This window comes from Hibiscus syriacus, unplaced genomic scaffold (assembly GCF_006381635.1).
Source record: "Hibiscus syriacus cultivar Baekdansim isolate YM2019G1 unplaced genomic scaffold, ASM638163v2 tig00003041_pilon, whole genome shotgun sequence".
Classification (NCBI taxonomy): domain Eukaryota; kingdom Viridiplantae; phylum Streptophyta; class Magnoliopsida; order Malvales; family Malvaceae; genus Hibiscus; species Hibiscus syriacus.
The window spans coordinates 6,463,844-6,535,932 of NW_024061960.1; the positions used below are offsets into that span (position 1 = coordinate 6,463,844).

Genomic DNA, 72,089 nt, shown 5'->3' on the forward strand with positions numbered 1-72,089 from the left:
AACAAAAATGAGTCAACAAAATTATATTGATTTACTAACCGTAGCACCAATGGCGATAAACAGCAACTCAAAGCGTCCATCTCTATCTGTTTTGATATGAGTTACCGACCCAGGATTTTTCAGCTTTAAATTGTGACAATAAGCCGGCAGTTGGGCAAACGATGCTTCTGGCGACCCCCTCAACAATTCCAAGGCATAACATTTGGCTCTCCAAGCTTGAGAATATGATATACTAATCTTGAACCGAGCATTCATGTCAGTCATAATTTCATGTCCCCGATATACCCTGCCATTCAAAAACATTAACTCAGCCAGAAAACCACCCAACACCTTTTTGTTTGCCTGTCTATGGTGAGGAAAAACTTGGGTTCTTGAACATGTATGTTTATCAATAAAAGTCCTAACTTGAAACATTTTGCAATCTTTTATTCTCTTTGCAATCATACGCCACGTACAGTTTTTGTCAATCATACACCTTGTTTCGAAACGATCTTTGCTTGATTTGTTAACTTTTAGTTGATAGCCATCTTCCACACATTTCGTATATAAAGCTATCTTCAAGTCTTCCTTTGTATCAAAACAATCATCTTTCTTGATACGAATAACTTTTGTGTAACAATCAACTGCTTTCTTTATCAACTCTTCTTCCGGTATCTGAAGTAATTCTGGCATATTCCAGTTATACGCCCGTGGCATTTTCTTTTCTTCGGGGACTTTTTCTTCTTCTTTTTCTTCTTCAGGATTATATGAATTACAGAATGGATGTTCAACATGTTCATTCACAGTCGTAACTTCCTCCTCATTATCATCAACATTACATTCTTCGGCAACGGCTGTTTCATCATCAAAATTCGGGTATTGACCAATATCAATATCATTACACGCATGGTCTGTTTCTTCTTCTGAAACATCATCAAAATCCGTGTATTGACCAATATCAAAGTCCGGATATTGACCAAGACCAAATTTCGAATACTGACTAGTAATCACAATTTTTCTGTTGGCTCATCATCGTCTAACTGGTCAATACGAAAACCGGAATTTGGTGCTGAAAGTTGATTGGGATTTGGATTAGAGAAAGGTTGTGGGTTTTGAGAAAAACTTAGTTGATTACTACCCGCTACTGACCCAACAATACTACTTCTAGGTTCAACAACATACAATGTAACATCATCTTGTGAAACACTAATGTAAGCAATGAATCGTTCAACATCTTCATTGTCGGTTAACAAATAAACTTTACCATTTCTCTGATAAGATAGCCTAAATCCACTTAGGGGCTCTAAATTCAATTTATTTGAAACACGTAGCATTAGAGTTTCATAAGTTAACTTTTGTAAAGACAATTTTAGTTGAAGATTTATGGGTAAAGGCATATATTGTAAAACACCATTAACATTATCCCATGACCCTCCAAAACACAAATCTATCCAAACATGATCAACATTAGATGATTTCATGGTTGTAACTAAACAAACGAGATGCGAAACTAAGACCTGTTGCCGGATGGGGAAGGATGTCGTTGGATATAGGAACGGATGTCGCCGGAGAGAGTGATAGATGGAGATGGAATGAGTTGCGATTTAGGGATTTAGTTTATGATTTCAGTGTTATATACCCAAAATTTCAGTGTTGTGATTTACAGATTCTCGTTGCGATTTACGGATTATCGTTGCGATTTACAGATTCTCGTTGCGATTTACGGATTATCGTTGCGATTTACGGATACGCGTTGCGATTTACGGATTATCGTTGCGATTTACGGATACGCGTTGCGATTTACGGATACGCATTGCGATTTACGGATACGCGTTGCGATTTACGGATACACGTTGCGGTTTACGGATACGCGTTGCGATTTACGGATACGCGTTGCGATATACGGATACGCATTGCGATTTACCCATACGCGTTGCGATTTACGGATACACGTTGCGATTTACGGATACGCGTTGCGATTTATGTGTTCGCGTTGCGATTTTCATATTCGCGTTGCGATTATGGAAAATCGCAATGCGAATTTGTACTATCGCATCGCGATTTTCAAGAATCGCGTTGCGATTCTGGAAACTGATTTGCGATTCTGGGGATCGCGTTGCGATTTTTATTTCGCGTTGCGATTTTGTTGGTCATTTTGGCAAATCCAAAAAAAGTTGGTTAAAATCGTATATTATAACTTTTTTTTGGTCACTGAGGCGATTTTCTCTTTATAAAATTTTAAAGATAAACTTATAAAATTTTAGAGAGACAAAAATAGATTTTCAATCGAATATACAAAGAAGATATCTAAAATATATAAAAATTTAAAATATTTACGGAGACGATTGTTCTTACCCGTTCCCCCTGAGTCTATCCCTGCCAGCAAGAGAGAACAAACAGAGAAATCTACGTTAAACTACGAGATCAAATGGACATTTAGCACTCATTAATGAAAGAAATGAATAGAGAGCAATGAGAATGACTTTGTATCTCATATCTCCCTACTTCTCATGCCTGAAAGTAATAGAATGGTAACTCTGTCGAACAATTAGAGTCGATCGAAAATAAATTAATAAATAGAATAGCAAACTGTCTAACGCAATCATTACGGTCAGTGCTGCTGTAATCTGCAAAGATGTTCCAACAATGTATTAGCCTTCCGCTTGGCCCTCTCTGTACCACTCTTGGTAAGCTCCGTCAAGGGTATGGCGGCTCCAAGCCGACTTAGGCAGGAAAGACTCTCTGTGTCTCTTTTACACAAAGTAAGCAAAATCGCAACTGCATTCTCTTTGCTGCGGGGCAAACCTGTTCTTAGAAGATCGATTAAAACAGGAATGGTACTAGCCTTTACGATAGCAGCCTTAGCATCGTGGCTGCTAGCAAGAATCGAAAGTATTGTTAGAGCCTCATCAACCATACAGTGCCTTGAATCCGTAAGCATCTTCAGAAGGACTGTTACAATTCCGGCTCTCACAGCCCTGCCTTTGTTCCCCTGATAGATGCATAGATTGAACAGAGCAGTTGTAGCATCTTTTTTCCCTCTAGCGCTCCCATTTTGTAGCAAATCTACCAAAGCTGGTATCGCCCCAGATGCACCTATTATAATTTTGTTCTCATCTGCGAGTGACAAACTAAAAAGGGTCGCCGCTGCATTCTCTCTTGCTTCCATGCTTCCAGCTCTGAGAACTTGGACAATGGAAGGAATGGCACCAGCAAGCATAATAAGAGACTTGTTATTTTCATATATGGAAAGGTTAAGAATTGAAGTCACTGCATTTTCTTGTAATGACACATCATCGGTTGTTAGATGGTTGACCAGAACAGGAATCGCTCCTGCATCGGCAATTAATATCCTATTATCTGTGCTTCTTTTAGACAATGACCGGAGTTCAGCCACAGCAGCCCTACGTTCCTCGAAGCACCGGCTTGATAATTTACAGACCAGAGCCTGGATGGTTGCCATGTCACCACTAACATCATGTAAAGAACCGTTGCTCTTTTTAAGCCTACCATTTGTTAATCCACTTGGCTGCTCAATGTCATGTTTAGCACACCATTGAGTTATCAAACTTCTCAAAACATAATTAGGGGTTAGAGTTAATTTTTTCAGCTTCTGCTGAGTTTTTGGACATGTTGCATTGCCACAATCTATCCATCTCTGAATGTAAGACCTCTCATATGTCTGTGAAATCAAGAAGATGACGAATCAATGGGCAAGATTATAAGACATAGCAAAAGGCAAAGACTGACTACAGAAAAAGAAACCGAAATGCAAGCAGTAGTTGGGTGAGCATATTACCTGTCCCGTGGACACAATCACCGGATCCCTCATTAGTTCTAAAGATATAGGGCATAGAAAATCTTCAGGAATTACTAGTGCATCAGGCTTCTTTGTTTCTTCAGGACTCTTAGTGGCTACAGTATCTAGCCTCATGAGATCAATTTCATCCAATAGGGAAACCTCAGAAGAGGTTGAAGAGCTCTTCACTCTTTCCAATATCTTAGTCGTTGGATCTGCATCACATCTTGAACTCGTTGTACCCTGGTTTATCGAAATGTTATCCAGCTTTGCTGAAATTCCACTGTTGGTACTCCCACAATGTTTTTCCAGAGGCTGGGACAATGCATTTGAAACTTTTCTCAAATTCAAAGACCCGTATCTTTCTGTTGCTCTTCTCAATTGAGCTCTTACCAATGATACCTGAAAAAAGGAATTATGTGTTAAAAATGCAAGTGAATATAGCGGGGGAAATTGCAGAAACATATAAATTCTGGAGCTAGACCTGTTCTTGAACCTCCTCAGAGATTTGATATTGATCATATGGGATTTTCCCTAAAGCTTTCTCCAGCTTCCATGTAACACATTGGAATTGGAAAGACAACCTTTTGGCACCTCCATCCTTAAATCAAGATACAAAAAATTTTAGAGTCATACACTCATACTAGAACAAAACATATTAAGAAGAATTATGCATATCAACAATAAAAATCCAGCAACATCTGTGCTTTCCTTAACCAAAAAAATCCCTACAAAAAATGGAGCTATCTATCAAAGGTAAAGTAATTGACATGGAGGGAGGAAAAGGGTCAAAGTATATCAATTTCCCATAACAATTGACCTCATCAATAAAATCCAAAATGAAACGTATAATTAGTATTAAAATGGTAAAATAAAAAGCATGACTGCATATCAACATTTATTAAAAAAAAACCCTTTCAGAATCAATTAATCCAATTATATGATACTCATTAAGAAATGGAGTTAAAAGAGAGAGAGAAATAGATGGGTTATTTACGGAGGAATCATCTGAATTGTAGGCGGAGGAGACGGACACAAGACGTTTAGCCTCCTGGAGAGCCACGGTCAGATCCGCCGACCACGAAGAAGCAGAGGAAGAGGAAGCACGGGCATGGTAATTATCAGAGGATCCACCAGAATCTCTGATTTCCTCGAGCAAATGCGTGAAGAGAGCAATCCTCCTAACCAGATCCGTGCAATCCTTTTTAAAGAGGGAATGGGCGGCGTGAGTTCCGCCGGCTGCATTGGCGGAGACGATTTCGAGGACAAGGCGGAGCAAGAAGGCGGGAGAGGCGCCGCAGGCCATTTTAGAAAGCCAGGCGTTGGCTTCTGTTAGGAAAGAGACGTGTCAATAAGAAGAGAGCTTTCAAAGACATATAATTGACGAAAATGCGAGAGCTGCACTCTCGCAGGAAAACGGTAGATATAACATTAATGATAATCGGGTTTTAGTGATTAACAGAGAGGAAAGATATTTACAGCATTTTCAAGAGATAATTTTTTATTTTTATTTTTATTTTTATTTTTATTTTTATTTTTATTTTTATTTTTATTTTTATTTTAGGGTAAACTATACTAGTGATCCCTTTCGGTTTTGGTCTCTCTTACTGGTAATTGGTTTTGAAAAAAATACGTTTAGGCCACTTTATTTTTTTGATCCGTCTTATTTTTAGTCATTGGGTCATTAACTATTATTAATCTGTTGATATGACTAGGGATGGGCATGGGTCGGGTTTTTGGTCGACCCGATCAGACCCGAATATATGACTTAGAAACCCGATCCGACTCGAAATAATAAAAAAATATTTTTATTCAATAAAAACAGTGACTTAATTGAAAAAAATTATATATAGAGGAGTATTATTGTAATTATTCCTAAATATATAAGGTAAAATTATATAACTTTTTCGGGTCGGGTCGGGTATTTTTCACCCTAAACTCGAACCCAACCCGACCCGAACACGAATTTTTTTTTAAAAAAATCTGACCAGATCGGGTTGGGTCGGAACCGGTTGGGTTCGAGTTGAGTGCCCATCCCTAGACATGACAAGTTGGTAAATTTTGGTTAAATCTTAACCTGACTCTTGCATTTTAGAAAGAAAAAAAATTTTGACCCTAAACTTGACATAGAATATTAATTTAACCTATAAAGTTTAGATGAAATATCAAATTCACCCCTAAATTCACTCAAAGTTCCTCTTGTTGGCCACTAGTCATCATTGTCGTCAGTCATTGTCAATTTTCGTCATCAATCATCGTTGATCACCGTCGCCAACAATTGTTGGATTTCAAAATTATTAGTTTATTCCTCTGTGACTTCTTAAACGACAATCTAGTGTTTGTTTCATCGAAGAACTCTAAAAAAAATCTAATCTATAACCCTTCAAATTTCTTTAAAAAATAAATTATAATAAATGTATCATAATAATAGATAATAATATTTCACCACCTAGATTATCTCACTAAGGTCATCCCATTTATAGCCTCCAAGGCCAACTATGGAGACTCAAAGCTTTACCCTTTATGTTTTCAAGACTTGATTTCATTTTATCCATTTAATCATATAGGGATAGTTTCATAATTCCTGACTTATAAGGATGCTTTATTAATTTGTACCCCACAAGTGCATCTATGTCATTTATCATATTAAAGCCTTCTTTAAGGCTCATCTAGACATTATCAATCATTTCAACTTCTTTTATAAACCAATTAGGTTTAATTCAAATTTCATGTATGTGTGGCAATTAGGGTGTCGATACTCACTTCACAATTTATCCCATTTATAAAATGCCTAAACTTGTCTTTAGGTCCTAAGAACTTATACAACTCTCACATTATCATTTTCACGTTTAGCTCACTTTTGTTTTTTGATCCGTCTTATTATTAGTCATTGGGTCATTAACTATTATTAATCTGTTCATATGACAAGTTGGTAAAATTTGGTTAAATCTTAGCATGACTATTGCATTTTAGAAAAAAAAAATAATTTGACCCTAAACTTTACATAGAATATTAATTTAACCTATAAACTTTAGATAAAATATCAAATTAATTCAGTCAAAGTTCCTCTTGTCGGCCACTAGTCATCATTGTCGTCAGTCATTGTCAATTTTCGTCATCGATCATCGTTGATCACCGTCGCCAACAACTGTTGGACTTCAAAGTTATTAGTTCATTCCTCTGTTACTTCTTAAATGCCAATCTAGTGTTTCTTTCATCGAATAACTCTAAAAAATCTAATCTATAACCCTTCAAATTTCTTTAAAAAAATTATAATAATAAATGTATCATAATAATAGATAATACTATTTCACCACCTAGAATACATAAATAGATAGCAGTATCTCACCACCTAGGTCACGTAAATAAATAATCTATCTCACTAAGGTCATCCCATTTATTGCCTTCAAGGCCAGCTACGGTGACTCAAAGTTTTACCCTTTTATGTATTCAAGACTTTGTTTCATTTTATTAATTTAAGAGAAAATACCATTTTATTTATTCTAAATTCGTTACGATAGTCGAAGTTCGCAGTGCGATTTATTCCAAGTTCGTTGCGATAGTCCAAAATCGCAACGACTGGTGGTATTGCATTTGTTTCTTAAGAATTTTCTCTAAAAAGATAATATTCGCGCGGACGTGTCGAAGACACGTATTACCACGATCACGACCACGGCGGCGGCGCGCGATAGTCCCCCTTGTTCTCTATCACTCAACAAGAAAGTGGGAAAGCCAAGCCTTAAATACCATTCCCAGTAGTGTTTCCAATACTATGTGGGATTGAGCATTACCAACACTTGTTCCCAATACTATGTGAGATTGAGCCTTAAATAGTGATATTATTTTTGAATGTTTTGCTTAAAATTGCAATAATCGCGATTGATTGTAGATTGACTTTTAATTATGACATATTTAATCGTATAATACTAATGCAATTGGTAGCTGATTCAGTTGTTTTAAGGTGCATGATTGTTAATTGTTTCCTGAATAATCACATTGTATTGGAAACAAATGTTGGTAATGCTCAATCCCACATAGTATTGGAAACACTATTGGGAATGGTATTTAAGGCTTGACTTTCCCACTTCCTTGTTGAGTGATAGAAAACAAGGGAGACTCTCGCGCGCCGCCGCTGCCGTCCGTCTCGTCTCGGCAATTAGGGTGTCGATACTCACCTCACAGTTTATCCCATTTATAAAATGCCTAAACTTGTCTTTAGGTCCTAAGAACTTATACCACTCACACATAATCATTCTCATGTTTTACGGCTCTATCGAATAGTGTTTCTCGCAATACTATACCTTTTAAACCTCTATTAGATACCCTAGGAGTATTTTGATAATTTTCCTCCTATATGGGCTTTTTAGTCATTTTCACTCGTACAAATATTTAAATAACTTTCCCATTTAAAGACAATTCAAAGACTACATTTTGCGAGGGTTGTCTAATCATTTTAACCCATAATGATATTTTGATCATTTTGACAATTTAATAATCTTTCCTTACTAGAGGGCTCATCAAACATTTACATATCGAGGATGAGAAATCTAATTATTTAACACGAGTTTTTAAAATTGTTCATAAAGTTTTTAGGCATAAAACATCATAATTTAGGATTAGGGGTGATTTGATAATTTTACTCACTTCCTACTCGAATAACACATTATGCATACACGTAGAACATGCAATGCATCGCATTTATAAAAAATCACACCAAAGATCCTCACGCCTTACGATCACTACATGATCCTAGAGCATCTCTAAATCTCTAGTACCCATAATTCTGAAAGACATATAAAAAAAAAAGGATGAAGGTGGTTACAAATAATCTCTACCCTTTGATAATGAACACTTAATCACCCTTGCAGTTACCGGTGCTCAAACTTGTGACCTCTAAAGACATCAATGATTCCTTTAACTACAAAGATAAGTTGGTTTATGCATTTCACATGCGCATTATAAGTTTATTAAATATTATAATAATATTTTAAATTTGTAAATAGTAAGAATGAGAAAGATTAAATATCATGGTATATATGTGATTTATTTGCCAAGTTAAAGACTTTCCAAATTTGACTAAGGTCAATAAGGAAGAGGAAAATGGGGTATTAATAAATCACTATTTGATAGTAACTTAGAAAAGATGCGTGTGGTTTAGAATTTAATATTTGGGTAAACTAAACATTTAGTACCTAAATCATTATTTTTGTTTCATTTTGATATCCAAACTTTATTTTGTTTCAAAATCGTATCTGACGTTAGTTTAGGTTTCAATTTAGTAATATGTCGGTAAGAAATTAATAGAACAATTGATGTCTCATTTAAAAAAATCAATGATGATGTGGCATTACATTACAATGATATGTCAACATCAGCATTAAGTTTTTAACGGCAAGACACCAAAAATGAAATCTAAACTAAACATTGTGTATGATTTTGAAACAAAATAAATTTTGAGTATCAAAACGGAACAAAAATAATAATTTAAGTACTAAACTTGTAGTTTACCTTTAATATTTTATAATCATTGTTTAATTTTAGAAGAGAAAATAACCTCAGTGACCAAAAATGTCTTATAATATACGATTTTAACCAACTTTTTTTGGATTTGCCAAAATGACCAACTAAATCGTAATGTGATCGATAATTCGCAACGCGATCTCCGGTATCGCAAATCAGTTTTCAGATTCGCAACACGAACTTCGACTATCGCATTGCGATTTACATATTCGCATTGCAATAGTCCAAGTTCGCATTGCGATAGTCGAAGTTCGCGTTGCGATTTTCCAAATTCGTTGCGATAGTCGAAGTTCGCGTTGCGATGTATTCCAAATTCGTTGCGATAGTCGAAGTTCGCGTTGCGATTTATTCCAAATTCGTTGCGATAGTCGAAGTTCGCGTTGTGATTTATTCCAAGTTCGTTGCGATAGTCGAAGTTCACGTTGCGATTTATTCCAAATTCGTTGCGATAGTCCAAAATCGCAACGACTGGTGGTATTGCATTTGTTTCTTAACAATTTTCTCTAAAAATATAGTATTCGCGCGAACGTGTCGAAGACACGTATTACCATGACCACGACCACGACCCGAGACGAGACGGCGGCGGCGGCTGCGCGCGAGAGTCCCTCTTGTTCTCTATCACTCAACAAGGAAGTGGGAAAGCCAAGTCTTAAATACCATTCCCAATAGTGTTTCCAATACTATGTGGAATTGAGCATTATCAACACTTGTTCTCAATACTATGTGGGATTGAGCCTTAAATAGTGATATTATTTTTGAATGTTTTGCTTAAAATTGCAATAATCGCGATTGATTGTAGATTGACTTTTAATTATGACATATTTAATAGTTGTCGCAACCGTCTTTCGGTTGGGCCCCGGAATTGGGCTTCGACTTAAAAAATGTGGATTGGAGTCGCCACCGATCATTTATTTAAGAATAAATAGGTTGATCGGATACCTTATTTCTTACCTGATCTGCGTCTTTCCAAAGATGTGTCGAGTTCGGGAGTCGGTTACAGTCAAGGAATGATTAGCACCCTTGAACTGCCCTTTCGGTACTACGTAATTTCCAGTTGTCTTTGATTAAGAAAATTATAAGTTTAAATTAAAAGATAAAATAATGATCCAAAATTATTTACCTTTGATGGATTTATAAATATACCCTTTAAAAGTCAAAATATGGGTTAGAAGAGATAAATAAATGATAAATAAAGTAAAACAAATAAAATAAGGAGATTAAGAAAGAAATAAAGTAAATATAAAATGAATAGAATATATAAAATAAAAAATACAATAACACTAATATATACATAGCAAACAACTAAATAAAAATAAAATGATAATGCAAATAAATAAATAAAACAAGTAATAGAATATAAAAACATAAAATATAGGATAAAGATAAAAAGAAAATAGATAAATAAATGAGTAAAATATAAAAAAAAAAGTAAAAGCATATATATATATAAGTAAAATAATAATAATAATAAAAATCAAAAGTAATATGCGTATTTATACATGTAAAATAGGAAATATATAAATATATATATATATATAATAACACTAAAAAACATATATACATATATAATAAAATTAATAGAAAGTAACATGCATATATAACAAGAATAATAAAGTAGGAAAAAATGATTTAGGGGGTGAATTAAATATTTAAAAAAAATGAACACGCCTCGGGGTAGATCTAGGTTCGAAACTTCGAAACCTCACCCCTTTTTGGTTATATGCGCAACCCACGTTTTGGGTTATTCGAACCAAATCTCAAGAAAAATAACGTGCACATGCGAGAAATGAACGAACTAATGTAAAAAAGATGTTACCTTTTATTTCCTTTTCAAATCGTTTACAATAGCTTTGCCTTTGTATTTTCCATGCTTTCCTCTGTGTTTTGTGTGTAAATCGTGTGTTATAATAGTAGTTACAATGACTATTTATAATGCTTGTGAATCCTATCTTTAAGAGTTTAAATCATAGTAGAACTCTATCCTATTTTTAGGAGTTTGAATCCTAAAATTCTATCCTATTTTTAGGAGTTTGAATCCTAGTATGACGAAAATGTGTGTTAACAGCTGCCCTCTTTGCCCATAGTCGTGTAACGGGGATAGGGCAAAGATTAAAAGATACACTTTTTGTTCAGTGGAGTTGAAAATTGACAAATGATGCCCCAATATTTGATGTTGAATCTCCAAAGATGCCCCAAATGTTCCTCATTTATTGCTTCAGCATTGATTCTGAGCATGAGTTTTGTGTCTAAGAGTCACATGTCATTTACCAAGATCCACTCTAGAGAGACTGTCTTGTTTGAAAAAAAATGTTTTTCTTTCTCTTTTATTTTCAAAGTTCTGAAAATATCAATAAAGAGTTTCGAAAAATGTTTAATCCAAAGTTTTGAAAATATTGTCACTTTCATGGTTTTACAATTAAGATGAATCATAAAACTATAGTTCATCGGATATCAAATAATTAATTACAATGTTAATCCTTCAATAAATTATAGCTATTTGACAAGTGCCAAGATCAAAGCTATCTTTGGGAAATGGTTAATTAAGGAAAGGATAAAAAAGTCTCAGGTTATTGTGTTTGGTCAAAGGTTTGGCATTTGATGCTCAAAGGTTTGGTATTTGATGTTCAAAGGTTTGTCATTTGATGCTCAAAGGTTTGATGGGGTAGCTTGCATGCTTCTCTACTGGAAGTGTTCTCCGACTGCCAACTTTCATGGTCACACTCGGATTGTGCGATGTCGTATCAAGGAATTTGTGTGATCGCCTCAGTTACACAATTTTTATATTTGAGCCACCTTTTCAGGTTTTCAACTCGAACCCTCCTTTGGTTTCAAGACGTTATTCAAGATTTACGTCTTGAACCCCCCTTTGTTATTTTTCTCTACCATGCATTAATTACATTGTTTTTTGCAAATAAAGATTAATCCTGATGGGCGGGATGAAATCTGAAGATAGTCTCTTCTGTTTAGAAATCCATGTATGATTAGAAGGGACTTTTAAGGCACGTAATATAGGCCAGGGTTTATGGTTATGAAAAAAAATGATAAATAGGCTCAAACAAGTGTTTCAGGGTGTTGAACCAAGGATCAATTCATTTTGATGCCTTCAATCTTGCTCAAAATGTTTCTCTCTCTTGATGCTCTATGTTCTTCGAGTGAAGTGATTCAGTGATTCGAGAATGATTGTGCTTGATCAATCTCATAGTTTGAAGCTTGATGTGCCATTTTTCTTTAGGGAATCTTTGCATGTGCTTTTTGTCCCTTTTTCTTTTTGATTTTGTTCTTTCTTTTTTCTTTTGTTTCTCTTTTTTCTTTATTTTTGATTGGATCTTCGCACTTGCCATTTGGTCCACCTTGTGGTATCTGCTTTGGATTGATGTCTTCACTCATGTGAGAAAATTTCTTCCACATTGCCCCCCAGCGTGAAGGGTGATCCTTGGTTAGGGTTGAATCAGAAGAAAAATACTATAGGCTCAAAAGGGGACACAAGTGATATATATTTTATCCTGTTGTGAAGGGATAAAGAAAGAAAGCCGTTCATCATTTCATACATGTAAGTATTCACAGAAGAGGTATCCCCAGGGGGATAGATTTTCAGGATCAACTTCACTCACATGAAAATAGTGTAGTTAATGCGTGATAGAATTATTTCGAATGAATTCTTCTTCTTTTTGCTCCCAACATGTCTCAATGTTCAGGCTCCCGGCGAGATGCCCCAAATTGTGTCTTATAAGAATGCTCATGTTCAAATGAACAACTCAATGCCTTGGGTTTTAATAGTAAAAAGGTTAATTTTGAGCCTAAAAAGATAGTGGTGTGATCTTATTGACTCAAAGAAAGGTGTGGGTGTATCAAAAAGATAAAGGTAATGTTCAAAAATTTCAAAGGGAGGTATGTCAAAATTTGGTCTTTTGGTAATGACCATGAGTTATTTTGGGTAAAGAATCGAGGTATTTTATTTTGGGGTTTGAAACAGGATAAGAAAGGCCTAATCTTGTCACATGTCAAAAATTTATAATTCTTGAAGAATTAAAAGAATCCTTAATTCATTTAATATTCGAAGAACTAAAGATTAGAATTTATTCAATTGCTCTACCTTATAAAGTAGCATAAATTCAAAAGATTAAGAAAACATGAAAGATCAAAGATGTGTTCAAACAAAACAATTCTCTAAGTGCAAATGATATATGCCATGCCCCCTTCTTCGGCAAGCGCCTTACAGTTTTCAGATGAATGTTTGGGGCTTCTTATGTGGTAATAGCTAACAGCTTCAACATCGTAGCCCTTAAGATATGGTGATTCTTTTCTTAGATCATCCTAGCAGGCTTAGTCATACAACCAACTGATCGGGCTCCCATTGTATTGTTTTCAGTTTTTTTCTTTTGATGTTACAATCTTGCTTCTTTGTGGTGTTATCGAATCCTCATTGAAGAAATTTCATGTTTATGAAAATGCTTAAAATGAATGTATATGCAAAATGAAAAATGCAAAATGCAAAAATGCATGAGATGTTCGAGGCATTGATCCAAGAAATGTGCCTGTTATTATGAATAATCCTTATTGGGGACAAAAATGTTTTATCTTTTAAGAGACAAAAATATCCTAACAGTTTCTAACATGTTGACTAGTCTTCTGCTTTCGTCTTTCACCGGTTGAATAACCCGTCGAACCGCTCCGGCCTCTCTAGATGAACCGTGAAAATGTTGAGTTGTTTTTTGTATTGGTCCAAGAAGTCTCGAATGACCGCATCTCGAGCATTTACTTTTGTTGAGCTTGTTCCTAACGAATTCGTCATTGAAGTCCTTAAATGATAGGAACTACGTGAAGTTCATTAGTCTGTTTCTTGAATTCGCCAGCAATGGTCTCCAATTTCAGCTATCATTTTGCCATTTTCATGTTTAAAGGGACTTCCAAGATACATAACCTTCATCTTGTCCCTGCAACCTCTGCCAGTCAGTTCTTCAAAGATAAGCTTTCATTGTGCTTGATGTAGACTCGGTTCATTCTGAGTCCTTTATAATGCAGCAGAGTGATACACTCTTTAATTGTGGGCACCACGTCTTCTGGATTGAATGTGACACATAGTCTCCTTGTAGACTATCCTTTGTATTTTTATCTCTTGTATTACAACCCATTTGTCCATTAATGCAAATTATTCATGTTTAACAAACACGTTTTTGGTGGATCAACACCTCTTTTAAATGATGAAAGTGATGAAAATAAAATAAAATAAAATAAAGATGAAAAGAGTTAGTGAGGTGAAAAATAATAAAAAACGATCATAAAAATGAAAATCCTACCCCACATGATATCTACCCCACATACTTATTATTCCTACCCGGACATGATCTCTATCTCGCATGCTAATTTCAAACAAATCCTAACCGCATATTTGTCTAGTTCGCATGCTTTGAACAAAAGGTAAAGCATGAAATAATTTCGGTATCCTAGGGTTTGAAATGAGGTTTTAGGGTAGGCTCTAATTCTTCAAAGTCTCTCGGGTTAGGTTCTAAAAAACGATACCCGAGTTCTCCTTGCTGGTGCCCCCTTGGGCCTGCCAGACCCTTAGTCCTAAACCCATCACAGGCTTGTGTGGACTAAGTTAAACTCGAGAGGACACATTAGCCTTAGATGAATCCCGAATGCGTCGCTTTCACCCGAAGGCATAAGGTATATGAATCCCGAAGGCTACTTGCTAGGCATATGCGGTGAATAAATTCACACGAATGCGTCGCTTTCACCCCCACTTAAAACGGGTTCGGAGCTCGGGTTTAGAGCCTTAGATGAAAAAAGACTTTAAGGGCTGAAATCATTGAGAAAACGGTTAGTACAACTATTTACTCGAAAAAATATAATCAAAAGTAAGCAATAAGGATCGAAATGTTACCTTGAAATTTAAACTTACCCTTTTCGTTAAAAAGACAACTGAAAATTACCTTAGCCTGACTCACTTGAGAGTCCCCAGCGGAGTCGCCAAGCTGTCGCAACCGTCTTTCGGTTGGGCCCCGGAATTGGGCTTCGACTTAAAAAATGTGGATTGGAGTCGCCACCGATCATTTATTTAAGAATAAATAGGTTGACCGGATACCTTATTTCTTACCTGATATGCGTCTTTCCAAAGATGTGTCGGGTTCGGGAGTCGGTTACAGTCAAGGAAGGATTAGCACCCTTGAACTGCCCTTTCGGTACTACGTAATTTCCAGTTGTCTTTGATTAAGAAAATTATAAGTTTAAATTAAAAGATAAAATAATGATCCAAAATTACTTACCTTTGACGGATTTACAAATATACCCTTTAAAAGTCAAAATATAGGTTAGAAGAGATGAATAAATGATAAATAAAGTAAAACAAATAAAATAAGGAGATTAAGAAAGAAATAAAGTAAATATAAAATGAATAGAATATATAAAATAAAAAATACAATAACACTAATATATACATAGCAAACAACTAAATAAAAATAAAATGATAATGCAAATAAATAAATAAAACAAGTAAAAGAATATAAAAACATAAAATATAGGATAAAGATAAAAAGAAAATAGATAAATAAATGAGTAAAATATATAAAAAAAAGTAAAAGCATATATATAGAAGTAAAATAATAATAATAATAAAAATCAAAAGTAATATGCGTATTTATACATGTAAAATAGGAAATATATAAATAAATATATATATATATATATATATATATATATATATATATATATAATAACACTAAAAAAACATATACATATATAATAAAATTAATAGAAAGTAACATGCATATATAACAAGAATAATAAAGTAGGAAAAAATGATTTAGGGGGTGAATTAAATATTTAAAAAAAATGAACACGCCTCGGGGGTAGATCTAGGTTCGAAACTTCGAAACCTCACCCCTTTTTGGTTATATGCGCAACCCACGTTTTGGGTTACTCGAACCAAATCTCAAGAAAAATAACGTGCACATGCGAGAAATGAACGAACCAATGTAAAAAAGATGTTACCTTTTATTTCCTTTTCGAATCGTTTACAATAGCTTTGCCTTTGTATTTTCCGTGCTTTCCTCTGTATTTTGTGTGTAAATCGTGTGTTACAATAGTGAGTTACAATGACTATTTATAATGCTTGTGAATCCTATCTTTAAGAGTTTAAATTATAGTAGAACTCTATCCTATTTTTAGGAGTTTGAATCCTAAAATTCTATCCTATTTTTAGGAGTTTGAATCCTAGTAGGACGAAAAGGTGTGTTAACAATAGTATAATATTAATGCAATTGGTTGCTGATTCAGTTGTTTTAAGGTGCATGATTGTTAATTGTTTCCTGAATAATCACATATTTAAGGCTTGGCTTTCCCACTTCCTTGTTGAGTGATAAAGAACAAGGGGGACTCTCGAGCGCCGCCGCCGCCGCCGTCCGTCTCGTCTCGTCTCGGGTCGTGGTCATGGTCGTGGTCGTGGTCGTGTTAATACGTGTCTTCGAAACGTCTGCGTGAATACTATCTTTTTAGAGAAAATTCTTAAGAAACAAATGCAATACACCAGTCGTTGCGATTTTGGACTATCGCAACGAACTTGGAATAAATCGCAACGCGAACTTCGACTATCGCAACGAATTTGGAAAATCGCAACGCGAACTTCGACTATCGCAACGAATTTGGAATAAATCGCAACGCGAACTTCGACTATCGCAACGAACTTTGACTATCACAACGAATTTGGAAAATCGCAACGCGAACTTCGACTATCGCAACGAATTTGAAAAATCGCAACGCGAACTTGGACTATCGCAATGCGAATATGTAAATCGCATTGCGATAGTCCAAGTTCGCATTGCGATAGTCGAAGTTCGCGTTGCGAATCTGGAAATTGATTTGCGATACCGGAGATCGCGTTGCGAATTATCGATCGCATTGCGATTTAGTTGGTCATTTTGACAAATCCAAAAAAAATTGGTTAAAATCGTATATTATAAGGCATTTTTGGTCACTGATGTTATTTTCTCATTTTAGAATGCTTATAACGTAGACAGACAGAAAACCACCACAACGAACCTACGCCATTGTAATACCGACACCTCCCCCTCGGTATCTGTCTGATTTTGTTCTCTCTCAAGAGCGGAGAGAGTTAAGGGCAGGCCAGCTGTTGTATTTTATTTTCCTTCGATGTCTGCTTGATTTTTTTATGATTGATTGAACATTGGTTTGGAAATGATCATCCAGTTCAGTTAGTAGAGCACAAGGTTCTTAATCTTGAGGTTGTGGGATCGAGTCTTATGGAGGACATTTTATAATTTGGAGGTCTCCTACGGAAGTTGCTATCAACCTAGTATCGGGGACATCCTACAATCTTACATCACCTTACCCCATTACATATGAGAACAAGGGACATCCATTTTTTTTTTACATTGGTTTGATTACTAATTTAAATTGAAACAATAAATGTAAGAAGAATTTTATTGATCATGGTTTTAATTATATTCAGAGTTGGCAAGGACGAGATTTGGTGGACGCTAGCTAGCTACAACATTCACATTGTGTAGGCAGACAAAAGAGTTTGTGGTTTAAATAATGCTGTCATATGGACAAAATTCCATCACCTGTCCACAAAGGAAATCCCTTCTTTTGGTTTTTTCAACTCTTTGTTTCTGTTTTTATGACTTTAGGACAATTATTGAATCATGTTCTCCAACCTAATCTCTCTGTTTTAAATGCTTCAATCCGAGTCCATCAAGTGAATAAATTAGTAGAAAGAAATGTTATTTTTTTTTAGAGATTTTGAATTCGAACAATTGTCTATGTTGAGTATATGTGTTGTCAATTTTTAAGAAAATTTTAAATATATATTATATTATAATCACATCAGAATAAGAAAAAAACTTCAATCCAAGATTTATAATCTATACTTAATTTACATAAAATAGGAGACAAATTTATAAACCCTAAAACTTAGTGAACCAATATTAATTAGTTAACTAAGCTATAGTTTCAACCTTTGCCAACTTATAAGGATTAGGATCTCCTCACCTATATTTATTTGCCTTACTGCCTCCCTTGTTTTTGTTTTTGTTATTAAGTACTGATTAAGTCCAACCGCGTTGAAATTCGGGAGATTTAAGTTCCACTTGGTCTGTGTGTTTCTATTGGTTAAAGCCTATTGGAGACCTTTATATTGGAAATTTTTAGAATGGATGTCATACATTAAAATTCACCGTTATTTTATAGGGTAAAATTTATAAATGAACATTAAATTTTAAATTGATTTTTTAGACATCAAACTTTCAAAAGTTACATAATATACATTAAAATTTAGATTTTTTTTATAAAATGAGCACAACACGATTATTTACCCTTAACAACATTTAATGATTAGTACATATATTTTAATAAAATTCAAAGTTTAATATCTATTTTGTAACTTTAAAAAAATTAATAACAAATAAAATCATCTTAGAAAAATATAATGATCATTTATGAATTTAGATAATGTATATCTAAACAGAACATCATCAGTATAACTAGCCCTAGTTTTCTAATGTCTTAATGTTGACAATCAAACTGACTGGCCTGAAATATTATAGGTCTTCTAATTTGTTCGACTGTTTCTGTTTTTTTCCCCCTGATCATCTTCAAGTTCATCAGCGGTTGCAGCTTAAACACTGATGGTGAGATCCAGCCTCCAGGTTCAAATCAGGGGGCCGGTTACGGCATGGCTCATCGTCCAAGCAACTCGTGGCTTCGGAAACTTGATCGTTGTCACGTTGCGATTTCGATGGCGGACGAATATTGGTATCACCGGTAACCGGAACTTTTGGACCGGGTGATATTCCACTTGCACTAGTTTCGAAATTATGTGGAATTTGAGGATTACACGATGGTTATTTGGATCGATACCCATATTTATAAGCTTCCTTCTTAAATGAGAGTTCCAATAGTTCTTCACCTCATCATCGGCTATTCCGGGCAATCTTCCGGCTATCAACGACCACCTGAATTATTTTACGACAGTGAAGGAATACTAATCAAAGTTTATACAGATTAAACAGGCAATTTTCTCAGAGTATTAAAAAGAAAAAAAGAGTATATATATAAAAAGAGAGAAATGGAACGGATTGCCTAAGAGTGCATGAAGCTTGTTAATGAGATCCTCTTCATCCTCAGTAAAGTTTCCTGTTTTAAGGTCAGGCCTCACATAATTTCTCCATCTCAGCCTGAAGCTTTTCCCACACCGAAGGAGCCCTAAACCAATTATTTACAAAAAGCAATAATATAAAAGTTGTCTTCGTTGTTCTCCATTCACATGCGCATGATGAACCGAGGGGTACTGGGTTCAGAGACGGAACTATTAAAGGACTAGATGCCCCCCAATTTTCTTAGGGTAAATTACACATTTAATACCTAAACTATTAGTTTTAATCTATTTAGGTATCTAAACTTTTAATTTTTTTAAAATCATAACTAAAATTTAGTTTTTATTTAGTTTTTAGTGTATATATATATCGAGGGAGAGACAATAATCATTGGTATCTAATTTATTAATCGATTAATTCGGATCAAGTACTGCAGATGTGAAAGCGACCCTCCCAACCCAATTTGATCTACTCACAAATGTCAATATTTGAACCTCTGGCCTTGTTAAAGGATCTAGTATCTCATCCTATTAAATAAACTTATTTTATATATATATATTAATATATATTAAATTCTTAAATCGGTCCTTAAAAAGTGTATATAATAAGTTGTTAAATGTAGTTATAAAAAAATATGTGTACTACTTTAAAACTTAGTAATCATTTATTAAAAATAGTTAACATTCATTTTTTTTGTAATTTTGTTTTATTTTTGAATGAATGAAAATATACTCCTTTATTATTTCTGATTTCAATATATAATTTTTTTTTCTTCTATTTGGTTGTTCATCTTTTTTGAGTTGATGACTTAAACTAAGTTATTAAATATTCTGTTGGGATTTTGGATGAATCTCAATTTAACAATCGAATAATTTACCAAGAGGGGTGAAGTGGATTTGAGAAAATTTTAGGGATTAATGAGATTTAAAAATGAGAAAATTTGATGCACAAGGACTTATAGTGGTTCGACTTCTCAACCAAGTCTATATCCACTACCTAAGCTTCTCACTTAGAATTTTCTAACAAATTTACTAATTTGTTCTTTCTTTTTCCAGGACAAAGGGATAACATTTACAAATCCCTATCTTTTCAATGGCTAAGATATAACCACTCCCTTTTTACAAAAGGTTAAAAAGATGTAAACAAGAACACCTCACAATGTAGGTGTTTACAAAATTAAGCTCACAAAAACAATTAAAAGATTTGCAATGAGCTCAAAAACACTTATGTACAAGGAAAAAAGAAAAATAAGAGTGAAAAAGCTTTTCTCTTGATATCTATTGCTTGGATAGGTGTTGTAACCTTCTTCAAGTGTCCTTAACTTGTTTTTATATGTTAGAATGAGTTTGTGGTCGTTTTTAACCGTTGGAGATTAATTTTCTGCAAAATAAAACTACTCAGGACATGGAGTATCGGTACTCCTTTAATGAGTATTGGTACTTCCTTTGTAAAATTTAAATAAACCAAACGTTAAAGACCGTTGGGCTTGACCAGTATCGATACTATGCTTCATGGTATTGATACCACTTTGTAAACTAGTATCGATACTCCTTTGAGTATCAGTACCTATTTTGCATTCTGGAATTTGAGTAATTTGGAAAACAACATGTATTATCGATACTACCTAGAGAGTATCGATACTTCTCTTACCTTTGGTATCAATACCACATGAACAATACACATGAACAGTATCGATACAACTTACCCAGAAAACAGTTTTGTGCTCAAATTCTAGTTTAATGGACTTTGAATTATTTTTGAAAACTTTGAACAAATTCAATCAAGTCCAAAAATATTTTGTCTTAATTTGTTATATCAAAATATTATAAAACATAGTTCAACATATTCAACTTTTAATTTTATTTCAATTGAAAGTAATAAAATATTATAACTAATGTATACATTTTTTTTTAAAATGGCCCCCGGCAAATAACGTTGAGTTCCACCATTGACTGGGTTGAAATCGCATCCCTCGAAATTTCAAATTCTTATATAATTTAGATATTTTCTGTATATTTTCTTTGGTAATACAATATTGTACCCATAAAATTTTGTAATTATGTGCAACATAAAATCATGTGTATGCATGCATACATATACACACACGTGTATGTATATATATAAAGTAGAGATGAATACCTGCAGCTTGAGGAAGAGTACGCCAGCAACCTTCACCATGAATACGAATGTGATTTATGAGCTTCTCGTCTTCTTGCTTAGACCATTCCTCTTTATTTGTGTCTTGCTTATCACAGCATGGCTTCCTCATTGTCTCCTTAAAAACAAAACCTAAAAACTGATACAATATTCAGATATGATAGCAATCGGATGAAAATCGTCTAATTTAGTCAAAACTTTAGTCTAACTATTAACTAAAAATAACAATACCTTAAGCTTTTTAATGAAAAACAAATAAAAAAAAATCGTCTTTTTAATGAAAGTATGTAACCCTTCATCTCTACAAGAAAGAAAAACTTAAGGTATTGTTATTTTTTGTGTTCGCCGTTTGACCACCTAAATGGTCTTCTACCTTCACTCTCTCATTTCTACGATTTGGTTTTTTCAAGAAGCTTTTCAAAATGGGTTAATTGCTTGGTTCGTATATGTACTATATTGAATTCCTCAGTGTCATACATATCGTTTTTTTCTTAATTTTATACAAAAGTATTTCTCTATTAACCACTTCGGCTACTTCCATGACCAAATCTAACATAGACCATAACACTCTCAACCAGATTTAGTCGAAAATTGAATTAGATGGATAATCATAGATCGAATTCAAATAAATATTCTTGAACATGCCAAATCACATATTATATTTAAGGCTAAAACATGACGTAATCATCACTTATAAGCATTTTCAAAGGGGTTTATTGATTAGGGATTAGATTATAACTTGTCATAATTTTAAAGATCAAATTGTAATTAATCAATAGCTAAGGGTTAATTTGAAGAAAATTCATTAAAATACGTGGCATTAAGAGCAAGATTTTCATTCTTTTCTCCTAGATAAAAAATATTAAAAAAATGCATAAGAGGGACGAAAGATTTTTGTTCATTAATTATATAAACCATACTCTGTCAACATTACATTTCCAGTTCGTAAAGATGCGTCTACTTTATATTTCTACGCTTTAACATTCATGTACTTTTATATGTCTACGACTTTATAAAATTCCCTCTCCTCATACTCATCAGTGATAAACAACACAAGTTTCTGGCAGCTTTACAACATGTTCCTCATTTCATCACCATAAGTGGCCTCATCATCGCATTATCTTCGTGATCCAGTATCTGCATTTTCAGACAATATTCAATATTTTACATTCAAATATGCATCGAGAACACGAATATTTTTAAAAATATATAAAATAATAACATATAAAAGAAAAAATGACGAAGATACTTACATGACAATGATACACGTAACCGGGCATCCCAGTTGGATCAAATGTGTATGACGTGTTTGAATGTATGTAAGAAAACCTAACCAATATCCTCGTCACGTATCCGGGTGTCATCTTATACACATTCTTCCATCCCTTCTCATGTGCTGGCACCTCTATTTTTCTGCCACGTGAGTACTTGCTTATTTGGCACTTGACGGCATCGTTCTTTTTCGACATGCATCCCTTTAACTCCTCTGCGTTTACTAGCTCCGTTTGATCCAACACCCTAAACAGTCCTAAATGAATGTGCATTGGATGATTATCCTCCGTCAAATTAATCACATTCCAGATCTCACTCGTCCCCGCCTTCGGTGTCTCCGTCGCCGGCGCTTCATACGGCTTTGCGTTAATGTAAAGATGCGTAGGCTCATCGATGTCGCTCGTGTATTCGTACATCGCGATGTACCTTGTATGCTTCGCACTGGATGAATCCGGTGACGGATATTTGATCAGCTCATTGGGAACTCGTGAGGTGTCAAGTTCCGGCTTTTTCTTGATGTTGAATTTCATGATCTTACCGTTTGATTCATTGACCGGATCGCCGGACGGGTAAGGGTAGGGTGCATCGTTAGCTAGAACAGCTTCATCGGTCTTCGACTTTGAAAAGTCAACGACCACGTCAGTAATCTCGGACGGGGCAAGTAGAGTTTGCTTGGTCACCACAGGTTCCCCAAGATAAGTCGAGTCGGCTGCCACGTGGACGAATTCCAAGCCATTGGTGAAGAAAAATCTGAAGAATCTAGCATTGCTGGCATTGATTATACGGAATCTGTATTTACGACGGCGTACCGTCATCTTCGGCCACGCTTTTCCGTTCACGATGATTACGTCGCCAAAATACTCCGGCTGCCACTGGGGATGTATAGAGGGATTGTTTCCGGTGGAATTCATGTATAAGGATCCATCCTTACGAAAACCACGATCGAAAACGATTAAATGGCGGTCGAACTCGTCGCCGGAAGGAAGTTTAAGTGGGCCCTCGACCTCGGGGTGACGAATAACATAGGCCCCAATCAGACCGGCCAATAGGTTGACTCGGGTCAACCCCATGGCATGATCATGATACCAGAGATTTCCAGGCTGTTGATTGTTGTTGTAGTGGTATATCCTCTTAGACCAGGTGGGACCCTTCTCTTTGAATCCGGCGGTGAACCACGAGTTAGAATTCCCATCGCTGGCCGGTTCATGGATGCCACCATGGAGATGCACCACGGTAGGGATCCCCGTCTTGGTGGCAGGTACGGCGGTGGGGATTGTCGGATCCCATGGCAGGATGTGCTTTGGCGGGAGATGGTTTCTCCACGTCACGTAAGTGTCGACTCCGTGAAGTGCCTCGATGGTCGGGCCAGGGACCGTCGCGGTGCGCCTCGAAGCACCATAAGCGAACACGGGCGTCGGAGGCAAGTAGCTGTGGAATCTCTGCAATCTCGAAAACAAACAAAGACAAAGTAGATCGATTACTATGATGTTGAAAAAACAATATTTTTCTCCTCGAATTTACCAACACCATTTAATTAAAATCTTAAAATAATCGTGTAATCAAACCGAAACTAAAAACTAATTAATCAAACCACGCCTCATGGCTTACTTAAATTACATCACTCAACACGCTGCCTACTTTATATTGGGAAAGCACCAAACTTTCCAACTTGCTTTGGTGTTTATGCAATTACGTGAATTTGCCAAAGTTTTTTTCTCTTCTTCTCTGCATGATTTCCCCCTTTAATTAGAGTATGCTATAAAATTACAAAATTGAGCTACAGGGAAAGAAACTAATTCATAACCAGGTAAGGAATTGAAAAGAAAAAAAAAGGATTTGAGAAGTATAGATACAAGACAGAAAGGAATTGGCTTACCCATTTCTTCTTAAACATGCCAATGGAGAGTGAGTGAGCTACGGGGGAAGCATTCACCATACGAAAACCTCTGATTTTGGGCATATCCGGGAGCTCATCCACGAACATCTCCAACCGTGATGGATTCAGAAGCGTATCTTCAGCGCTGAGCTCTCTCAGGAGAGCTAAAAGAAGGAAATGAAACAGCAGAATCCTCCTCATGGGAACCCAAAACAGAGAGCAAAACAGAAACAGAGATAAGGCCTTTGGAAACGATGACCACTTGATGGTTTACTTTACTCACGGGGTAACCTCTTTTAGATTCTTTCTGTTTATATACCTCCGATATTAACATCTCTTATAGGATTTGTATTTCGATTAATTAAATTAAGTATTCAAACTACACTTCTTACTTAAATTTAAATTTTTTAAAATAAATATTTTATATTTTCAACGTTACTATTTAAAGTGTTATCTTTAAAAAATCCGTTAAATATTAATTAATTGTTTTGTCTACTTACACACACAAAATTACCCTAAAAAAATTGATACATCTAAAGTAAAAATGTATGATTTGAATATTTATTTTTAGTATTTTTACATTGTGGTTAATTACATTAAGATACTACATTAATAGTCACAACCTCTGCTTTTATTGTTTTTTATAATTTTCTAAGTATAATAGGAATACTTATTTTTAAATTAAGCCTTTGTATTTGTACATTAACAAATTAATAAATAAATTCTCAAATTTTATATCATCCTACCATTATCTTTTATATCATCATAGGATTCCATAATCAAATTCCACATAATAAGGTAATAGCTAAGAATACTTTGTTATGAACAAAAATACCCTTTTATTAATAGGACAGACAAGTTTCTAAATCCACCTCGCCAGCTCCGACGAAAAAACAATCTCGGTTTTGCTGATTTTTTCCCGTATATATAAAAGTTAAACAAAATAGAATTGTAACTCAAAGCGACCCAAATAATAAAGAGAATATTAATTTTTCTAAGTGATCCGATTTTAAATAATTTATTTATATATATGTGTGTAAAATTATTCATATTTAATATAAAACATAAATATCACTTTATAATCATATTAAACTCTTAAAAATAAAACTTTAAAACCAGTAAATTTTTTTTATAAATATTTACAGATTGAAATGCTTTCATTTTAATAAAATTTTCAAATAAGTCTCGACCATGTATTCCATTCTTACCCAAGTGGAATGTATTCGAAATCATTGATGTCTCTTCTTCTTCTTCTTCTTCTTCTTTAATAATATGAGTAGCGTGTACTGAATGGAACCCTACATTTAGCCCAAATAGTCAATCTTTATGCAGATTCTGAAACCTCATGTTTTTGTCTCTATTGTTTGCAGAACTTTAAACCTTTTCTCTCTCTCATCTGTCAACTGCACTTCCTCAAAGTCTCCCACTGCTTGGACTTAATTTGCTCGATTCTTTCCCATAAAAAGAAATGATTTTTCAATACCATCAGATGTGAAATAAATTATTTTAAAATATCGTCTTTATAATGAACTTTTTGTAATACTAATTCGAATTATTCGATGAAGGTAACAAATACCAGAACATGTGTTCATACGTTCATCATATTCAACTTTACCAGTCCCTTTGGTTTTCATAATGAGCAAGGAGAATAATTCTTGTGAACCTTTTCAAACGAACCAATGGAACTTTCTACATAAACTACTATAAAGTTGATCATTAATATATTTATTTCTTGTGGATGTCCAGAGTGTAAAGCAATTAGGTCGACCATCAACTTTGAACAAAATTAATTCATTTTAATTTCGTTTAGCACTTCTACTCTTATTTTAGTTATTGTTTTCTAAAAAAGTTATGAATTAATTTAAGTTTAAATTATCCATAACTATATGTACTGATATAATGCAGTACTCTTTAGTTTTTTTCTATACCTAACTATAAGCTCCATTTTTGAAGCACTATGATGGGGTGAGACTAATGTAAAGCTTTAGGTTGAATTCGAATAAAGAAAAGCAAGGAATCGAATTCATTGAGTGGCCTCAATGGTTAAATGGAGTAATATTCTTTCTTGAGGTTCTGAGTTCGAACAATTGTGTCTATAAAGTAATATGTGTACGTTATTAATGATTAAAAATATTATCAACAAAGCGAATATGGAGCCTATTAGTGGAACTTTTAGTGCCCCATGTTGGCTCTCTACTTGGTTGGAGTTATAACATTTTAAAGTAAACTCAAATAATGAGTGTCATATTAGATCATCAAAACAACTAAAAATTATTAGTTTTTAATACCAACAGGAGTTAATTTAAGTGGTAAGCAACTTGATATCGTTTAAGTAAGGTATCGAGTTTAAGTCTTTGTGTATGTAGAAAACTCTTGCTGGAAGACTCACTCACCAAAATCAGATGTGTGACACAAGTCGGTCCGGATTAATTAAAGCAAAGTCTTGAAACCGAAAGGAAAAAAAAAGATAGTTTTTAATTATTGACTTAAGTGGCAAACTAGCAATCACTTCTAGCCAAGTATTTTAACATAGAGTTTATAAAGTTATACACCATGAATCATGTTATCAAACTCATATAAAGTTTAATTTTGTTGTTAAGCTTATTGAATTTTATTCAGTTGAGAGTGTGATTGGTCCTTTCTTCTTTGGTCTCAATCCAAGAATACATTTTTTACAACTATTTGGGCTCAATCCCAAATCTAATCAAGCCCAAACAAGTCCAAACTTGGTCTAACTCTTCCTGATGGTCCTTTAAGTTCATTAATAACCTATTCTGGTCAACCTAAGACCCTTGACCCGAAATTCAGTACGTTAGACCATCAATAATGACTTAAGACTGATTGTTTACTAATGATTAATGGTTATCTAACTGTTGGGTGATATTAAGTCCTAGAGCCATTCGTTAACTTGTGATTGATGATATTCTTGTGTAGTATACTAATAAATGTTGGTAAGCAAAATATCCTAAATAACGATTATATATATTTATTCATATGCCTCTTTGTGTATACTCGCATTATTTAATTATATTTTTGAAGTGTGTGAAGTATAATGGAGTATAATTGTAAAGCTTATTGTTTGAATGTTTATGTTCACAAGGTAGTAGATTGTGTTCGTTTCAAAGGAGTATCATCGTCGAAGGAATTCTAACATCCCCTTTCTCAAAGTACAACTTATGGTTTATATTAATATTGTATGCGTATTCATAGGACCTTGCTAGTAACTCTGTCTATAAACTCTAGTATTATTTTGGCTCACATTTTTTCATATTCAGAGTCCCGGTTTTGTTTAAGCACTATTATGTATTGAATTTTATTTATTATACATGTTTTTAAGAGTATTGATCGTGTTTGATTAAATTTTGAATGGTTTGAACTTGGAGTCGTTTTGATGGTTTAATGTGAAATTCTAAGCCCGTTGAATCTTAAGAAGAAGAAGACGAAGAAGAAGATAAAACTAATTTAGGATCGAAGGGTGTTGCTAGAGTTTTCGTTTCTATTGGTGATGGACCAAGGACTTGGGTGAGCTTTTAAGCTATGTAGGAACCAAATACACCTATTTTTATTGGACTCAAAGAATAAACAAAAGAATTACATTTTGAATTTAATTCGAAAGTTAATTTATTTAAACAAGCCTAATTAAGATTGATTTCAACTTAGGGACTAGAATTTTTTTGGACTTTAAATGTTGGAATTGGGTGTTTACGGAGTCTGATTTTAATTTGGATTTGAGTTAATGGGATACATTTCTAATACCAGATAACTAAATTGCAACAGTTTCGACTGTCGGTGCTTTGTATTTTTCACGAGCAAATGCTTATGTCAATCATGCAGCACATTAATGGAGTCAGGCTCCAAATTAATATTTTTGGCTATGATTATGGCTTCCTGCAAGCTACTTTTACACAACCAACCAACAATCAACATTGTTTCCACCTTTTTTTTACCCGCTTTTCTTCTGTTTCAATGGTTTACTTTCATGCAATTATTAAATGCATCTTAAATTCTTCTCAGAGTATCTTACTTATCTCCCTTTCAAACGCCAATCATATTCATATGCTCCTGAAGGGGAGAGATTCTTTGTGAGAATTTAAACTGCACATCTTCATGGGGCACCAGTCCACAAACTCCACCATGCCCCCATCATTCTAAATGTCGCAAATGAAGGGGAAAACTGCTGATGAGAAAAAAACGAGTTTTGTCCGTTATTGCTGGTTATTTTTTTATTTGGGTAAAGAGTAGTAGTCGGTAAAATTGATATGTATTTTTCTGTGTAACATGAAGACTTGTAAGTCAACAAGATAAATAAATTTAAGAGTAAAACTCTTGAATTTCATTCTCTAGATCACATAGGTATGTTAAAGATCTTGTACATGCACTATAATTCACTCTGAGACTATGAACTCCTTAAAGACTGATCAGCTATAAAATCTATCGGAAGATGTTTGATTTGCGAAGGTACAATAAAAAATGAAACTAGCATCACATGAGATCCGTTTTAAAACCAGTTATCTCTGCACAGTGAAAGGATCAGTGGAGCAAAGATGGTGATATTGGGTTAAGGTGGTTCCTGTCCTTTTCCAATTGGCCGCAGCTGACTGACACCATCACTCAACCAATGGCACGCCCCATCCACCTAACCTATAACAAAAGCATAGACTTTGCAGCACTAACGTGACACATAGTGTCAACCCAGCTCGGTCCTACCCTCTCTGTCGTTATTCCCTGTGCAGTTGCAAGTAACCGATGTCACCTTGTCTCCAATTGGAATAAAATAAGACCCCACTCCTTAATTTTAAAGATAAATCACATTTTCATTATCCATGTGAAGAATAAAAAAGTACTAGAACACAAGCAGGCAGAGCTGAAGTTAAATACTACTTAAATAAGATTAAAATATAATAGCAGACTCAACAACTACACTTGAGATTTTGTACTCTCCCATTACACAGTAGAATTACTAACTCGTTACATTATTGAACAGCTGCTGCTTGTGTTGTCGTCACTGAACAAATGGGTTGTTGCTGTAGATTGATGATCAGCATTGTAATTGTGCACTTCAGGGAATGAGTTTGGTGGTGGAGGGTTGTAATTGTAATAATAGCCGGTGTTTGGAGGGATTAAAGGGGATCTATGATACATCATCTGAGGTTGTTGCTGCAGGGTATGCCTGTTCTGCAGGTTCATCATCGATGATGGATAGTTATGGCCGTTGATGTTCATGAGCACCGACGATGGATAATGACCGGTAGCATATCCGCCATTTGGGAAACTAGATGCAGGAGGCCCCTGCAAGCAATTGTTGGATTGAACTTGATGGTATCCTCCAACAGCATTGGGATTGGCTGCTAAAACAGAAGCAGCATTGGGAACAACATTAGCACCAATTCCATGAAAACCCGAAAGACCAGCAACAGAGTTCATGTCATTTCCCCTCTTGGCCTCGGCTGCAGCATTCATCTTCACAGCTGCTAATGTTTCTTGATCAAGCAAACCAGGGTTGATCTTCATTCCCATATTCTGATTGGGGTTCCGATTCTTCCCACCATTCCCATTCATAACATTGTTGTTAATATTATTGATATTGCTGGAATCTGGATTAAAGTTCCCAGCACCTTTCTTAGCACCATTTGCAGCGTCAAGAGCTTGATGTCTCAGCAAACCGCCAAGCTGACCCAACTGACCGAGCTGATTCAATTTGAGAAACTGCAACTCATCCTCTTCATCATCTTCTTCATAATCACCCGTGTTCTCATCCTCTTCCTCTGGAATGGAAATGGGAAACTTCTGCTGCTGGTTCTTGAACGCTTCCATACCTTTGAGAATACCTTGCTTCTGGCTTTTGTTTTTGTTGTTGTTGTTGTTGTTGTTGTTATTGCTCTTGTTGTCATCTTTGATGCAGTTGTTCTTTTGCTTTTGGTTTTGATCCTGATTCTGGTTGGACTTTTGGGACCAAACCTCAGCATATTTACCAGCTCTGACCAATTTCTTGATCAAAGTTGCAGAGTCAACACTCCCTGAGACTGTAACTTTCTGCTGCTCTGCATCAATGCTTACTTGGTAAACACCTGGAAACAAAGAAGAAACAACAAATACAAAACTACATTAAAAAAAAGTTAGCCAAAGCATGTGCACCAGTTATGGGGGCCAATGAGTTGGAACTTTTCCCAGCTGACTGCCCCAGGCAACTGCAAATAGTCCAAATATCGTAATTTTCTCGGGAACCAAGCAAATAACAATTTCTAGCAAGTAAAACATGTTGACATGCAAGATAAGAGTCATAGAAGTAGAAAAAAAAAAGAGAACAATCCACAATCAGAGACCAGAAAAGGAGAAGAATGCAATGATGAAAGAAAGCTAATGCTAAAAGTGAGAAGAGCACCTTCAATTCTCTGAAGGAGTTTCTTCACTTTCTGCTTACAACCGTCACAATGTATGTTCACTTTGAGAACACAAGTCTGGAGACAAGGAAAAGCAAACAAGCGGGGGGAAAAATAAAGATTCTTCATAAGAAAAGACCAGGATCCGCTACAATTTGTTGTACATGTAGATTTAAAAATAATAATAAAGAAATCAAAAAGAAGGGTATAAGAAGAGAAAGACCTGAATCTTGAGCAGCTTAAAGTCTTCTTCTTTAGTCATTTCTTCACCTCTAATGAATGAATGAAAGGCACTAGTTCAGTAAGAGGAAATACAGGAGCAAATGAGAGGAAAAGAAAAGCACATGAACTTTTTAAGCTTGAAAGCTAGTTTCTCTTCTTGCCTTTAATACCGTAAAGCAAATGCAGAACCCTTCTGAGATGATGTGATTTAACGTTAAATACTGAAGAGGAAAACAATAATAATAAAAAAAAGAACAGCGACTTGACAAGCCGACTTCTATCCCTGTCCTGCTTCTCACATGTACCTAGGCCTATAAATCAGTAGAGTGTAATTCTAGTATTGTTAATTTGATTCTATTTTAAAAAAAAATAAAATTTTTAAATTTAAAATTATTAAACCCAACTTAAATTTCAAATCAAAAATAAAATTTGACTCGATTTAATTTGAAAGATTGTACAAAAATTGTTAAGCCAACTCAAATTTGAAATTAAATTTAAAGCCCGATTCAAGCAAAAAAAAAAAAAAATTAAACTCGAAAATTTCGTAAATTTAGCTCAATTAAAGTTCAAACTCAAGCTCGATTTTAACTCAAGATCGCTTCAAACTTAAACTCAAATCTAAATGTTAAATACATGGAGATTTTATTGATAATTTGGTCTTATCAAATTTAAAAAAATTAAAATTTAATATATTATTTTTTGAATTGATCATAAGTTTTTCAAGTCGAATTAGCTTGTTTTGGCTAGATAAATACTTGAGTCAAATTTATTCGATTAATGTGTTAACCAAATTTTGATCAAATTGAGTTTAAAAAATTCACCATATATTTCATCTCATTTACAGCATCCTTTTGAAAATTTTATTTAAAATAATGGAAATGATAGTAAAAATTCAAAAGCTTTTGAATTTGTGGATTCTTTTGCTGAAATGGTTGGTTCCCAGAAGTGTTGTTTTGGCAATATATAGAGTGGTATTGTAACAGAGTCAAAAACCAATCCACCAATGGGGAAGTTGATCAGAAAGTGAGTTTGGTTAACTCTGTTGGGAGTTGGGACCAACGGCTTCATCTAAGTCGGCTTGGGACTTGTGAAAATTGTCCCTTTCTCACTCACTCTCCAAATTTCTAATCTTTCTTCACATTTTACATAATTCTAATGGCGTCCACACAGTCACTGCAATAAAATTTGGTTGCCTGAACGACCTCACCTGACTCTGGTCTGCGGTTAATTCCTTTCAAATATTGTCTGCAACTCTTAATCTTTTGCTCATTTTCTTTCATCCCTTTTCTCTGTTTCCTTTGAGTAATGCACAATTTCTGCATCGCTTTTCTCGGGTTTTTTTCCCGTTTTCTTCTTAAAATTTTCGGGCTTTCTTCGCAATAGAATCTTTTGTTTTTTCTTCTGAAAACACTTATAATCATCACTCTGATTCTTTTTTAACCTTTTCTTGAGTGTAAACGGTTAGGTATGACTCATAAGTATACCGATAAAGAGGATAAGGTTAATTATAAAATTATGTATCAGGTTTTTTATTATAAATAGATGTGTAATCTAAATCTATGAGATATTGAATAAAATTTCTAGCGCCGTCTAGGCACCGAGGACGTAAGCACATTACCGAACCTCGTTAAAAATTCTTATGTTCTTTCATTTTCTTTACCCGATTCTTCAACATAAACTAATCCCAATATCATTTTTGGTTTGTTTTATTTTTACTTTTATCATTAAGCTTTTAATTATTATATTTTAATAATTCACATTATCGATTTATCATTATTTGATCGATGAATTGTTAATTTATGTTTATAAGATCATGCAAGTTTGACATTAAAATATTTGGATGATAGTTTTTTTAATAAATTAATATCCATCACCATATTATTATTGTGGGAGTCAAAGCAAAAGATATTTTCATCCATGAAAATTAATTCATTATTGTTTATTGTTTTCATCATTATAATACGAAAAATCTTAATCGTAATAATGATTTTTCATACTTGATTGGAATAATTTTTTATATTTAATAAAAAAGAGGAGATTCACATTGTTAAAGATATTCTAGAAATCAGGTGTTTGTTTGTTATGACATGCGATAAATCAAGTGGTTTTCCTTGCGATTATGTTGTTGCAACAGGTGGATGAACAACAGTTGAGATATCATCTTAATCATCATAAATACATCTTAATCATCATAAATAGCCTATTCTTTGTATGATTTATTATATTTCTTGAATCAATAAGATATGTATTTTTCAGTAATTCTTTTTCATGTTTAACTTGGTATCAGAGCCAGGTTACAGACACTTTTAGTCTAGTTGTTCATTTTCTCATGGTGAATATTCTGATATCGCTTGTTGTTATTTGTAACTGACAAATAAGGCAAGTAGACGTAAATAACGCATTCTTGAAGGGATTATTGTGTAAAGATGTTTACATACAACAAATACCTGGGTTTGAAGAACGTTCAGCTGATGGTGCCGTGTTAGCTTGCAAACTGAAAAAAACCTTTGTATGGACTGCGTCATGCCCCAAGGAAATGATTTCTGAAGTTGCAATATTTCTTGTACAACTTAAGGTTCAAATCCTCAAGGGTTGACTCCTTATTTTTTCGCTTGGCTAATGGTAAGGTTACATACACAGTGGTGTACGTTGATGACATTCTAGTCACATGTAGGCTGGTAGATATCAAGAAGATGCTGATCAAGTCATTCACAAAGCTTAATGACAGGTTCTCCTTAAAGGATCTTGGATAATTAATTTTTTTTTCTTGACATAGAGATACATAGGTATGAGCATGGCTTGATTCTTAGTCAAAAGAAGTTTATCACATAATTATTAGAGAATAATCAAATGTTTGATGTGAACGCTGCCACAACTCCTATGGCCACCTCGTTTAAACTTAGCAGGCATGATGGGGAGTTGCTACGAGATCTTCGACAGTATAAAAGTGTGGTAGGAACTCTTTAATATATTTGTCATACTCGTTCAAATATTTTATTTGCAATCAATAAGGCTGCCTAATTTTTGCAAGAACCCACAGACGTCCATTAGTTGGTCGTTAAATGAATCTTACGATATTTACGAGGCACTTTAGAAGTTGGACTTTGGTTTCCCTCTCAAGTGCAAAAGTCTTTGACTCTTAACGCCTTCTCTGACTCAGATTGGGGAGGAGATATTGATGAGAGAAGGTTAATCTCCAGATACTGTGTCTATAATGGAGGCCATCTACTCTCATAGACTTGAAGAAAAAACGTGATGTGTCTTAATCAACTGCGGAAGCCGAATACAAAAGTTTGGAAAATGTAAATTCTGAAGTGATGTGGGTGAAGGCGGTTTTACATGAGATGGAAATTCCTTTACTAGAAGCACCAAAGGTGTGGTGTGACAGCACCAGTGCAGTTGTTGTGGTTGTGAATCCTATTTTGCATTCTTAGAGTAAACACATTAAACTAGACCCACACTTCGTGCGAGAAAAAGTTACAGCACAAGAAGTTCAATTCAATTACTTCTCTACCAATAGTCATGTTGCAGATGTATTGATAAAACCTCTTGCTCTTAATGGAGTTAAAACGTTGAGAAACTAACTATGTGTGTATGAGTTAAAAGAAGTCATATAAAGTAGGAGGATGAATGATAAATATATTCTAAAAGATGGTAGTATTTTAGAAGCCATGTGTTTGTTTGTTATGATACGTGATAGATCAAGTGGTTATCCATGCGGTTATGCTGTTACAACAGGTGGATGAGCAACAATTGAGCTATCATCTTAATCATCATAAATAACCTATTCTTTGTATGATGTATTATGCTTATTGAATTAATAAGAGATGTATTTTTTAGTAATTTTTTCATGTTTAACACACATTACATCTAAGGGGTTTTAGTTTTAAAATATTGCTTTTAAAACAAAAAGTTCAGTAAATGAGAAGGACAAATTTGACAAATGAATTTAAATAAATAAATAAATAAAAGAATGACAATTAAAGTAAAACGAAAGGAAAAACACTTTCGATTCTTGGTAAACCCCCTAAGTTAGAAAGAAAAATATCGAAAGTAATTATAGAATCAAAGTATACAAGAAGTAAGAATAAGAAATGTAAAAGAATAAGAAAAACAAGTAAAATTCACAAACATCTTCTTTTATTTTAAATGTGGTTTATATGATTTTATAATCATAGCGAGACAATCATACAACAACAATAAGTCTCTCGTTGAAAAACTTTCCTAAGCCCAGAAGAAGGAAAAGGAGTGCATTTTATTGTTTCCAAACTTACAATTGTTTGAATATAAATTCTGAAGAGAGATCAATATTTCTTTTTACCACTAAGGTCATTTGGTGGGTTCCATTTATTAGTATTATAATTTTGGTTTTTATGTCATTCTTTGTGTAAGTTATCATTTATATTGTTATTATTGTTTTCACGAACCAATTTATTCCAGTAGTTAAATGAATCGTTATTGTTCCTAAAGGTCACAGGTTCGAGCACAACAACTATAAGAGTGATTGAGCGTTCATTGTCAAATGATTAAAAGTATTTGGAATAGATATTATTTTGTATCACCTTTAGCTTAATCAAAAAAAATATTGTTATTATGATTTGCTATTTTCAGCATTTTATGTAAAGAAATCAAATTTTTATTCGATTTGAAGTTAAAATACATGAGTTAATTTGACTCGACTCATAATTTCATAAACTTGAGTTGTCCCAAAAAAAAACAAATTCGAGTTGAATTATAAAATAGAACTCGAATATAATTAGTAGAATCATTTTAAAGTTTTAATAGAATCCCTCAAATCTTCATGATATATGTATATCACACGCATATATAGCGTGTATGATTATAAAAAGTCATTTAAATTAAAATTAAACATGAAAAATATTTATATTTATAAAAAAACCTTAATTTAGTTTAAATTAAAAAATCTTAAAATCTCCAAATCCTAACACTAACTAGTTGTCGTCGCCCTTTTTTGCCACGACCACCGTTGTCGATGTATTCTCTGTCATAATCCTAGTTATACACTGTCGTAGTTGTCGTCGATTGGCCATTAGAATCGCGAGGGATCGTGATTTTCATCATAGGATTCTCAGGGTATAAAACTTTTATTCGACGTCAATCAGTATCATTTCATAAGGTTTTGGTCACCAGAAGACGTGAGGTCAGGCGGAGATTCGTCGACATTTAGAGATTGAAATTAAGGTTTTTAAAGTTTTGGGGTTATTTTGAAATTTATGTGTTTTTTTAAATATATATAATTTTATTTTTTAAATTTTATATAAAAAATTTAAATTATCAAATTGTGACATGTGTCACTTAACGAAAGAAATTAACGTTGTTGATAACCCGAATACCTAAAATGATATCGTTTATAATTTTAAACACTTGAATGATCTAAAAAATATTGTAATCACCTATTTGAGAAAAAATATAATTAGACACTTATTTAAGTATCAAGTTTTATTATATATGTAGTTTTCAAAAAAAAAGTAAAAATGAGAGATGTTTTGGTTAAGTGTGTTTTAGGGGGATCATTACCTCCAAATTTCACTGGCTGTCTGGCATGCTGTCCCTAATCCTAAAAGCTTTCAAAAACCACACTTTATGCAGTATTTATTTACAACTGTCCTTTTCTTTGCTTATTTATCAAGTCTATTGATTTTTATTCCACGTTTATTTACCATAACTGCCACTTACTCCTTTTCCCTTTTTCATTTTAATAAACAAGATATGATTAATATAAAAATAATTGTTTAAATTATATCTCAAAATATTTTTAGTACTTATAGAATTTTTGTTAAAAATAAGTATCTAACGTTTTTTCTGTTATATTTTTATTAATAAAATATTATTTTTAACTAATTTTTTATTTTTATTTTTAAAAATTATTTTTTTTATTTTTTAAAAAATATATTAAAAAATAATTTTTAGAAAAAAAGTGGGTCCCACCTCACCCTCACCTCCCTACCCCGTCCCCCTTCTCTCCCCCCTCCCCCACGCATCAGCTTCCCCATCCCTTCCCCAGTCTGCTAAAATGGTGAAAGAAAAATGGCTACAAGAACGAAGAAGCTCGCCTATGGTCATCATCGCCGTCGGTCTCCCTTCCCCAGGCTGAATCATCGGGATTATTTGGATTAAATTCCAGCTAAATCCCTCACCCATTAAATTTAGGTTTAGGGATTTTAAATTTAGAAATTCATAGATTTAAGAAGATTCGAACGATGATAAGAGGGGAATGATTGGTAATGAAAATCTAGCGACGAGTGGGTGATTGTTTGATAATAACAAGGCGACTGATGATGGTTGGTCACGTTTGGTATGAGCGGTGGAAATAAAGATTTTAGAGTTTTAGAAATTTAAAAGAAAGATTTTAGAGTTTCAATGATTTTTTTTTGTAATTTGAAAAATATTAGATTTTTTTAATTAATAATATTTTTAATTTAAAAAATATAAGAGCGACACGTGTCAGATAATGATCACATTTAACGATTGTTACGGTCTAAATATTTAAAATATAAGTTGAAAAAATTATACACCTATTTTTAACAACATTTTTTTATTTATTAAAACGTTTTTCAAAATATAATTTAAATATTTATTTTGTATAAAGAATATATATATATATATATATATATATATATATATATTTCAGTTATGAAGGAAGAGGTTAAAATAAATACAAAATCACTGAACATCACATCAGCATGTCACAAAAATTTAAAATATTGGGTGGGGCCGTTCTAAAGCGTAGAGAGTACAACCGCCGCCCTACTTTTGATTACACATCAATAAGATCCTCACTTGTTTATTCATCTATCTATTTCAGGTTGGAAGTTCCAATTTTGAGTTGTGAGAGGTAAGCATACCCGTTTATAATATTTTAATGATATACCATGGACATAAAAATTAAGTCTCTAAAAATGAATATAAAAAAAATAATAAGAACAAATACTTGTAAATTATTTTTTATTATGTTTAATAAATTATCTAATAAACACATTAAGTTTTAAACAAAAATATTAAGAAATTTTATTAAATATCCAATTACTCACACAAAACAAGTATATCCTCTTTTAAGAGGATACTTGTTAGATTTTAATATTTTCCATCTTTTTAAAATAATAATAGAAAAATAATTAAGTGGAAAGTAAAAAAGTAATTTATAAATGCCATATCATCATTATCGTTAATTTTTAATGGTGGGTAAAAAAATTAAAATGAAAATTAAATATTGTTTTTGAAAATAATAATTGAATGAGAAAAATAAAATAATAAATGAATGACTAAATAGATAATTTTTTTAATGATATGTGAATTTATAGTTTTTGGGCCTGGGGTAAGAGGGAGCCTTGGGCAAGTGCTCCTCTTGCTTAGGCTCATGAACGGGCCTAGAGGTAAATGTGTGTAAAGGAATTTGATTTAATGGATTTGATATGTTGATCTATTGATTTAATCTGAAATCTTAAATATTTGATTAGTTTTTTAATTTTTGGATATTCGAACCTAATACAGATCAATTAAATTTTAATTTGTTATTATTAAAAAATTCGATAAAATGAACCTTTAGAAAATTTTACTTAGACCCAATAGTCCCATCTGGGGGTGTACATTTCATATCGAATATTCAAATCTGAATATAAACTTTATTTTAATAAAAAAATTAATTTTAAATTTGATATGTTGTAAGTTTATACAATATATTCTATACCCCTACTATATATTTTTCAAAATATACTTGAATCATTCTAAAACAAATATTTAGAAGGCTTAAAAAATAAATAATTTAAAATTTTAATTAAAAAAAATCAAGGCTGACTGGCTAGATTCATTCTAAAACAAATATTTAGAAGGCTTAAAAATAAATAATTTAAAATTTTAATTAATCTAAAAAAAAAAAATCAAGGCTGCCTGTCTAGGGGCTAGTTTTTATTTCGGATTTTAAGATAATATGAAATTGAAATTTCACCGATTCGTATCTAATTTGGTTATCCAATTTTTTTGAATATTCAAAAATTAAAAAATATATCATATATATGAATTTTCAAATCGGATCAACAAATCAAATCAATCAGATCGGATTTTTGCGCACACCCCTCATCCTAGCCAATCAACCTACCCCAACCTCAGCACCCCAGCCCCGGTTAGCAAATTATTTATTTTGCAAGCCTTCAAATAACACATTAAGAAATTCTTTTAGAATTATTCAAGTATGTTTCTAAAAATATATAATAGATGTGTGTATATATATATATATAAATATATTGGTACACTAAAGTTTAAGTCAAGGTTACTCTCCCAGTCCAATGTCAGGGCATACCTAAGACCCAATTGTGATTTACATAAGACTTTATAAATTACCCACCAAGAGTGACAGTGGTGGGATTCAAACTTAGTCTTACAAGCTCATATTCCTGAATCTCAACCACTTGTGCCAACACTCGTTGAAGTAATAGATGTATATAATACATTGTAAAATGTTATAAAATTTTAAACTTAAATTAAAACTTTTTACTAAATTAAAGTTTATGTTCAAATTTGGATATCTGGATATTCGATCCTAAAATTTAGATATTTAATATTTTTTCATATCAAATATGAATTATAATTTAAATAATTTAAATTTTTAAATATCTAAATTTTCGGATTGAATAATATTTGATATCTAAAAATGTGCACATCTAATGAAAGGAAGGAGCCTCATCCGCCTTTTTATCACTTGTGGCAACATTTTGGAAAACGATGAAGATGGCATACTACATGACATAACAAGCATTTGAGTTTTCGTCGGTAAAGAGAGTAAGTAACAAACTTCTCATCTACAGCACTGGCAGTAGGCATAGCTTGCACAGCGTTTTTAACATACCCCCAAGGAGCCTTCTTGTCATATAGCTTGAGCAACGTAAGGGTATGCCACTAAATTGTAGGGCACGTAAGGCCAAAACTCAGCTTTCTTCTCTGTGCTCTTCACTTTCTTTAACTCCTTGTTTGGCTCCAAGTACCCCGTCACATTCACTCGGCTTTGTTTTCTGTTCACTTCAACCGATTTTGCTCCTAAACACCATTGATTCATTTATTATAGTAGTGAAGAAATCAGCAAAGGCAAGGCAGATAATTGGCAGTGGGGGGAGCTTTGTTTTGAAACCTTTGATGGAGGACACGGCGTTTTTTCTCTACTTTCGCAGCCATCACAGTCCATTTTAACCTTTGTCTCTACCTTCTGCATACAACAAATTAGTAAAGAAGGCATATTTGATCTTCAGTATCCACATGCTCAAGAAAAACCATGACTCTCCATAGAGATGTATAGAAAGGGCTGTTGAGGTAGTCGTTTATTCAAAAAAAATTATATTATATTTTAAATATTTTATTTATACATATTATCGATAATCTATTAAAAATTAAATTTTCATCCCTTAACATAAAATTATGTGTCCCTTATAACATAGTTGAGAGAATAAACAATATATAGATATAACGTAAACAAGAAGCCTACTAAAAGAGAGAATATGTAATTAAAACAGTACCTGCATTACGTTACGCTTCTTCCTTTTGGAATGAAGAGTAATAAAATCAGAAAGGAAGTCCAAAGCACCCATTTTTTTATTTTCTCTTGAACCACTTTATGCTGATTGCAAAGCTAGGGGCTAAGAAAATTTATACTTTATGCATAATAATATAATTGAATTAATAAATTTAATGGCTATCATTTGGATTAAGACCGAAATTTCAAAATTTGAAAAGTATAATCAAATAAGTGTATAAGAACTATATCTATACTTTGCATACTAATATTTGACCTATTCAAAGTAGCCACTAGGGGTTAAGCATTCCTTGAATCTTACAAAACCCACAATCTAATCATAACAAAGTAATCATAACAAAGTAGATTGAGAAATGAGACATTTTGTAATTCATAATCACTGTACATTCTCAGTATTCTTCTCTCTTTAGATTTGTAAACTTCTGTAACACCACAACCCGTATCCGACCCGGATACGAGTCTGAGATGTCACATTGACTTTTAAAAATGATATTCTTACTAAATATCCAAATATTTGAACTCTTTTTAAAAAAATACGATAATATATTGTTGAATCATATTTGCTATAACCAATTTAAGAAAATATATGTTTTATGAACAGTAAAATACGGTATGAACAGTTAACAGTACCGTATGAACAGTGATGAACAGTGAAAAATTTCGAATATAAATTATGCATCGATGCACTGCTACAGTACTTCGTAAAAATACATATAAATTCATAAAAATATAACCTTTCATCGCTATGCAATTACATTTGCATAAATATGTTAAAGATATTATAAAACTCAATTAGAGCATAAATATTTAATTTATCGACTTTGTATACATGCCAACTATTATCATTCTTACAAAATACATAATATACATTTCTTTTCTGATCTGATCTTTGGAAAGGAGGAATTAACATGTCTTGCATAAATTTTACCAATCTTCCTCTTCTCGAAACATACGCGTGAAACAATCACACACTAAGTCGTTGACTTAGTGAGGCATATAAAACTAATTATATGTTAACTGTAATTTCTACAATGCATGAGCATTTGATATTACCTTATCATACCAAAGCATATATTATTTTCTGTAATATATACATACATGCACATATCATGTAACATAACATCATTAACATGCTTATCATTTCTCATTTTATCATCAATAATTTCTTTATATACCATATCAACATATAATGTAAACTCTAAATCACACTATTGCATAAACAATTACCAATCTTATATAACAAATACCTTTCACTTAGGAATATACACAATATAACATATGAATCTTGTAAATACTTTTGATGTCTTTTATAGGCCCATGTACATTACTGAGAACTCAAGGTATGTGAGTACTGTGAGGTTGTGCACTATGCTATCACCACAGCTCGTATAAATTTGCACCGTAGTGCCACGTAGAATTTGTCCCAAAGGAACGCGTAGAAATGCACCGAAGTGCCACGTAGAATTGCACCGTAGTGCCATATAAGATTGTCCATAAGGACCACATAGAAATTCCTTAAGAATCATATACATATACCAAGGATCAAGTAGGTGTCTCAAAAGACCTCATACATGCTCCAAAGAATACATATGTGTCCCGAAAGACCACGTAGAATTTGTCCCGAAGGACCGCGTAGACCCTCGACTCTTGGCATGCCAACTATACCTCTAGATCTCATGACACATAACATGGGCATTATCTTTTATAATTATCACATATTCACATTAGCACATAGTTCACTTACACGTAGAACATTTTCATATAAATCATATTCATATGTCATATAGCTTATACCTCGTTCTTATGTCTTCTCATAGACATATATTCTTTCTCACATAATCACATAGGTTCATATCATATAACATGTATCACGTGCTGCATATTTATATGCCACATATTTCATATCACTTTGCATAGAATCACATAGCTTGTTTCATATAGCTTATAGAATTTCTCCTTTGTTTACATACATATGTCATATGTTGTTCACATATATTCATATATACCTTACATAACACATAAGATAACATATCATGCATATCACATAGTTGATATCATATTTTTCATATATTCATGTACATATAAAGATCACATACATTTTAGAAATTACTCCTTACTATAATAATTCTATTGGCTCATCGCAAGCCAATGTTTAATCGATAACTTAAGTACAATTAAATTGCACTCACCTTAGCCTTGCTTTGATTCGATCCTAATTCTTTGATTGTTCCAGAATTTGTTTAGGCTCAATATCTACATAAACATAATTTCAAGACGATTTTTAGAAGCCTAAACCTTATAACTTGGTATTAATAACTTAGACTAATTTAATGAACCAAATTTTAGCTTTTCCTTTAGGAGTGCATCGATGCACTATGGGTGCATCGGTACACAAAATAGCTTTGAAATATCCATGCATCGATGTACCCCTTAATGCATCGATGCACCTACCTAGAAATCACTGTTCATTGCACGAAAAATCACTCTTTCAATTTCTATTCTTCAAGTTTCATTCCCTTTCATATTCTTAACTCAAATATACATGTTTAAACTCATTTATATCTATTTATTTCGTCTTAAACCTAAAAATTCTATTCTCCATATAGAAATCAATAATCATACCAAATTTTCCATGTTATCCAAACTTAATTCTAACACTTCTAACTTCTTATCCTCATGGATGACAAGTCAAATTCATCCTCCAAATTCATTTAAACCTTCTTATTCAAAATTTCACTTAAAACCCCATTTTATTTATTCTATCATAACTCCTTTATCTTTTGATTTTAAGATAACTTAAGCTTTCCTTAAGCTTAGTTATCATCTAATGATCAAAACTCACTCTTAAAATTAACAAATAATCAACAAAATATAAAGCTCACCTTTGCTCTAGCTTGGGCACGTTGGAGAAAAGAAGAAGATGAAGAAGATAAGTTTGGAAACTTATCTCTTCACACATGCATCACATGGGTATTATAATACCCACTAAATTTTATTTAATTATTTTTCTTGTTCAATGACTCATTTGCCCTTTGATTCTTTTAATAATTACTAATAACCCTTCAGGAAATACTTTCAAATAAATCATTAAACTTTTTAACTTTTCCACTTTAATCACCAAATTCTGAAATTTCACAATTTAGTCACTAACCCGATATTGAGGATGTTACAATTTTTGTTCGAGATACGTTAAAACTTTTTGTTCTGCCGCTACTACTGTTGTTGTTGCTTGATGACGATAATGCAATTAAATTTTGTTGAGGACTTTGATCGTCATCTTGTTCATCTTAATTGATAAGATTGTCGTCGTCTTTATCTTCATAAAAAAATAGTCATTCAACTTTCTTTTTTCTTAACTCCATCAAACTTCTTTCTTGTCTGCTTAGGGACATGGGCATATGCGATGCACCCAAAAACCTTGAGGTGTTCAACTCTTGGTTTCTGATCTCTTCATGCTTTATTTGGTGACATATACTTAACATTGTTTGTTGGACACCGATTCAACAAGTAAACTTCACAACGAACAGTTTCGGCCTAGAAATTTTTTTGTAGGTGCTTCCATTTTATCATATTTCTTGCCATGTTAAGAATTGTGCGATTCTTTCTTTCAACAACTTCATTTTATTGAGACGCATATTTAATTGTTAGTTGATGAATAATTCCATATTCTTTGCAGAAGTCTTTAAATAAATTTAACTTATACTTGCCTTTGTTGTAGAATCTGAGTATCTTTAAATATTGATCACTTTATTTTTATGTCATTGCTTTGAATTCTTTTAAATTTTCAATGTTTCTGATTTTTCTTTCAAAATATAGATTCAACTTTTTCTACTAAAATCATCAATAAAAGTTAGAAAGTACTTGTTTCCAAAAAGTGATGGAATATTAAAAGGACCAATTATGTATATGTGCACAATCTCCAACGACCTTCGGGCTTGCCAGGATCTGCCAACTTCGAAGCTTGATTTATGTTGTTTTCTTTTGATGTATGTCTTACATAATTGATTTGGAGGGTTACATATTTGTCTTTGATAACAGCGTCAAGCCCGAAAAAATAATTATGTGAGGCATGCATCAAAAGAAAACAACATAGATAAAGATTCGAAGTTGGCAGATCCTGACAAACCCGAAAGCCATTGGAGATTATGCACATCGATATATTTGGTCCTTTTACTATCACTTGGTGGAAACATATACTATCTAACTTTTATTGATGATTTTAATAGAAAAAGTTGGGTGTATGTTTTGAAAGAAAAATCAAAAGCATTGGAAAAATTGAAAGAATTCAAAGCAATGACATAAAAACAAAGTGATTAATATTTAAAGATACTTAGATCCAACAACAGAGGCGAGTATACGTCAAATTTATTTAAAGACTTATGCAAAAAAACATGGAATTATTCATCAATTGACTTTTAGATATACGTCATCAACAAAATGGAATTGCTGAAAGAAAAAATCGCACAATTCTTGACATGACGAAAAGTATGATAAAAGGGAAACACCTACCAATAAATTTCTAGGCCGAAGATGTTCGTTGAAAAGTTTACTTGTTGAATTAGTTTCCAACAAAAAGTGTTAAATATATGACATCAAATGAAATATGGAGTGGTAAAAAATATGATATTACTTATTGAAAGCATGAATAGACACTCGATAATTTGTAATTCACACAATATTGTCACTACGAACTACAAAATACTAATACAATACTAACTTTGACTGATTTACAAAAATCACTGTAGCTTTGTTAAACTTTTACTCTTTCCCTCTAAGTTTTCTTACTTATTCATTACACATATTCGTTTATCCTAAACTAAGGTAGAACACATATATATAAGATCAATTAACCGCCTCAAAATGCTTCATTAATTGTCGTGTTTGTCTTCAGCTTTGCAATTATGTTGTTGCTGCCATACACGTTAATATTTTGCCATATTTCCAGGTGTTTTTGCTGCTCTCCTCTCCTTTAAGAAGGTTGTTCATATCGTTGTTGATTATCACTTGCTTACCTTACTATAACACTCTTGTTTGCCGACATACTAAAAATCTAGCTGCTGCCATACTTTTTCAACTCCTTTTGCCACATGTAGATTAGATTTTAATTATAGTTTGCCAAGTGTTTCGTTGCTCACTTAGTTCTTAAGCATATACTTCCAAGCTTTGCCGACATCCAAAGCCAATAAATCAGGTTTGATTTTTTAACAAGATTTTCATGGTTTATAGTGCCTCCATAATTATTCCCATGTCATTTTCTAATGGTGATGCATATTTAATTCAGCTGATAACTGTTCAAACCCACCACACACCTTAAACCCGAGCCTTGGCAAGCCCCACTTACATAGTCTAGAGTCAACTAAACCATTGGAAAAAGCAGGTAATTTAATCCAAAAGAAAGATCATTAGTACTTGGCCAGTGGCTTGCATCTCAAAATCTCACAACAATTGAACCATAGGGGTTCGAAAAGAAAGATCTCGGAATTCGGATTATCAGTGGTTCACAAGTTATCCAAATAAAGAGGAGAATATAAAGGCTTCTGGAATTCAACACGAATGCTTTGGTTAAGATTCCATGAATAGGGTTAAACAATAGTAATATTTTTTTCATCCTCAAAAGTTGATACATAAGCATACAGATAGATGCAATCAAATGTATAAGGGATAGTGGATATTCAGATAATCCCCTATAAAGAGTCGGATTTCAGACCATTCTAATGAACTATTTCAAACAATACTTACGGCACAGTGTTCAAGGTTCAGAACTTGCAACATGTAAAAGGCAAAGGGCACCAAGCATACAGCCAACGTTATCTCTCGATACGGAAAGAGATTACAATTGCAGGAAGGGCACCGGCATACATCCAGCATTCCTCTCTTCTGGCCTCCAACAACTAATGGAGTTCCCCTCAGCTTATTGATTTTCCGAGCCAAATTTAAAGCTGTATCCTTCTTCCCCTCATTAAGTAGAGCCTGTTTGAGATAGCTAAACATCTTGGCTGGAGGTCGAATACCTGCATTCAACATTTCATTAAAATATTTGCAAGCATCATCTAACTTTTTCACTTGACACAAACCGGTGATCATATCAGAGAACATATGCATGCATCCCCGGAAGCACTCCCCTAGCCTTCATCTGATCCCAATCCTGCATTGCTATTTTCACTTCATCCTCGTTGCAAAACATCCTTACTATAATTTCGTAAGTACTCACGGTTGGCTCACAGCCCAGCTCACTCGACATTTTCTGGAATACGGAGTAAGCTTCCTTCGTCCTCCCAGCCCTTATTAAGTGATGAAGAATTATATCATAAGTTCTTGAATTCGGACCGGCCAAATTTTTTCTCATTTCATCTATCACTCGAAATGCATCATCTATTCGCATGGAATAACAATAAGCTCCTACAAGTGAATTATATGTAGGTGCATCCGGAGTAAAACCACAGCTCTTGAAACGTTAAAAAAACTCAAGAGCTTCACTTAACCACTTCTCCGAACCTAAGCCATTAATTAAAGTACAATAAACATGGGGGGTTGGCTTACAATTTTTTGCCTCCATCTCATGAAACAACTCAATGGCAGGCATTATACTTCTTAGCCTTACAATAAGCACTGATCAAAATACCATAAGTTACAACATCTGGCTCGAACCCCTCATCTTTCATCTCTCGGTAAGCCTCGTCTAATCTCAACAAGTTGTGTTCTTTGCCCCAACCTTCCAACAAAATAGTATAAGACTTAATATCGGGAACAAACCTTCTCTTTTTCATTTTATCGAACACTTTGTTTGCTTTCTCAACTTGTCTAGACTTGCACAGAACATCAATCAATCTATTGAAATCCGATGGTTCAAGCTTGAAGCCGAACTCCTCCATCCGCTCAAAAGCTCCTATAGCCTCTTCAACCTTCCGGGCTCTTGCGAACCGCCGTGAAATCAATGCAAAAGTATCTTTGTTCAACAGTTTCCTACACTTCATGTCATTCACCAAACTCCATATCAATTTGAACTGCTTGATCTTACCCAAAGCTTCAATCAAAGCATTGTATGTTGTTGTGGAATTCGGGTTGATTTCCACCGATAATAACATATTCACCTTGAAAACTATTATCTAGGTGACTAGTGTGAAAACGATTGTACTAAAAATCACCCCAAGGTAGATTCCCAGGAAAGATGAGGGGTCACAATGGTCCCTCTTAAAACTCACTTTCCTTAGACAGAACTACCAAGACAAGTAATTTTAATAGGACAATAATTAACAACAACTATACCTGACAATAGCTATTAAATATACGTAAAGAGAACACCAAAATTTAACGAGGTTAGGCCAAAATTATGCCTACCTCCTCGAACACTACTAAAATAATATTTCACTAGTAGAAGAAATATTACAAAGAGAGAAAGAGTACAAATAGCCTCTAATAGTGAAGAAGGCTTATATTTGTGGGATGCTTAACTAAGGAGGAGGATGACTCTATTTATAACAAAAGAATTTCCCCTCCTCCTTATACATAACCAATGTGAGACTTTGCCAAAAAACCAACAAATCTCCACCTTGACAAATTCCACACACATCTCTCAAAAATTCAATCTTCAAAGTGTCTACAAATTCATCTTTTAATTTGTAACAATATTGACCAAGTCTAAACAATGTTTAAACTTGCCCACAGTTACCACTTTTGTCAACATATCAGCAGGATTCTCAGTGGTCCGAATCTTCTGGATTATGACTCCACCTTCTTCTAGAATCTCTCGTACAAAGTGATATCGAACATCGATGTGCTTCGTTCTTGCATGGTAAACCTGGTTCTTTGCTAAATGAATAGCACTCTGACAGTCACAATGCACTTTGATGTGCTTCTATTCCATTCCCAATTCACCAAGCAACCCTTGAAGCCAAATTGCCTCCTTCACAGCCTCTGTAATTGCCATATACTCTGCCTCTGTAGTAGACAAAGCCACTGTTGACTGTAAGGTGGACTTCCAACTGACTGGTGCCTTTGCAAATGTAAACAAATAACCAGTAGTTGATCGACGCTTGTCCAAATCACCTACATAGTCTGAATCACAATACCCAACTATATACTGACCATCTTGTTTGTCCTGCTGAAAGACCAAACCAACATATACGGTGTTTAGAATATACCGCAGAATCCATTTCACAGCTTCCCAATGCTCATTTCCAGGATCATGCATATATCTGCTCACAACCCCAACTGCCTGTGAAATATCGGGTCTCGTACACACCATTGCATACATTAAGCTACCAACAACACTTGCATACGGAACCTTTGACATGTATTCCCATTCTGCATCATCCTTAGGTGGCATGGATGCACCGAGCTAGAAATGAGGAGCAAGAGGTGTACTAACTGGTTTTGACTTCTCATTCATGTCAAAACGTTTTAGTACATTCCTCAGATATTCTTTCTGAGACAAACAAAGCCTCCCCAATTTCTTATCCCTTGATATCTCCATGCCTAGAATCTTCTTTGCTTCACCAAGATCCTTCATCTCAAACTCCATGTTCAATTGAGTCTTTAGTTTCGCAATTTCTGTCTGACTCCTAGAAGCTATCAGCATATCATCAACATAAAGAAGAAGATATATATATGATTCGTCTTGTAGCTTGCGTAAATACACACAATGATCATATTTGCTTCTTGTGTACTTCTGCCCTATCATAAACTTGTCAAATCACTTGTACCACTGCCTTGGAGATTACTTCAATCCGTATAGCGATTTTTCTAATTTGCACACCATCTCTTCTTTTTCAGCAACTTTGAATCCATCTGGATGTGTCATGTAGATTTCCTCATCCAAGTCTCCATGTAAAAATGCAATTTTTACATCCATCTGAACTAGTTCCAAATCCAACTATGCTACCAAAGCCAACAAAATTCTGATGGAGGAATGTTTTACAACTGGAGAAAATACTTCATTATAATCAACTCCCTCCGTTTGAGCGTAGCCTTTAGCCACCAATCTTGCTTTGTAGTGGATGCTATTCTTGTCAGAAAATCCATCTTTCTTTGCATATACCCACTTGTACCCAATTGCCTTCTTTCCCTTCGGAAGACTAGCTAGTTTCCACGTCTGATTCTTTTGAAGGGATTGCATTTCTTCATTCATGGCGATCCTCCACTTTTTATGTTCTGAACTTTGGACTGCTTCATTAAAAGTGGCAGGAACGTCATCAATTGCAATTGGTGATGCAAAAGAGACCATATCAGCATAACGAGCATGTTCTCTAATAGTCCTCTTTCCCTTTCTGAGTGCAATTGATTCATGTTGCTATGGAGGTTCTTGGGTCTGAACCTCTTCTTCATCTGACTCTTCTTCTACCATAGGAGAGTCAACATCAGTTTCTTTACTGGTTGGGTCAATTCTGCTTCCTTCAAACTCTACCTGTTTGGGAGTTCCATCTGTCTGCTCCAATTTTTCTGAAGTGACCTTTCTCAACATGGTAGATTCATCAAAGGTAACATCCATGCTGAAGATTATTTTCTTTGTTTCTGGACACCAAAGACGATAGCCTTTCACACCAGAGGTGATCCCCATAAAGATCGCCTTCTTTGCTCTTGGATCCAGCTTTGACTCCTTAACATGGTAGTATGCAGTGGAACCAAACACATATAAGGAATCATAATCTGTAGCAGGTACTCCAAACCATTTCTCTAATGGTGTTTTACCACCAATAGCAGTCGATGGTAAACGGTTGACAATGTGACAAGCATAGACCAAAGCCTCAGCCCAAAATTCTTTGCCTAACCCAGCATTAGACAACATACACCGAACCTTCTCCACTAATGTTCGGTTCATACGCTCTGCCACCCCATTCTGTTGTGGTGTACTTCTGACAGTGAAATGCCTGACAATACCTTCTTCTTCACAGACTTTCAGAAATGAATCATTTTTGTACTCTCCACCATTGTTTGTATGGATACGTTTGATTTTTCTGTCTGTTTGAGTCTCCACCATCTTTTTCCATTTAAGGAAAAATCCTAGCACCTCATCCTTTGTCTTCATTGTATACACCCAAACTCTCCGGGAAAAATCATCAACAAAGGTGACATAATAATGTGTTCCTCCCAATGAAGTTGTCTTGGAAGGCCCCCATACATTTGAATGAACATAATCCAAAATACCTTTAGTATCATGGATTGCTGTTCCAAATTTCACCCTCGTCTTCTTCCCTTTGATGCAATGCTCACAAAAAGCTAATTTGCAAGCTCGAGCACCCTTTAATAATCCTTGATCTATCAGCAATTTCAAGGATTTTTCACCAACATGCCCCAAGCGCATATGCCATAACCTGGTTGCTTCTGACTCATGTTCATCAGTAGAAGTTGCCACTGCTGCTGTCCCAACAATTCTACTACCCAGCACATTGTTTCTTTTCCGGATTCCCTTCATTATCACCAGTACACCAGAGATAACCCTCATAATCCCATATTTTGCCCTCACTTCTAAACCTTTTGACTCTAAGGTTCCCACAGAGATGAGATTTCTCATTAAATCTGGTACATAATGGACACCTGTTAAGGTTCTGATTGATCCATCCTGATTCCTCAAGCGAATTGAACCAATCCCAAGTGTGTCAAGAGGGGAATTATTTGCTGTGTAGATAATTCCACCTTTTAGCTCTTTAAAATCAAAGAACCATTCTCTATTGGGGGTCATATGGTGGCTACAAGCTGAATCTAACAGCCATGAACTGGAACAGCTGGTTGATGGCGTAGCAGCGAATGCGAAATTTGAATCTACATCATCATACTCGACCACATTTGATTCTGAGACAGCCTTTCCCCTTTCAGGTTTGCCTTTGTTCTTTAGCCTGGGACATTCTTTCTTCCAGTGCCCTTTTTTCTCGACAAAAGACATATTCATCTTTGCTCAATCTGGACTTTGACTTCGATCTCCCTCTCCTTCCTTTATTCTGACTCTTTGAATGGCCTCTAACAACAAAAGCTTCTGCTTCGACACTTGTGTTTTCTTGTTTGTCTTTCTTTCTCAATTCATAACTATACAAGGCAACAGTTACTTCACTGAGAGACACATCAACTTTCCCATGAAGTAGAGTAGTTTCAAGATACTCAAACTCATTAGGAAGTGATCCCATCAACATCAGAGCCAGATCTTCGTCTTCAAAAGTCACGTCCATATTCATCAGATCAATCACCAGCTGATTAAAGCTAGTAATGTGATCATTCATAGTGGTACCTGGTACATAGTTGAAGCAGAACAATCTCTTTTTCATGTAGAGCTTGTTCTGACCGCTTTTCTTCAAAAATTTCTCCTCCAATGCCTTTCACAATTTACTTGCAGAAGTTTCCTTAGAAAATGCATACTTCTGCTCTCTAGAAAGACACGATCAAATAGTACCACATGCCAATCTATTGATCCTCTTCCATTCTTTCTCCTCAACATCATCTGGTTTCTCTCCTTCAATAGCAATGTCTAGACCCTACTGAAATAGGGCATCTAGAACCTCACTTTGCCACATGCCGAAATGACCGGTGCCATCAAAAATCTCCACTGCAAATCTAACATTTGTCACAGCTGTTGACGACGATGTGGATGTTTTTGTTGCGTCTGTCATTTCTGCTACAAATTCTATTTAATAGCTGTCAATGCAGAATGTCAATTATCCCAATGAATTTTTTTTATGATGTGGAAAATCAGCCTAAGTCGCAACCACAAAGCATACTAAAATAAACCAAGAGCTCTGATACCAATTGTTGTGGAATTCGGGTTGATTTCCACCAATAATAACAAAATCACCTTGAAAACTATTATTTAGGTGACTAGTGTGGAAACGATTGTACCAAAAATCACTCCAAGGTAGATTCCCAAGAAAGAGGAGGGGTCACAATGGTCCCTCTTAAAACCCACTTTCCTTAGACAGAACTACCAAGATAAGTAATTTTAATAGGACAATAATTAACAACAACTATACCCGACAATAGCTATTAAATAGACGTAAAGAGAACACCAAAATTTATCGAGGTTAGGCCAAAATTATGCCTACCTCCCCGAACACTACTAAAATAATATTTCACTAGTAGAAGAAATATTACAAAGAGAGAAAGAGTACAAATAACATCTAATAGTGAAGAAGGCTTATATTTGTGGGATGCTTAACTAAGGAGGAGGATGACTCTATTTATAATAAAAGAATTTCCCCTCCTCCTTATACACAACCAATGTGGGACTTTGCCAAAAAACCAACATCTGTATCATATTTCAACCCTTTTTGCTTCTCTGCCCATGTAAAAACGACAGTGCAATAACACCCGCATTGCTCAGCCTCTTCAAAACCTCCACAACAAGTGAAGGGGACACTTTAATTGAAGCACTTTCGAGCAATTCGTCGGCGTTAGAACCAGGGTGGCTGGAGAGGAGTGTGCAAATTATGGCAGCTTCTTGCTGGAGTTTGGGTACTTCAGGGTTCTTCTTATAGTTTTGAAAAGACAAATCTTTCGGTGTTAAATCCAAATGGATCGATCTATTGAAATGAAGAGTAGATGAAAACACACATGAGGATGAGTGGGCAAGTGAGTTAAGACTGAAAATTTGATGCTTGATGAATTTCCGTGAGTAATTGGCTGGTGATGGTATGCAAAGAGAAAGAGAAATGGGTTTTCGAGAGGTTTTAGACAACAAATCCTGAAATCGAACGACACCCATTTTAATGTTTGAGATACCCATTCGAAAAATTGCAATTTATTCTACCATAATGCCCAAGTTATATTAAAAAATTATATAATTTAGCTTTTGCAATTTATTTAAGGTTAATTTGAATGTATACAATTTAATCAAATAGTGAATGCTTTAATTTGAATTGTTTGAATTTTTTTCTCTCATTTAGCTTTAAATAAATTTGTTCCAGTGGATGCGATTCGAAGAAAATTCAAAAAGGATTTCTTAACTGAACCAACTTGAACTTTGTTTGCCGGAAACAGAAACAAAGATGAGATTTTTAATGAATGAGTTGTGTTTGTAGCATCAATTCAACGTGCCGAAGAACATACAACAGCATGCAAATGGGCAGCTCAAGAGGAAAGTCCTGTTAACTAAGGACTCTGTGCGGCTTTTTCCACCATTAAAACACTACCCCTGAAGCCGACATCGTCGACCAAAATCGCAAAATGAATAAAGACATACAGACCAAAAGAATGTAATGTCATCTGAAGGTGTTCTTTTGAACCTTTCGTGCAAAATTCAGATGCAAAGGTCAACGCAGTGAGTGTAATTTATTCACCTGTTTCATTTGCACTGATTGGACTGTAAATTCCAGTCATCCAAAAGGTTCGTTACGGTTTCACCAAACTTCTTTGCCTGAGATCCGGGCTTCACGACATTTACATCGCCCCACTGTGAGCAAGGATCCCTCCACCAGCTCTGCTGGCCGGTGCACCACGACCCCGGGGCAGCTCGCTTTCGCCCACGCTTGAGGATCTTTTCATCAACCATGTCCAATAAGGGATCGTTCTCTCGAAACATTCTTGCAAATGCTGCTCCACTTTGAACCATTTGTTCATAATCAGAAATGTTGAGATAATGGGGTTCCATCTTTGGGGGATTGTCCCAGATCATGTATCTTAAATCACCGTTTACGGTAGTGTTCTTGAACTCTGGTGAATTGCAAATGACAGACTGGAAATAGCTTTCTTCGGATAACATAACATTGTTGAAATACATCAGAAGTGTCCTGGGTAGATTATCCCACCCAAAGATGCAAAATTCCAGAAAGGATCTGCTTAAGACGACCCACGGTGAACCTGCAATTCAATACGAAACCCATAAAGGTGTTGGCATCTCCACAGAAAACAGTCACAAATAGAATTTTATTTCATGAAAATTAATGGGGAGCAACGATATGGATTATAAAATTTGCCTGTGAATATTTTAAAAGCATCCGGCATTGGCCTTTTCTCCGTAGCATGAAAAATTTTGGTCCTCCTTGCGAGGTAAAGAGCCGGGTCAACTACAATAGGCTGAAACCGATGAACTCTGCTTACAAAATGAACCGATATGATTAGATGTAATTACAATTGTGCAGCAAAATGATCTGTACATTTTATGGAAAGGGTTTGCGTACTCTTTCCACCCCAGGTCACTGGTGTGATCAATGAAATTGAGGTCCCTACTGACAGAGGAAAACACGTGCGACAAATCTGAGATACGAGAGAAAAAAAGGTTACTACAATTAAGATAAGAAAGGTGAAATCATAGAACTCCTGCCATTGAAATTTGAAGAAAAAATAATTGCAGAGAAAAGATGGGGCATCTGAGATTTTGTTCAATATGATATCGAGTTCTGGTGCTAGTGATGTATGGTTGGTTATCAACCTGCCTCCTTTGAGATATTATTAAGTTTTAAATACGCAAATAATGCATGTAACAGAACAAGTAAAGAACATCAGAAACTAGATCATAGCACTTTCAGCTCCACAAATTAATATATCTTCCTTCCTAGAATTCTACTCACCAAAGTCGCAAAGAATAGAAAGCCCCTTTCTTTTACCTTTAACCTACTGTTGTAACACTTAACAACAAACCGATTTTTTAATAATCGGTCATAGTTCAGCAGCTGCAGAGGTAAGATGCATAACATTATCACTATTCCGCTCTGACTATTTCTTTTCACTAATTTTTCGTGTGAAGGTAACTTTTAGTTGGCTGTATGAAAATGTTAACTTCTTGTTGCACCCTTAAGTAGGCAATTAACCAAAACAGATGCAATCTATAGCTAGAAAGGTTTCTGTTGAAAGGATATGATTTTCTGGGGCGTCTCTGATTAAAACGATATGAAGAAATCGATCATTTCCAAATGTTAAAGTGTATTAGCTTAAGGATCTAGCTTCATATGTAAAGTGATCAACCATTTCCGAACTGATGCGTGTCTAACCGTATCAAAAACAAACCTAGAAATGTAAACATTGAGAATGTCAGGTCAGGCATAACCAAACCATTGTTCCCTGTAGAAATTTGGCCCAGAGTTTCATCCATTGAAATTAAAAAATTTAGCAAACCTATGCAGATTCGAAACTTCAAGCAACTCATTGAGAGAAACATATGCCAGCCAGTCATCCTCCCCGACATACATTCTAGTCTCTCGATCTGATAGCCTATGTGTCATGTATATATGATTATGTAGCGAGGCTTTGCTTATCTATTCTGAGGATCAGATCAGATGTCTTGAAATCAACTATACCTGAATCACTTTAACTTAAATGAAGCTAGAAGCTAGTCAGAAACATGATCAAACTAAAAGAATTTTTGTTGAATTACGTACAATATTCCCGAATCCTATCAAATTTCTAGACTGTAGTAAATATTGTAAGATTAGAAGTGTTGCACCAAATTCTGGCAGAATGGATCCAAGTAAAACAGCAACTATAACTATAAGGAAACTATTGATTGAGGTGTTAACTCGAATCCATTATACTAATTTCCAATCAAAAAGCAAACTAAACCAATTCAGAACATCTGCTGAATCTAAGATCATAAAGAACACCTGAATCAGAAAATTTCGAAGTCCCATTTCTTATGAAATGGCATATTATGTATCGAACCAATGCGAAATCATTCGAATTTCGAACAGTGCCAATCGAATCAAGATCATGTATATCCAAACTAAGAACTTTTTTTCCAACTCAAAACCTCAATTCTCCTAGCTACTCCATACAAAAGAAAACAACATAAATTAAAAAAAAAAAACAAAGGAATCAACTGAAACCGCTTACCGTCTTGAGTAATCAAGGGATAATCCAAGGCACTCAAAGAAATAAACCAATCCCAGCCACGATCAAGCTTCATCAAAACAGCAGCAGCATGCAAGGTGGCAGCAATATACGAAGAACCCATATACGAAAACCGATCGGGCTTCCCGATAACATCTACATTTGCAAAGTTCTTTATAGCCGGAACAGATTTCAAAGCCACAACCAAATTATACCGTTCGTCATCGGTGGCATCAGCTCCAAGATGCAACACATATCGATTCCTGGGGTGATAGATAGCAAGCAGTAGCCTAAAGACCTGATCTTTATCGCCTTTTCCGCCAAATATATAATACCCAAAAGCCGGTGGATAAGGAACGCCGTGTCGGACTAGCGAAGGGAAAGGTCTAGGGGAGCTGAAATTTGAGATCGAGTAAATTACCAGGAAGAGAACGGAGAAAAATGTAAGGGAAAGAATACTGAAAAACCATTTCTTTTCAGCTCCCATAACAATAATGTTTCAAGGGTAATTCAAAAATTATGGTAAAATTTGATTCAAAGATCGACTTTTGAGCATATGGATTTCTCGATGATCAAATGAGGAAATCTAGGTTTAATTTGGACTTTGAGGATGTCAACAAAGAAAGCTCAGATCTTTGGATCAGCACAGTAAAAGCTGTTTTTTTTTCGTTTTTTTATTTGTTGCTCAACTCTCCCTCTCCCTCTCCCTCTCCCTCTCCCTTACTGTGATGACAATGAAAATGATTACAGTTCTCCTTTTCTTTTGGTTGTTGTGTAAAATTCCAATCTTTTTTCGGTTTCGATGATGAATTGAAAATGTTTGAAGGTGAAAGATTTAACTAGGGTTAGGGTTTTTTATTTTTTATTTCATTTTTTGGGTTAGATTTGGTTTAGCTGGATAGATGAACATTGAAGTTTCAATCTTTACGATTTTATTTGTTTTTTTCTGATAATTTGATCCAAGAAAAGTGAGGTAGTAAACTCGGTTTTTCTTTGCGTATGTCCAAAAACTCAAAACCATTTTAGCTACCAAAATGTTCACGATCTTCAATTGCGCGTTTCGTGACGCGCCGCCGCCAAGGAAACACCTAAAAAAGGCCAGTCCTTTGGTCAAATAAGATCCAGGAGTATACCGCATGCGCCAAGGATCATATGTGGGAAACAATTCATCTCAAGCGACCTCTGGACCGACCTGGAGTTTGTTTTTTGGTAAATAAGTAATTTTGAAATAGAATTTCCATATTTTAAAATTAAAAAAGAAAATATTAGTTGGGTCTTTGAATAAAATAGCGTTGATGATATTATTGGACTAATTTTGTTTTGTAGATTAAGTTGGGGAAATAAATGTGATCAATTAATTTATTTGGGGATTCCGTTGATAGTTAGATAAAAGATTAGATGAACCTCGTACGGTTTTTACAATCTAAATGTCTTGAATTAATCGCATGTCTTTCTTTAATACATGGGTAAAGTACACCAATACTCCTCAAATTATAAGCTTCTTACTGTTTTTGTCACTTAACTTTCAAAAGGTATAAAATAATATTGATAAAATATATTTTGGTCACTCTGCCATTAACTATCATTAAGAGATGATATGACATGTTAACGAATACATTAAGTGGTACCAGTAATAAAATAAAATATTACTTCTTTTTAGAAAATTCTTGTTCGAGTTATTGTATCTACAGGGTATGCGTTTGTTGTTATAGGTTAAGAAAAAATATGAACATATAATACTGTAGACACTCATTTTAGTCCATATTTATTTTATTTTATTTTATTTTATTTATATATATATATATATATAGTTTGCAAACTATTTTTTAAAAATACGTATATAATATATAGCTTTTAAAAAATATTTTGAAAACTTATATAATAAATAGTTTTTAAAACACTTTTGAAAACTATATAATATATAGTTTTTAAAACATTTTAGAAAATATATATAATGTATAGTTTTTGAAATCATTTTGAAAATTTATATAATATATAGTTTTTGAAAACATTTTTAAAAACTTATATAATATATAGTTTTTGAAAACATTTTTAAAAATTTATTTATAATATATAATTTTTAAAATATTTTTGAAAATTATATAGTTTTTAAAAATATTTTTGAAAATTATATAGTTTTTTAAAAATATTTTTGAAAATTTATATATAATATATAATTTTTTAAAAAATATTTTTAAAATTTATATTATACAGTTTAAAAAAATACTTCTTTATATTTATTTTATATTATTTTTTTACTATTTTATTTTTATTTTATTTTTTTCTCATTTTTTTCTTTGTTTGTTATCTATCCAGGGTCTATGTCCAAGAATTCAGTCCAATATGTGGGTCCAACATGTAACCAATCAGGTATGGGACTGAACCAGCCCAAGACTCTTAGGGGGTGTTTGGTTCAAGGATTGTGGGATTCCCATGGGATGGGAATCCCACATTCCCATGTGTGGTTGGCCGTGAATCTCATTCCCGGTAGTGTTTTATTACCAATAGTAGATTTTTGGGGGTATATTAGTGGGAATGTCATTACCTCCCTTCCCTTAGGTATTGTAATATTACCGGTGTTTTGGACTAAAATGCCCTTAAATTTTTTTTTTCCAAAAATATTCTTCTTCTGTCATTGAATAATAAAAATTCTCCGAAGGTTAAATTACAAATTTATCCTTAAATTATTTTAGATTTACCAAAAAAACTATAATTAAAATTTTATATAAAGTTCAGGGGTTAAAAAAAATTTTACCCTTTCATTAAACTTTTTTTATATTTTTAATTTTGTAAAAAAAAATTATATAAATATTATGAATTTAATTTTTTAAAGAAAATATATAAATATTTTACAATTTGTAATATTATACAAATATATAATAAGGACAATTTGGTCAAATATACATTTTAATAATCTTTTATTCTTTTAACCAAATACGGTAATCTTACATTCCTGCTAAACCAACCAAACACAAAATACAACATTCCCAATAATCCTATTTCCTGGTAATCTTTTATTCCCACTGGTAATCTTACATTCCGTGAACCAAATGCGCTCTTAGGGTTTGAGAAACCCTAACGTAAATAGTCATCACGTCGCAGCCGAATGGGAACCATTGGATCTGGTCGTCTGATCCAATGGCCAGAATCCATTAAGAACAACCAAGTCATTGGCTGACCAAAATCCTCAGCCAAATCGCAGAAGAATCGGAACCAAGGCCAACTGTTCAAGCACGACCACCAGGACTGAACCATCCCAGAAAATCGACGAGCACTCCACAATATCCGAGACCACAACGGCCGGTTGTGGGGTTATAAAAGCCCCAAAGGAAACCATCATCGGGGGACATCATCAAGGAGCCAACATCGAAAAAAAAGAACCATAAACACATAACATCGAAAGCCATATCACAAAAAACCGAGAACACATAAGGGATTCGAACCACAAAACCATCGTCATCAAGCCACGGTGAGTACACCGAGAACAATCGAAACAACAGGAAGCACAAATACAAATCAACCCAAACACAATCAGGCCAAAAATAACAGCAGCAAACCGCACACAAAAAATCAAAAAACAACCCAATCTAGACTCGGGAAGGAGGCTGTCGTCAGAAGGCGAAGGGTCACCGACGAGGAAGGTAAAAAGTCGAACCTTTCGGGCTAGATCTACATCGTCCGAGGTAGTTTTAGGCTATTTGGGTTTGGATTTGTACTCGGGGTGATGAGAAGAGTGTTTAGTGAGATTTTGGGGTTGTTCGACCATCAGCGATGGCAGCCGGAACGATTTTCGACAGTGGTGGCCCGACGGTCGACGGCGGTCTGGTGAGAGGCCATTGTAATTCCCATTTTGCGGGTAAACTGCACCCGCGACCCTTGTAAGTTTGCACCGTTTACTTTTTAGTCACCAAACCTCGTTTATTAATTTCGATTTAATCCATAAGTTTCAATTCGTTTCAATTCGTTTCAATTTGGTCCCCTTAATTTTTATTTTTATTTTATCTTTTCCCTTTATTACGCTTTTTATTTTCTTACTTTGTTTATGTTACTTTATTTTTTTTCTTTTTTTCAAATTAACATTTTTTTAAAATATTTGTTTTAATTATTTTTTTAGTATTTATTCTATTTTTCCCTTTTTTCGTTTTTCACTTTTCATCCTATTTCATTTAATTTTTTTATTATTTTGACATTATTTCTTATTTAATATTCTTTCCCTTTGATTTATATTCATATTGATTAGTTATTATTTTTTTAATTTTCTTTAATTTATTATTATTTATTTTTTTCTTCTAACACATTCGACTTTTTATTTTTAGAAATTCCAATCGATTAAAGGTAAGCAATTCGAATCGGGTAATTTGAATTTTTAATTTTCGCAATTAAAGGCAATCGAAAAATTAATTGGTACCGAAAGGGCGGTTCAAGGGTGCTAATCCTTCCTTGACCGTAACCGACTCCCGAACCCGCTACGTTTCTGTTAAAACACAGACCAGGTAAGATGGTGTCCAACCCACCTAAATTCGTTTTAAAATTGTCGGTGGCAACTCTAACTCAATTATTCAAGTCGAATCCCAATTTCAGGCCCAACCGAAAGATGGTTATGACAGCTACCTTATAATTACTCCAGACTAATAAAAAATCACATATTAACTCAATGGTTAATATCTCATTTAACCCTTCTACCATAATAAAAATTGTATTTTAACATATTTTTTAAATATATTTAAAATATATTAGAATAGCTAATTTATTTCTTGAAATTAAAAAAAATAGATTATGATTGTATGGAAATTTTAAAAAAAACATATATTCCATTGTACGTGGATCAGCAACTCCACCCGAAGCTTTCATCGGTTTTAAAATTTTAAATTATCTTATATACTAGATATTTTAATTAAGATTTTAATTTTTATTTTCTAAAAAAAATTACTTCAATCCTTAGCCTAAGGTGGCGTTTGGTTCGCTGGAATGTTTCTGAGGGAATTGAAATCTGTCAAGAATTAGAATCTGTCAGGAATTGGAATCTGAAACCTGTTTGGTTGGCATGAAATTGAATTGTAATCAAATTTCATATTCTGTTTGGTTCACAGACATGTCAGATGAATTTGATTTCAGTAATGTAAAATGACAAAATTACTCTTCTTGTTTTTTTTTTTTTGCTTAATTTTAGTTTGTTTTATAACTTACATGTAGCAATATATTATAAAAAATTTAAAAAATATTACATTTTCATTTTATTGATTGATTATTCATTTCAATAAATTATAAAAATCATGCTAATAAACATCATAAGTTAAAATAATCCTAATTGATACATTTCAATCGAAGTATGTCAATTAATTACCAAAAAATATACCAAAAACTTACAAGTCCAAAAAACCAATCAACGTCCTTATAAACAACCCAATTGATTTCACTACCCTTCCAAAATGTATTTCACCCAGGCGTCTCTATCGCCTTCTGCCAATTGCCAAAAATTTTGTACGTTTATGGGATCACTTCTTATCTTGTTCAAAGCTTTGAACTTCTCTATTTGAGTTAGTGAATTCATCTTTAAAATCTCCGGAGGGACATTATCACTCAGTTCGTTGATCTTCATGTCAAATTTAATACCTTGACTCAAGTCTTTTGATATTTCTTTAAGACTTTCTGTAATCAAGCTAACCGCATTGTTGAACCCTTCGTCGCTTTGGCTATTCCTTTTCCTAGAAACAACACTTGGTGAAGCTTCATTATGCTGCACATTTGTATTACGTCAAACAGCATTGTCTGAATCATGCAAATCATCATCCGACTCTTGTGTTTCTTCTAAGTTCACCTCTTGCTCCATCTCAACAAAATCTTTAGCTCTATTACCCTGAGCTCGGTCTTTCCCAAAAACAATGCAAAGATCTTCATAGTAAGGAAATGTTTTGTTTCTCCATCTAGACGTCTCTTTATGAACCTATTTACCAACATTATAATTTATATAAAAACCAAAAAATGTAATATATTCATGTCGTCGCTTCTTTAGAAACTATATAAATATTATAATACGTACCTGGAGGTACGCCTCCCAAACCGGTTCCTCCGCAGTAACAAATTGTTTTTCAGGGTCATAGCCAAACCCGCTCGTGTTTGAACCGTTTACCATGTCATACACACATTGCCAATCTCTTTTAATGGTTTTTATCTTCGACGCAATATGTGGATTTCCTAAAATACCAGAATTTGGAACTGATAGTTCCAAGGCTTGCTCTAGATGTTGTAAATAACCCGATTTGAACCCATTATCGGCTTTAAATCCTCCCGCAGTTGTCAAATTCACCAAGGCCTCAACTAGCTTTGCTTCTTCATTACTTGTCCATGGCCTATAATTTCGATTCTGACTTGCCATGCCTATAAACATAACGATAAACACGATTACAACAAATTAATATTTCAATAATCCAACAAATAATACCATAAATAATCCAACAATTTAGTACATTGCATATAGATAAGCAATACAACAAATTATTTGTCCAACAATCTTATTATTGATACATTACATATAGATATGCAATACAACACATTTTTATTTAATTAGTTGCTCCCCTAGATGCAAACATAGATTCGCCTAAATTATCTCTAAACGTGGTCCATTCGTTCGAAGTCCCGATAGAACTAATATTATCCACATCTTCATGTCCAAAATCTCCGGTTCCCTCGTCATTATCACATTCGACGTCGAATGGATCTACTTCCATTTCTTGTCTTATGAAGTTATGAAGGAGACAACATGCCATTATTATCTTATTTTTTGTTTCAATCGGATAATACGAATTGTCCTTCAATATTCCCCATCTTCCCTTCAAAAGGCCAAAACATCATTCGATAACATTTCTTGCCGAAGAATGTTTCATATTGAAGAATTCCTTTGTTGTAGTCGGTTGGTGTCCATCACGCCATTCATTTAAGTGATACCTTTGACCTCTATAAGGGGCTAAAAACCCTCTCCATTTGTGTATCCGGCATCAACCAAATAATAACCTATATATAAGATTTATAGTTAATAACCATTCGTGCTTATTAAATTGTAGTTGATACGTATATTTACATACTCGGTCTTGGAACTTTCAATCCATGAGGTCTAAGAAGAGCATCCCGAAGAACTCTATCATCCGCCGCTGACACCTCCCATCCCGTTAACACGTATATAAATTGCATATCTTGGGAACAAACCCCTAGAACGTTTGTTGCAATATCATTCTTTCCTGTTCTATATCTAGCCTTTTCTTCAACTGGAACTAGACATTTTATATATGTTCCATCTAAAGCTCCTAAACAATTCTTAAACCATTTCCATCTTTGATCTGTAGAATTATCAGGCACGGGTTCGGGTTTCTTAAGCAAACGAGTATGCAAGCATATGACTGCATTACAAACTCGAGCAAAATGCCTGCTATCCCGAACAACGAAAGCGACATATGATGGCGCGATTCTTAACATTGTGAGCAAGAATATGGAGAAAAATGGCAACTTGTTCATCAATATTCATATTCCTACTTGGTTTTAGGCCTCCAAATATTTCAAGCATATGACACAACTTCGTAAAACACCTTCAAGACATCCTAATTTGTGATATAGACATGGTGTCACTCTCATAAACGTACCTATGTAGTATTGGGTATCGATCTACATTTGAAGAAAAATGTTTAAGACGTGGTCTATCTCTATGTTTTTTAAACATCATCAACAAGAGGACTACAACAATATGCAAAACCACGTTCCACCATGTCAAGATCAATGATGTTTGTCGTTGTCTACGATTGCGTGTTGTTAAACTAAGTCGGTACATTTTTCCTGTTCATACAAATTCATATCATATTCAAGATAATTAAAACGACACCAATCATATTCATTATCTGTTAAAACAAATAACTCCCTCTATTATGACTCCTAAGAGGACAACAAATAATCACATTATTTCTGTTAACCAAACTCTCCTAACCACGAAATTAATGCAAAAAAAAAATCATGAGAATGTTCCTGGAATTTGTTTTACTTCTACTTCTAGCTATTGTTGAACGTGAAGCAATTTGACTGCAGACTTACACAATTCGGTATGTTTGTTTTCATCTATTGCCTGGCTATCTACTAAAGTTACTAATACGTGGTTAAGCTAAGTTTTTGCATATAGAAAAATCTCATTTTATGATCATTTATGACACATGGGGCCTGGAGAACCTGGACCTCGTTATGACTCAGTTTAATTGTTCACAAGGCTAGCATACAAAGTCACTTGACTCCAACTTCAATCATCATATACATGGCGTAACACTGAAAATGAACAAAGTGCTAATCATGAGAATGTTGGATCCCATGAAAATTGATTACATTTGCCACATCACGTGTTTCCATTTCATTTCAGGTTGAACCGGCGAATTTTCAGGATGCAAACTTTCTCAATTCTGTGGTGAAGGTTCAGAAATGATTACAACAAAAAGAAATGTTTTGTCTGAAGAATTCAATCTTTTTAGTTTGTTAAACAATAAAAAGTCATATTGCCTCTTAAGGCGCTGTCATACTTAACATTTCTAATTGTTAGATATTTGAGTGCCTTTTGTGCATATCCAAAATTCCTAATTGCATTCGTGTGTATCCCTTTTTTACTAGTTATGTAAATGATATAGTTCTTAGCCTTAAGCTCCTTCTATGGCTTTAAGCTAGATTTTCATAAGTTCCGGGAAAACTTAATATATAAATAACATCTCAACAACATAAATCATGTAGTAAAGAAGGATAGGATCAAAGAAAAACCCAGCGTAATGAAAAAGGTGGAGGAAGGAGAAAGAGATTACCTCTAGATTGGCGATAAAAGAATGGCTTGAGAGAGAGAGCAGGGATAGAAGACAGATGATGGAAGGATAGATTAGGTTTAAAAGGGACTGAAAATATTGATGAGGGTAGTATGGTTAAATTTTGTATTCTTTCCTTATAAGTTTTAAGATTTTAATTTCCTCATGTTATGGATGAAATTTAATTTTTGGAAAGTTGGAGTTATTTAGGATTTTAATTCCCTTGAAAATTTTGAACCAAATATGGAAAAGTGATGGAATTGGATTCCAATTCCTCTTAATTCTAAGGGATTCCTGCAAACCAAATGCTACCTAAGAGATTATGAAGCAATTTGCATTTCTTTTGAATTAATCACTTGTATCCGATTTATTGATCGATTAATCTAAATCGGGTATTGCAGAGGCGAGGACGACATTTCCAAACCAGTTTGTTCCATTCTTAAATGTCAGAATTCGAACAACTGACCTTGCTTAATTGGATCAACAAATTTGGGCTAACATCTACTTCTTCTTGGTCATTTATACATTACTATTCTATTTATGGCATGGTTTTCAGAACCGGATCGGTTAACGAATCGGTCATGTTACCGGTTCATTGGTTCAACCGGGTCGAATCGGTCTGACCGGTCGAAAGAACCATACGACGTCATGATTATTTAAAAAATTAAATAAAAATACTAAAAATATTTCATAAAAAATAAATTTTTATATCACAACATATTCAAAGCAAGTCATAACATATATAAGTTAAAAACCATAAAATAAAGTGAAACAAAATAATTCAAATTAACTACAACATAATATTTAAGGTAAAACATATTAAATAATAAATATAATTATATAACTATAATTAAAAAATAAATTTGGGGTTAAAAAAAGCATAACAAAATGATATTGTTTAGTTTAAGTTTTTTTAAAAACAATTTCACATGGCTAAGAAACATAGAAGAGCATCCCAAAAGTCTAAAGAGTAAAAATATGAGAACAAAACAATCTCACATTGCTAAGAAACATAGAAGCGCGTCACAACTAACTTCTATAAATAATAGAGGTAATTTGGCATTCAAAATCATTGAGCCTTTTGGTGAGCATTGAGTGAACTATTCTTTCACTTCAATCAAGTTCGAATTTTAGGCTTCAATCGAGCTTCTAATTTTTTTTTTGAGTTCAAGCCTTTTTGAGTTCAAGTTTCAATATTATATTTCGAGTTTGAGTTGAACTTGATAATTTTTTAGCTTGTGAGTTTGAGTTGAGTTGAGCTTACTTTTAAAGTTTTCAAGTTCGAGTCGAGCTCAGCAATACTCGAGTTCGACTTGATTTGTTTAACAAACGACGTTGTTTGGTTTAATTTTTTTTTAAAAATAAAAAAACAAAAATCTCGGTTTTTTCCGGTTTTCAGCCGGTTCGAACGGTTCAGTGATTCTGACTGGTTCACTAATAACGATTCAACCGGTTTATATTGAATCAAACTAAATAACGATTCCCGATTGAACCGATTGAACCGATTGAACCGACCAATCCGATTCGATTTTCAAATCAGAGATTTATGGTCAGTTTGATTCAATGATTTTATTCTTTTTTTTAAATAAATAAATTATTTAATATTTGGTTCGAGAAAGTAACATAATACGACAAAGAAAGTTGTGATATTGATCTGTAACGATGATCAAAATTAATAAAATATATAATTATTAATTTATACGGCGATGGAAAACATTTTTCATATATTTAAAAGGGTAAAGTATAGTAATGGTCACTGAACATTTCTAAAGCTTGCATTTAGGTCCCCAACTTTTAAAACTTGCAATACAGTCCCCCAACATTTATTCCGTTTGCAATATGGTCCCTCAACTTAAACCACTGTTAGAAAATTAGGGTAACAGTCATTGAACTTTTTAGACACTTGAATTTAGGTCTCCCAACTTTTAAAACTTGTAAAATAGTCCTCAATTTCATTCTAAACCCCAATTTCCAAAGTAATTCAATTTCATTCTAAACCCTAAATTCCAAAATAATTCAATTAAATTTTAAATCCCAAATTCTAAAATATTTCAATTTAAGGTTTAGAATGTAATTGAATTATTTTGGAATTTAGGGTTTAGAATGAAATTAAGATGTTTTGACATTTTGAACATGAATTTACTATTTGACAATATTTATTTCAATATAAATTTGAGGTTTGTTTAACTATTTATATCAATTTTGAATAACAATATGCATTGATTAAACATCCCGAATAGCAAAATGGAAGCACTCTATTCGGTATTTCAACTTCCCATAAACTCTGCTCATTTCTTCAACTTTTGACTATATGAAATTCGGAACACTCATTTGGAGCATTATGATTTAAGTACTACTATGTTCTTGCATGCTATTTTTTTATCAGATTTGAGTACTTAACCCTTCAGTGCTTTACAGTGCGATCATTTATGATTCACCTGAATTTGCTCATACAGTGATCATTTATGATTTAGTAAAATCAATGGTTTAGAATGAAATTGAATTACTTTGGAAATTGGGGTTTATAATTAAATTAAGGATTGTTTTACAAGTTTTAAAAGTTGGGAGACCTAAATTAAAGTGTCTGAAAAGTTTAATGACCGATTATATAATTTACCCTAATTTTCTAACATTGGTTTAAGTTGGGGGACCATTTTGCAAACGGAATAAATGTTAGGGGACTGTATTGCAAGTTTTAAAAGTTGAAGGACCTAAATGAAAGCTTCAAAAATGTTCAGTGACCATTACTATACTTTACTCAATTTAAAATATGTAGTTCTTAAAATATTTTTACTTACTTTAACGGTTTTAAATTTTCTTTTATTTAATAAATTTCTCTTGAAGATTAAAACTTCATCAAACTTTTTAAAAACGATCACATCAATAATGAAAACCATTAATAAAGGAAGGCTACCTAATACAGTCTATTAATTGATTAAAAAATATAAATATTTTAAGTTCCTTTTAGAGCAAGTACTTACGTTTTATAAGTTGTTCGTTTTATTTTTCATTTTGTTATTTAAATCATTAAATATCGATTTTAAAATTAAACGTAGCAAAGATCAATTTGTATTACAAAAGAGAACTGGAACAGCGGTTGTACAGTTGTACTGTAACGCGATTGGACGCCTCACCCAGACGCGTTGGCTTTCCCTTTGGAACCTTAATTGAAAAGAAAACTAAAACATTTTATGTTAATAGTCCTTATTTTATATATAAATTACAGATTAACTATTTATACTTTTATCTTTTTTATATTTAATCTCTATTTTTTTGTATTCCGAAATAAAAAGATTAAATCATTAAATTATAAAATCTATAATTTACGCATAATATAAATTGATAGAATAACTTCATCCCTTAACTATTAAAAGTTGTAAAATTATCGTATGACAATTCATATGCCTCAAATTCGTTTTTTTCCGTTTAAAAATTGACAATCATTTGAGTTTGACGGTAACCTACTGATTAAGATATGATAAAATTATATTTTAATAATGTATACTTGCATCGCCGTTGCTTTCAAGTATTGATTCAACGACATAATGTTTTAAACATTGTCTTAACACATAATGTAAACGGAGATCAATTCACAATATACAAATCAAACGGTTATGAGATTAGATTTTATCATATCACAGTTAACAAGTTAATATTCAACTCAGATGAGTGCCAACTTTTAAAAGAAAAATAACGAATTTGGAACATATAAATAGTCAAATGATCATTTTATAACTTTTAATAGTCAAATGACTCTACAAAGTAACGTTATATAATCGATAGATTATTTTATAATTTTTAATAATGGAGAGATTTAATAAAATAATTACTTATAGTCACGGAAAATTTGTGTCCTTTACCCATCTATCTAATAATTAGTATGCGGCTGAACATTACTAATGTCCAGATTTTAGCACAGGATCTTCCCTACCATAAACATCCCTTCCACGTTTCACCATAATGAATGTCCGAATTACCTGAATTTCCAGCCCAAATCTATGTACCTCTAAATTCAACCCTCTATAAATACTCTACATCTTCGCCTCAACCCTACAACATTTTTTCTTAACGTCCAAACACACCATGGAAACCACATCTGTCTTCAACAATTCCATAGCCGCCCCATCATCTCTCCCTCTTCCTCTTCCTCTTCCATTCTCCGGCAAATCCACCATCTTTCGTAAAAGGGTTTTGGGAATTCTGGCGTCGAAACGATACGCACACAGTCATGACTTCGACGGCAAGCTAGTGGACGAGAGCATGATTGTGTTGAGGAGGCGAATTCACGAGATGACGACGTCGGAAAAGAATTACGAGCCTCCGCGGCATTGGATGGATTGGGAGAAGGAATACAAGAAAGAGAATTACGACCGCGATGTTTGTGAAGCAGCGGGGTATTTGCAATCCAAGTTAATGGAAACCAGGCCGAGCTTGGCTTTGGGAATGGCGCTTCTTTTTCTGTTTACCCTACCGACTTCGTTCGCCGTTGTTATGTACCATGTCATGCATATGATCAAAGGCTGAAGCTTACAATTAAAACTTCCAGATTTTATGATCTTTGAGCGTATCTGTTGACATTAATTCTTCCATAATCAAAGTCCCTGTGTGGATATTAATTAAAAAAGATAATTTATAATTATGATATATAAGGTACACTACCCCATAGACCTCATTAAAAAACCTCTCTAAACCTATTGGAGGAAAAAGAGTACACCATAAGATGGAATAAAACGAAAACCATAACTCACAAATACAACAATCAGAATAACACTCCAATTCGACCCACGAAATAATTGGATCCGTGCTACAAAGAAACTACATTGCCTCAGATACAAACTACTAAGACACATCTAACCTGATGAAAAGCAATAAGCTTCAAACGAGAAACTAAAACCTGCCGTAAAGAAACATATGTGGAAGGACAGAGGAAACGTTAGCTACAAGAACTCATGCATCAAGAACCTAAGCAGAGATAATAAATTTTAGATTTTTAATTATTATTTTTATTTTATTATAATATATATCTTAAAATATTATTTGTATTTATTTTATATATAAAATTTATATTATTAATATAGATGTCTACCTTTACAAATATTCTTAGGTGGTGTTTGTTTTTGCATATGTAAAAGGTCTGCAGTTTGCGGATCACATATGTAGCAGAAGAAGTGAACCAAAAGTCTGCAATCTGCAATAAGAAGAATGTTTTTTTTTAACATTTGCAGACTGCTAAAATAAATTGAAATATAAATAAACTGATTTTTTAAACTTAAAAGAGTTTTGCAATACTGAAATTTACATAATTTTAGTTTTACTATACTGAAATTTAAATAATCCAAACGACTACAATAATAAAGTTTTTAAAATAAATCAATTTATACTAAAATATAAATCAATTTGCACACGCCTTACTACTGAACCAAGCTGGATGTTTGTGTCATGAATTACACAATACCTTATATATTGAACCTATACCACATGAAAAGTTTACAACTAGACCACTAGAAAAATATTATATATAAATTTTTTAATTAAAAAAATAAAATCACTAATTAAATAAAAAAGATACAATTTAAAATTATATATAATATTTGAATTATAAATAAAAATAAAATATTAAATTTATTTTAAATGAAATTAAATGTTCTTTGAAGAGGTTAGAAGAGCTCCGAAGACATAATGCCCTGCATTATTTTCTCAAACTTCTCGGCTTTAAGACATCCTCTCTCGGCTATAAATAGCCGTCTTCCGTAAACTCTCTCACCAACAATCCTTTGAATCAGTAAATAACATCAGATAATCATCTTATATTTGATTCAGAAGTTTGCTCGATCTTTCGTTATAAGGTAATTTTGTTATAATATTTATTTTATAGTTATATATGATTATTTGAAAAAATATTATACTAATTGTTTTCAATTAATTTATGTGTTTGTAGAATTACAAAGTGGGAGCATACGCCGAACTATTTTTACGGTGTATGTAATAATATAAAATTATATTATTTAAATTATTTATGTTTATGTGTAAAAAATTTGTTCTGTTATATTTTTGGTCATATATTATTTATTTAATTAGGTTTGTTTCAGTTTTTTTTTACAGATATAATATTGTTGCACTTTTAAACTCTAAGAATGACACGACTTTCAGCTATTGTTTATTATGATGGAGAAATTCGAGAAGATGAAACCGACGTTATTTTCGTATCAAATGAGCGTGTTAAAATATCATTCAAGAGAAACATAACTCTTGAGGAGCTGATAACGAAGATTTCGAGAAAGGTTCATGTTAGAAGTAGAAGAAGAATGTCATCGTTGCAGTACAGATTTCTAACACCATTGTTGCCATTAATTTATACAGCGTTCGAACTATCAAACAATTATGATATTGAAATGATGGTTGATTCTCAAAGTAATTATTCATACGACGATATTGAGATGTATGCAAAGTTTGTTCATCTGCAAATTTCTTTGACCTTAATATAGAGATGTCATCGACACAACAATCTGTGCAGTTTCCATTTGACACAATGGCTTCAAGCACCAGGGGAAGGCATTCGACTGCGAGCTTTTTCAATCTCAATCCAAATATGCCTTCTAGTTCAAGGGGAATGCATGCCAATAGTAGGTTCTTCAACCTAAATGTGGAGAGCATGGAGGAACCATCAT

At 33.6% G+C, this 72,089-nt stretch overlaps 6 protein-coding genes and 2 pseudogenes across 7 annotated transcripts; 1 reads left to right on the forward strand and 7 right to left on the reverse strand.

Annotated features, from left to right (window-relative positions):
- Positions 1 to 2,456: 2,456 nt before the first annotated feature.
- LOC120170210 (U-box domain-containing protein 11-like) lies at positions 2,457 to 5,144 on the reverse strand. Its single transcript, XM_039178191.1, has 4 exons — positions 4,776 to 5,144; positions 4,263 to 4,379; positions 3,779 to 4,180; positions 2,457 to 3,661 (listed from the first exon to the last, which is right to left on the reverse strand). Exons 1-4 carry the CDS (start codon positions 5,082 to 5,084, stop codon positions 2,591 to 2,593), a joined length of 1,899 nt encoding a protein of 632 aa, XP_039034122.1. The 5' UTR covers positions 5,085 to 5,144; the 3' UTR covers positions 2,457 to 2,590.
- Positions 5,145 to 18,918: 13,774 nt separating this feature from the next.
- LOC120173545 (MYB-like transcription factor 4) lies at positions 18,919 to 21,679 on the reverse strand. Its single transcript, XM_039180679.1, has 4 exons — positions 21,550 to 21,679; positions 19,390 to 19,519; positions 19,175 to 19,269; positions 18,919 to 19,088 (listed from the first exon to the last, which is right to left on the reverse strand). The coding sequence occupies exons 1-4, from the start codon at positions 21,677 to 21,679 to the stop codon at positions 18,919 to 18,921; spliced, it is 525 nt and encodes a 174-aa protein (XP_039036610.1).
- LOC120170217 (multicopper oxidase LPR1-like) lies at positions 21,629 to 24,995 on the reverse strand. 2 transcript variants are annotated; one of them, XM_039178204.1, is made up of 4 exons: positions 24,716 to 24,995; positions 22,821 to 24,278; positions 22,606 to 22,704; positions 21,629 to 21,699 (listed from the first exon to the last, which is right to left on the reverse strand). In XM_039178204.1, the coding sequence occupies exons 1-3, from the start codon at positions 24,914 to 24,916 to the stop codon at positions 22,651 to 22,653; spliced, it is 1,713 nt and encodes a 570-aa protein (XP_039034135.1). In that variant the 5' UTR covers positions 24,917 to 24,995; the 3' UTR covers positions 21,629 to 21,699; positions 22,606 to 22,650. The 2 variants fall into 2 exon arrangements, with proteins under 2 accessions (XP_039034135.1, XP_039034128.1); XM_039178197.1 differs by lacking the exon at positions 21,629 to 21,699 and having other exon boundaries at positions 22,448 to 22,704.
- Positions 24,996 to 29,504: 4,509 nt separating this feature from the next.
- On the reverse strand, positions 29,505 to 31,406 carry LOC120170234 (heavy metal-associated isoprenylated plant protein 37-like). The gene is made up of 3 exons (XM_039178210.1): positions 31,319 to 31,406; positions 31,098 to 31,173; positions 29,505 to 30,783 (listed from the first exon to the last, which is right to left on the reverse strand). The coding sequence occupies exons 1-3, from the start codon at positions 31,355 to 31,357 to the stop codon at positions 29,684 to 29,686; spliced, it is 1,215 nt and encodes a 404-aa protein (XP_039034141.1). The 5' UTR covers positions 31,358 to 31,406; the 3' UTR covers positions 29,505 to 29,683.
- An 8,664-nt stretch (positions 31,407 to 40,070) lies between these two features.
- LOC120170242 lies at positions 40,071 to 40,913 on the reverse strand (annotated as a pseudogene).
- A 5,669-nt stretch (positions 40,914 to 46,582) lies between these two features.
- On the reverse strand, positions 46,583 to 47,943 carry LOC120173558 (annotated as a pseudogene).
- Positions 47,944 to 53,832: 5,889 nt separating this feature from the next.
- On the reverse strand, positions 53,833 to 57,261 carry LOC120170249 (beta-glucuronosyltransferase GlcAT14A-like). Its single transcript, XM_039178232.1, has 4 exons — positions 56,606 to 57,261; positions 54,958 to 55,033; positions 54,754 to 54,869; positions 53,833 to 54,637 (listed from the first exon to the last, which is right to left on the reverse strand). The coding sequence occupies exons 1-4, from the start codon at positions 57,087 to 57,089 to the stop codon at positions 54,123 to 54,125; spliced, it is 1,191 nt and encodes a 396-aa protein (XP_039034163.1). The 5' UTR covers positions 57,090 to 57,261; the 3' UTR covers positions 53,833 to 54,122.
- A 12,243-nt stretch (positions 57,262 to 69,504) lies between these two features.
- LOC120173569 lies at positions 69,505 to 69,945 on the forward strand. The gene has a single exon (XM_039180688.1). The coding sequence runs from the start codon at positions 69,505 to 69,507 to the stop codon at positions 69,943 to 69,945; it is 441 nt and encodes a 146-aa protein (XP_039036619.1).
- The last annotated feature ends 2,144 nt before the right edge of the window (positions 69,946 to 72,089 follow it).

Bases quoted from the DNA above. Each gene is read 5' to 3' on its own strand.
- LOC120170210 (XM_039178191.1), bottom strand. From the start codon at position 5,084: ATGGCCTGCGGCGCCTCTCCCGCCTTCTTGCTCCGCCTTGTCCTCGAA. The intron at 4,181-4,262 runs GTCTAGCTCCAG...TCCTTTTTTCAG, and splicing joins CTGAGGAGGTTCAAGAACAG to GTATCATTGGTAAGAGCTCA. The intron at 3,662-3,778 runs GTAATATGCTCA...TTGATTTCACAG, and splicing joins TGATTGTGTCCACGGGACAG to ACATATGAGAGGTCTTACAT.
- LOC120173545 (XM_039180679.1), bottom strand. From the start codon at position 21,679: ATGAGGAAGCCATGCTGTGATAAGCAAGACACAAATAAAGAGGAATGG. The intron at 19,270-19,389 runs GTTCCATTTCTC...AAAATAATTCAG, and splicing joins CATGCACTCTTAGGCAATCC to GTGGTCGTTGATAGCCGGAA. The intron at 19,089-19,174 runs GTATCGATCCAA...CCGGTCCAAAAG, and splicing joins AAGGAAGCTTATAAATATGG to TTCCGGTTACCGGTGATACC.
- LOC120170217 (XM_039178204.1), bottom strand. From the start codon at position 24,916: ATGAGGAGGATTCTGCTGTTTCATTTCCTTCTTTTAGCTCTCCTGAGA. The intron at 24,279-24,715 runs GTAAGCCAATTC...TCGAGATTGCAG, and splicing joins GCATGTTTAAGAAGAAATGG to AGATTCCACAGCTACTTGCC. The intron at 22,705-22,820 runs GTAAGTATCTTC...CTGAAAATGCAG, and splicing joins GTTACGTGTATCATTGTCAT to ATACTGGATCACGAAGATAA.
- LOC120170234 (XM_039178210.1), bottom strand. From the start codon at position 31,357: ATGACTAAAGAAGAAGACTTTAAGCTGCTCAAGATTCAG. The intron at 31,174-31,318 runs GTCTTTCTCTTC...CCTTGTCTCCAG, and splicing joins TTAAGCTGCTCAAGATTCAG to ACTTGTGTTCTCAAAGTGAA. The intron at 30,784-31,097 runs GTGCTCTTCTCA...CTTTGTTTCCAG, and splicing joins ACTCCTTCAGAGAATTGAAG to GTGTTTACCAAGTAAGCATT.
- LOC120170249 (XM_039178232.1), bottom strand. From the start codon at position 57,089: ATGGGAGCTGAAAAGAAATGGTTTTTCAGTATTCTTTCCCTTACATTT. The intron at 55,034-56,605 runs GTAAGCGGTTTC...CTCGTATCTCAG, and splicing joins TCCCTTGATTACTCAAGACG to ATTTGTCGCACGTGTTTTCC. The intron at 54,870-54,957 runs GTACGCAAACCC...TTTTGTAAGCAG, and splicing joins AGTGACCTGGGGTGGAAAGA to AGTTCATCGGTTTCAGCCTA.
- LOC120173569 (XM_039180688.1), top strand. From the start codon at position 69,505: ATGGAAACCACATCTGTCTTCAACAATTCCATAGCCGCCCCATCATCT.